Source organism: Euprymna scolopes, chromosome 3 (genome assembly GCF_053919585.1).
Source record: "Euprymna scolopes isolate OS-2025 chromosome 3, ASM5391958v1, whole genome shotgun sequence".
Taxonomy (NCBI): Eukaryota; Metazoa; Mollusca; class Cephalopoda; order Sepiida; family Sepiolidae; genus Euprymna; species Euprymna scolopes.
The window spans coordinates 58,196,546-58,268,634 of record NC_136484.1 but is presented as its reverse complement, the minus strand read 5'-3'; the positions used below and the strand labels follow the sequence as shown (position 1 = coordinate 58,268,634).

The 72,089-nt window shown below is 31.5% G+C and overlaps 1 protein-coding gene across 1 annotated transcript; it reads left to right on the top strand.

The window, feature by feature from the left end:
* The first annotated feature begins 23,738 nt into the window (after positions 1 to 23,738).
* LOC145255700 (uncharacterized) lies at positions 23,739 to 61,804 on the top strand. Its single transcript, XM_080114286.1, has 6 exons — positions 23,739 to 24,072; positions 42,857 to 42,941; positions 45,200 to 45,226; positions 53,807 to 53,994; positions 54,820 to 55,112; positions 59,619 to 61,804. Exons 1-6 carry the CDS (start codon positions 24,004 to 24,006, stop codon positions 60,007 to 60,009), a joined length of 1,053 nt encoding a protein of 350 aa, XP_079970412.1. The 5' UTR covers positions 23,739 to 24,003; the 3' UTR covers positions 60,010 to 61,804.
* The last annotated feature ends 10,285 nt before the right edge of the window (positions 61,805 to 72,089 follow it).

Genomic DNA, 72,089 nt, shown 5'->3' with positions numbered 1-72,089 from the left:
CTATACTGTACTGTATTTTGTTATTAAATTTTTAATGCTGTATCCCGAGGTTTTATTGCATTCTGCACTTTCACTTAAAGTCAACTTTCATTTTTGTTATTAAATTAACTCGCAAAGATTATTTTTAAAATAGTGCATAGATGCATAACCACCAAACATATAATCACGCTCTATTCATTCAACGAGCACCTTTTGATAAACACAGGAAACTAAAAGAATAAACCATTATTTATATATATATATATATAATATATATATATATATATATATATATATATATATATATATATATATATATATATATATGTGTGTGTGTGTAAGAAAAGAAAGCAACATAAACTGAAAGGTGGTTTTGGTTTTCTCACATGTTCGTTTTTTTTTGCATTTGGTATGTTTTGTTTTTTTGTTGTTTTTTAATCATTTACGGAAGTAGTCTATTTAACATTGGCCACCATTAGGTTTAAATTAAAACGGTCCTTATGTGCCTTAGTTTGGATGTGAACAAGTATTAATGCACTAAGGTTGCGTTTCTATCTTGGAGAAAATACACGTAATTTTTGTGATATCGATTTTAGTATGAAAAGTAAAATAATTTTACTTTAAAATATAGATTCGTATTTTCATTTATTTTTTTGTAACTTAAATTGCTTTTCGTGTATCATGCAATAAAACAAATCTAAGTTAAATTTTTACTTTAACTGGAACTCAACACCCACCTTTAAATTGACGACTTTTTTTTTCGTATCTGTTGAAAACGAATATCACATTCAAACTTAAAGCAAACAAGTAGTTTTTTTTTTTTTTATTAAGACATTTTTCTAATGTATTAATGTCAGTGACGTTCGCCATTAACATAGGAAAGAGGTATTTTGCAACGCATATGCGTATTAGTACTTTTTAGTTTGGAAAACATGGCCGCGTGTGAAAATATAATGGGTTATATTGGATAATAAAGATCATAATATCCTGAAAATTAGTTGTCTGCCCCAAATAAGATATCAAATTTAGTTTCGTAATCTGATTTTCAATCTGTTAACAATTCTTGAAATTACAAAATTTGGTCACTATGCCTGATGACAATTGTTTTTCTTGCCCACTTTGTTTATGAACTGTTAATTTTCAAAAAACAAAGTTGCAGATACAATAATTGGTTCTAAAATCAATCGAGGAAGATGAAATGGAAGGTTTTAATTTTAAATATTTTACAGTAATTTTTTACATTTTCCGTTCCATGCTATTTCTAATCGCTTCAATGGTTAAACTTTACTAAAAAATAAACATGCAATTCACTTCTGATTAAAGTTTGTCCAAGGGTCTTCTCTGTAAAAGTTTCGGTACTTATGCACTTAGGTTACCGTACTGAAATGTTATTTTGAAAGCGATTCTTAACATGATAATGGTGGTGGGAATGGTGTAACTATTCTTCCAACTAACAATTTAATAAAAATGATATCGTTAAACTTGAATTTAACATGAAAATATTTTTTTAAAATAGCACGGTAACAAAAGTGCATAAGCAATGAAGTTTCTCTCGATTGAATCCGCTTTGAATGTGTAGCTCGTGCTTTTCATTTATAAAGAGAAATTTAAAGAATATCTTTGATTTAATTAGGCACCGCCAAAACTGGGGAGGGGGGGGCAGGTAAGTACTTTTTGACAGACCGTCTTTTTAAAAATCTACCAAAAATCAGGTAATTATCTAATCAATACGAAATTTTCAGCGATTATTAAGAGAAGAATGAACTTTATAACAGTGTACTTATTTTTCATAAACGATATTTATATATATATATATATATATATATATATATTGCTTACAACCCCCCCTTGTTTTGAGGGGGTTCCAAATATGCTTAAAATAATTATCTGAACAAAACAGTGTTGTTGTAAGGGACAGAATTATAGATTAAAAAAAACAAATTGTTTGCATACCCTTTTTTGACGTCTGAATATCAGAACTTCGATTGTGTTTAATTATCCCGCTTTTGAGTTTTGAAGTGTGAAATTCGGTGAATATGTTAAGTAAAATAATTAATTTAAGTTAAGCAAAACAAAAAAAAAATTTAATATTTATACGAAAAAAGCCATTTTAAAATCTTTGATAAATTAACAATTTTTTTTTTTAGCGAGCCGAATAATGCATGACCATTATTAAACAGGGTATGCTTTGAAGAATCGATACAAAAAAAAAATTCGATAAATATTGTGCCCTTTGTGTTAAAAATAGCATCATTTTTTCGATCCCGTTTGAAAACGTTTGCCGCCTTTCGACTACGGTGGACCAAACGCGCTGAAATAATTTTTTAAATTCTGCTTTAAATCTCCCCCCCCCCATTTTGGGGAGCCTGGCCCACATACACATTAAAAACTAAACTCATACAAATGGTCACCCATCTGGTACTGGCCAGCCTCAGCGTTAATAATACATTGAAATTTTCGTCACTGAAAAATAAGTTTTTTTGGCCTGTTTGGTTTTCCATAGTTTGCTTTTTAAGTACAAACGTAAATATTGTCTAGATCGACGCGAAGTAACTGGTTGCCTATATGAATAAGTGGAATTATTTGAAATCCAGGGACTTAGATTATAATATTTTTGCATATTCTCATAGAAAATCACCCTAAATCTTAGACAACAAATAAATAAATAAATTATTTCAAAAACCTTTTTTTTTTTAAATATTTATGTACGTTTCTTATGCAAGACAAAAAATGTCAATTGTTAACTTTTTGGGAAAATTTAACATGTAAAATTTAATTAAAAATAGAAAAGTTTTACATTATTCTGTTTTCTATATGATAAAATTCAGAGTTTTATCTTTCTGGAAAAAAAAGTTACTCAGAAATAATGGATTTTAATAAATGTAATTTCGTTTTTAAAAAACAACTTGATTTTTCGGCCATTTTTGGCGGTGTCTAGATTTAATGATCTAAATGATATGATATTGAAAACTCTATACGTCTAATTTATATTCCTTGAACTTGTATAACTTTGTCAGAAATTGTTTTGCAATGTACGTGTTTAAAAAGAAGAAATCTTTTATCATTTACCGTCTGCGTTTTGTGCCTTAATCCTTGTATTAGTCATTCGCTTATCGTAATGTTCTCGAATAATAGTTGATCTGTTATCGTTACTTGAATACAGACCATTCCATTTTTAGCTAGAACTTTCACTTTAAATTCAATTTTTGGGTTTGTATTACTGTACACAGATTCGAAAAAGTTGTGAAAAAACAAATATGTAACAAATGTCATCAAAGGCAAGATAAGTTACTTTTCTACCTAACTGGGTATATTTTTCGTGTTTTTATTCAATGTAACATGTTTATTCAGCTCGAAAACCATACAGTGTTTACCGATGTATTGGAAAATTCAAGATGGCGTCTGACTCTCTCTTTAACACGGTAAGTTTGGGAAAAGGTGTTATAAATAAAAAAAACTGGATAAAATACTGTTTAAACTCGCTCAATATATGTTACTGTGACATAGGTTGACATATATTCGGTGGGTTTTTAATAGTATTTTGTCTAGTTTTTTATTTATAACACCTTTTCCCAAACTTTCCGTGTTAAAGAGAGAGAGTGAGCCGCCATCTTGAATTTTCCAATACATCGGTAAACACTGTATGGTTTTCGAGCTGAATAAACATGTTACATTGAATAAAAACACGAAAAATATATCCAGTTAGGTAGAAAAGTAACTTATCTTGCCTTTGATAACATTTATTTGTTATATATTTGTTTTTTCACAACTTTTTCGAATCTGTGTACAGTAATACAAACCCCAATTTTTTGTAACTTTTTTATATTTTTATTTTTACGCTATTTTGTTTCATTAAATGGTTAGGCAAAGTTGCAGAATAGTTATTTATTTATTTTAATAAAATTCCCCTCCACATGTTAAGAACGAGTTTCTAAATGTAATTTGTTTTCAGCAAAAGTACCAGAAAGTTGTCAAAAAAAAAAAAATGAAGTCGGGGTAAAAATTTTTGAAAGTGCACTGGGGGACCACCTGAAGACTTATCTTAAGAAGTTGATTACGGAGAGGTTGAAAATAAGAAAATGCCTATCGGAATAAATACTCCCCCCCCCCCCGAAACCTCCCACGTTCAGAACGGATTTCGGAATGAACACCTCTCAACCTCCCCATGTTAATAACGGCTTTCGGAATAAACACTCTTTGGAAGTTGGACAACCAGTGCACATTGACCAAATTCTTCATGTATTATGAGTAACTTTTTCATACACGTTTAAAAGGATCTGTGTATATGAAGTATGTGTACGCGTGTATGTGTATGTACACGATTTACCCGTAAACTATTATATATATCAGATTTGCATTGAATTTTATTCGTAGTCATTAGACTACATTATATTAATACGGTTGAACAAAAGATGTCTTCCTTTCCTAGTTTTTAATGGCGTCAATGAGCAAGAATAATTCTTTTTACGCTGTCTACATTCTTAAATGGGATGTCACTATCAGGTCACTTGACTTGACCTGCACGTATAAATCAAATTGAAGTTTTTTTTTATTTTTATCACGTGGTGAATATAATCAAATAGATAAGTTTATATATGTGCACGAGTATTTTTAAAAATTAATGTTAATTTGAAATATAAAAAAGGTGTTACTTATATCTGTCACACACGCACATTTATTATATATATATATATATACACACACACACATATATATATATATACACACACACATATATATATATACACACACACATATATATATATATATACACACACACATATATATATATATATACACACACACATATATATATATATACACACACACATATATATATATACACACACACACATATATATACACACACACACACATATATATACACACACACACACATATATACACACACACATATATATACACACACACATATATATACACACACACATATATATACACACACACATATATATACACACACACATATATATACACACACACATATATATACACACACACATATATATATATATACACACACATATATATATACATATATATATATATATGCACACATACACACATATATATATACACATATATATAAAAATCTCATAAATCATAATTTAAATTTTATGATGTGAAATGGCTAAATTTCAAATCTATTTTTTTTTTTTTATTATATGCAAGACAAAAAATACATTTCAATAAGTATATCTCTTTAAGTTATAGGGGTTTTTTTTTATTTGCTTTATCCGGTATATTGAGCAATTTTTATTTAGCTGGGATTGTCTTTATAAAATATTACAGCCAATAATATTTTGTAAGACTGATAATCACTGGATTTGCATACTAGTAGATTTATTGCATTACATTGTTTTGAAGTATATGTATATGTAATTTCCATATTAATTTTGCAGAAGTGTAAGAACCAATGAATTTAATGCGGTTCATACAAAAGTGCTCAATACCGAAGTAGAGCAAGATGTAATTTTATTTATTTTACATAAGCATAAAAAAGCGGTACTCGTGCAGAGAATGATCCGTGCTGAAATAACATTATTATTTAAAAAGCCATTCTTAACATGGGGATAGGAGGGTGTTTTGTATCTATTCTGTACTTTTAACCTTACAATTGAATAAAAAAAAAAACATCAAAACTTTAATTAAACGTGGAAATACGATTTCAAAATAGTGCGGATCACTCCCTGCATTAGCACCGAAAAAGCGTATATATATATGTACTACACATCAAAGCCAAAAGCTGGGTTGTCAATTGAATGATGTATATTAAGCAAGGTTTCTTGAATTTCATTTTTTTAAGATCTTAAGCCTAAAATTTTAGATATACGAGGTGGATTCAATAAGTTTCTAGACTTTTTCGTAACATCTGTCAGCTTATGTCACGGTAACATATGTTGCAGTATTTTGTATAGTTTTTTAGTTTGAACTCATGTTCCCAAACTTAACGTATCCAACAGCGAGCTCGCTGCCAGTTGTCTTTTTCAAATATACCGATAAACACTGCATGTTTTTTTGAACAAATCAAGCATTGTACATTAAATATAAACACTAAACACTTCTCCAGATAGAGAAGTAACTTCTCTTGCCTTTGAAAACTTTTATTAGTTATATATTTGTTTTTTGTTTTGTTTTTTGACAACTTTTTCGAATCTGTGTGTATAGCAAAACAAACCCAGTATTATATCTTGTTTTTAATCTTCATAAAGGGGTATAAAAGTGGTGCAAAACTGAATCAATTTAACCCGTTCTGGGACGGGTATTCTTCTAGTATAATAATCAAATTTATAACCAGTACATTGGATGGAAATTTTGGATAAAAAAAAAAATAGATGACAATTCTTTTATGGAAAATAGTAAACTTGTGTATAAACTGGATAATTAATTATCCACACAAAATAAATGCAAATATAAAAATTAAATGTCTTTCTTTATAAAGTAACATTGCATTTTCACTCTACATGTTTCGATTCCTTAAAATTCGTATCTATTTTAAGGATCTATTTTATGCTTCACTAAATTAATAATCACTAGATAATTAATGTATCCTCTATAGTATCAGACGTAATGGTTAATTGTAGGCATAGACAAATTCATACCATCCAAAAAATTCCAACAAAAACCTAACAGCCAGCCATGGTTCTCTCCAGAATGTGCTGCTGCCATTGCGCACAGAAATCACTTTTTCCATAGCTACCAACGTAATAGATGTACTGAGACTAAAGCTGTCTTCAGGGCTGCCAGCAACCACTGTAAAAGAGTAATAAAAAATGCAAGAGAACTATATGCTCAGTCCGTCAAATCCAAAGTAGCTGAGCAGCGGCATGGTTCCAACCAGTTTTGGCAAATAGCAAACAGGATCCTGAACAGATACGTGTGTTCTATCCCAACCATCATCAATAGTCATCTCATCAGCATCAGACAAGGCAAAACTATTCGCCAAGAACTTTGCAGCTAACTCTATCCTCTGCGACGAAGGTCATCACCTCCCTGTATTTCCTCCTACAACAGACAACACCCTATCCAACATACAAATATCTGTGCACGAGGTCGCCAAACTAATCAAGAACCTTGATTCCAGTAAAGTAACTGGCCCAGACAACATTCCAATTATAGTGTTGAAAAAGCCTCGGCCAGAATTTGCCTCAATACTTACAAAACTGTTTAAGTGTTGCCTTAAGGAGAAGTGCTTTCCAACACCCTGGAAAACCTCGTCAGTATGCCCTGTATTTAAGAACTCGTGTGATAAGTTATCTCCCTCTCCGTATAGACCAATAAGACCATCTGTATCATGAGTAAGTTACTGGAATCCATATTAAATAGCCAACCACCTAAGCAGAAATAACCTCCTTAGTGACATGCAATATGGTTTCCGTTCTGTTAGATCTACAGCTGATGTGCTAACAGTTATATCCCATAGGATTAGTGAATCTCTCCACAAAGGCTTCCTTTCTATGGCAATTGCTCTTTACATAACAAAGGACTTCGATAAGGTTTGGTATAAGGGCCTACTTCACAAGATTTCCAGCTACGGTATAACTGGAAATGTTTCCTCAATAATTAAATCATTTCTCTCTAATAGGTTCATAAGAGTAGTGGTTGATGGGCACCAATCAGAGGCCCACGGTATTAATCCTGGAGTCCCTCAGGGGTCCATCCTGGGCCCAACTCTCTTCATGATCTACATCAATGATCTCCCAAAACACATACTTAAATCATTCGTTAACATCTATGCTGATGACACGACCATCTACTGCTACACATCAAAGGCCATAAATGACAAGGCTCTCTCTGATTCCCTCTCCTCTGATCTTGATCGCATGGTCCAGTGGGGAAAGAGATGGCTGGTTACTTTTAATGCATCTAAAACCAAGCTCCTAACTTTACATCATCAATGCTCTGTTCCTCATCTAGCATCAATTGAAATGGATGACTCTCGTCTTGGGGAGGCTTCATGTTTTGACGAGCTCCTGGGTTTGACCTTTACTCCTGATCTGAAATGGAACACGTATATAAAGTCTGTTGCTCGGGCCGCTGGGAAAATGGTAGATCCTTCTACCGCTCCAGAAGATATCTCACTACTGATGCAATTCTCTATCGCTATAAAAACCAAGTACGTCCACAGATGAAGTACTGCTGCCACATCTGGGCTGGAGCTTCAAAAAACAGCCTATCTTGCCTTGACAAAGTACAAAATAGACTTAGTGGGGGATGCTCTCTTCTTTTCCCTGCAACCTCTCTCCGACAGAAGAGACGTTGCGAGCCTGTTTTTGTTTTATCGTTATTTCCATGGCAAGTGCTCGTCCAATCTCTGGTTCCCCCTCGCCAATCCTTCATGATAAACACCCGTCTAGCTAAAACTACTGTCAGTAATTTCCCCCACTCTTTATCTGTGCCTAAATCAAAACGTAGATTCCATGAACATAGCTTTTTTCTGAGAAGTGCACGCCTGTGGAACTCTCTTCCGTTTGCCTGTTTCCCACCTGGCTACAACTTGGATGTCTTCAAGTCCAACATAAACAAATTCTTGATTAATCGCCCCCTTAAGTAAGACACTTTATCAAATCTCCAATACCAACTATTACGATATTATCCCATTGATTATTGTACACAAAATAACCCTTATCCCCGAATGGCTTCCGGGCCTTAATAAGTGGTTATTCCAATGTAAAAAAAAAAAAAATTCAAATCGCACTAGAAAATTTTTTTTTAATTACAAAGTTTTCTAATTTATTGAATTTAGCAGAGAAGCCAATAAACAAAAGAAAGGGTAAAAAATTGAAATATACAATGCATAAATGTTACCATAAAGTTTACTTTTGTACCTATCTGGCTTATTTTTCGGTGTTTTTAAAGCAGTTTTAAATGCTCTATTTTTTAACGGCAAATATTTAGTTTTTACGAGCGGTTTCGTATACAAGGCGGCGGCAGATTTGTTTAACATGTAGAGCGCCATCTTGTTTATCAAACCACCAATAAAAACCGAATATTTGAGATAAAAAAATAATTACTTTAAAATACACAAAAAGCCAGATATGAACTAAAGTAACTCTTATTAACTATGGTAACATTTATTAATTGTACATTTTTATTTCTTCACTTGGTTGTTTATTAGCTTCTGTTAAATCACCCTAAAAATAATTGTATATCATTTTCCTCGTCAAATCTGTAACAAAACTTATATGCAAATTGAACACAGCTATCTCATTACTTTCACCGTCATAATAGTATTTTGGTCCTGGATATGACCTTAAACTATATCCAGTGGTGAGGCCCGAGCTTGTGGGCTCTGGGGAGTGTGGAGCCACCCTATAATTGCCATTGCTCCCAGATCCACTCTGATCCGGAGTGGTAGTACCTGTTAGTCTCAACTATGGATTAAATAGAAACTGAATTGAAAAAAAGATTGAAAATGTTTCTTCGAAATCCCTGGATTCGGCATTAAATAACCTGAAAAGGGTGTATATGCCGTAAAACAATCAACCAACATTTTAGTATTTTAAAACCTGATTAAGTAAACAAAAAAATAACTTTAACAATAACTGCCCCATTGAATTACATGAATTGCACAGTACTTACTGGCCCAACTGTTTCTGAAAACAGCTTACGAGAATAATCAGAAAGTAATGATCACAAACTGAAACCAAAACTGCATGCAAGAATCGTCAGATGTCGGTAACCTTCTGTCTTCAGGAAATAATCCTAATCTGAAGTAGCAAATACAAAGACAAAGAGCAGTTTGAGTATTCCACCGATGTTATATTTTGCGAGTTTGTGTTACACGTGCGAAGGCCGAGAGCATACGGTTGAAATAGACTTTCGTCTAGTCAACCATCGTGAGTATAACGTCGGCGGTATAGTCTCTGTTTTTGATGGCTATGATTCTCGAAAGAGGAGTTTTTGTTAACAGCGTTAAACAGTAATGCTGCTATCCTCTATCCATAATATAGTTTGCCTTGTCTGTGACAATCTGTTTTAATTTAATACCTACTAATATATATTACTAGGATGCTGCCCGGCGTTATTCAGTCGTAAAATACGCTTAAATATATTTTAATTAATGCAGATTTCGTAGTATTATAGAGCTAATACACTAATGATTATAGGCAATATATAGAAGTGATTTGAAAAGTTTTAAAAAATATGACTTAGATACAATCAACTGGAATAGAAACCAAAATATATATCTTTACAGCCTCATTACGATCCGACCTAAATCGATACACATACAATAACTTTAAAAAACGGTATATTTGCGCATGCATAGAAATAACACGTTTAATCGACTTACGTCGATCAAGTTATTTATTTTTTTTTTTTTTAACCCCTTTGTAGCTATTTATTTTACCGGTCAAAAACCAATGTATTTTTTCCACAGGTTCATATTCCCGATATATCAAATTTCAAGTATGTAGACCAAAAATTGACTGTAGTTTGGTAGATCATTTTTCACACAAACAAGGTCACACGCACTCCCGAAATGATGAAACACTAGTTTATGTAGGTATTAAAAAAGTTGTAATTATATATATCTCCACATATTATTGGCTATATACGTAAATACATGTTTCTGTAATGCATATTTTCAGAAAGACCACTTCTTCAGGCCGAATGACCTTTTCAAGGAAAAACTCAATACTTTTTTTTTTTAAATACAAAGGTTTATCATATTTAACAGAAACCTTTTATATAAAAAGAATAACTATTGAGTTTGGTGTTGACAAGGACATTCGGTCTGAAGACGTGGCCTCTTTGAAAATGAACATTACAGAAACATGTATGCACATATGTAGCCAATGATATTTGTATAAATAAACTTACTATAAGCACGCTGTGTTTATTCGTCGGGCACTTTTTGATGAACACGGGACTTTTTTTTTTTTTTCATCAAAAGTACCAGAAAGTTGTCAAAAACTTAAGTCAGGGTAAAATTATGTATATTTATTTGAATAACTTTTTCAGACACCTTTAAAGGGATCTATGTATATAAAGTATGTGTACGCGTTTATATATTTGTATGTGCACGATTCACGCGTAAATTATTTAACCGATCATTATGAATTTTGTCTTGTCTGTTAGATGTAAGTGGATCCAAATGCTGCCTATGTTAAGTTTTTTTAAGTGAAGAGTGTTGGGGGGGGGGAATTTAGATGACTTATTTCTGTGAAATTTTAACAAATGCATACAACACACCAATTATTACCCAAATTTCATTTCTTTTGGAGTATTTTAAAGAGTTTTAGGAGACCTAATGTGCGCATAATTTAAAAATTGATATATATATGATTTTAATGGAATTTCATCCGTAGTCATTAGACTACATTATATTAACAAGGTTAAACAAAAGATGTCTTCCCTTCCTAGTTTTTAATGGCGTCAATGAGCCAGAAGAAATCTTTTCACACTGTCTACATTCTTAAATGAGATGTCACTATCAGGTCACTTGACATGACTTGACCTGCACGCTTAAATCAAATATAAGTTGTTTTATTTGTTTTTTTAGTACGTGGTGCATGTGATTATATATATATATATATATATATATATATATATATATATATATATATGTGTGTGTGCGCGCGGCATTAACACTTATTTCCAATTATTTTTTAAAGAATAACACGCGCACACACATCATATATATATATATATATATATATATATATATATATATATATATTCAAGGTTAATATTTTTCAGAAATTAAACTATGAATTTAACGAGGTTCATACAAAATTACTCAGTACCGAAGTAGACCAAGATGTCATTTATATAAATGCTCACGTAAAATAAATAATTGTATATAATATATATATATATATATATATATATACTACCTTTCAAGGCCAAAAACTACTTGAGGATAAGGATTAATGAAATTAATGGATTGTCAGTTGAATATTAAGCAAGGTTTCTTGAATTGCATTTTTTTTTCTTAAGACCTCTTTAAGCTTAAGCCTTCAATTTTAGGCATTTACTAGACTCATCTCAAATACATAGACTAGACACGGATTCTCGACATAAGTTCTAATATTATTATATCTTGATTTAAAAAAAAAAGTACATAAAAATGGTACAAAATTGAAATTTGTTTTACGACGAGTATTCATTTTTTTTTCTTTTTACTAAGGAGTCACCACTTAATCAAGGCCTGGAATCCATTCGAGGATAAGGTTTAATGAGTGTAAGGTGGTCAGTGAGACAACAGCTCAATATCAATTTTGTTGGGAATTGGGTAAAATTTTCGTGTTTAAGGAGGTGACGAGAAAGCGAGAACTTGTCAGCTAGGAAGCCATTGGAACAATTTCACGGGCAAGCTTTGTTTATGAAATTTGCATTTAGATTTAGGCACTGATAGAATAGGGGAAATTGTTGGTAGTGGTTGTAGCTTGACGAGTGCCTGTTTTGTGACACTTTTCATGCTTCGATTCTTTAACATATCTATTTTATGCTACACTAAATTCAATATTTCGAAGTCTAAAAGTTAGAATAAAGTTTTCCGAATAAAAAAAATCATTGTATTTCATTTTCCTTATCAAATTTGAAATAAGACTTCTATATGTTATGTAAATCGCAAATGTTTACAATAAATACGGCTTTTGTTATTTATTTAAACTTTGTTACGACGTGTGCTATTTAATTTTTTTTTACTTGGATAATATCTCTAAGCCTAACGACATTGTCAAAACGTATTCACAATGTACGATAAAAAGGGGGTTGATAAAACATAATTCCGTGATTTTCTTTTAATAAATCTTATATATATATATATATGCCCATTCGTAAGATACGCTTAAATATATTTTCATTTATGTAGATTTCTTACTTATTACAGAGCCAACTCTCTATTGACTATTGTAGTATGTCCAATATACAGTAGTGATTTCAAGTTAAAAAAAAATTATCTGGCTTCATCAGCTAGAATTGAAACCAAAACATATGGCTCTCCAGCGTTATTCGTTACCATCTTAGCTAAGTCCATACGCATATAAAAAAAACTTTAAAAACAATGGCATTGTTAATGGCATGTATATTTTCGCATACGTAGAGGATACACATTAAGTTAACCTACACCTGCCAAGTTCTAATTTTCCCCATTTTGACACATTAGCAGCTATTTTTACCGGTTAAAAACCAAATCGAATTTGTTCCACAGGCCCGAATCCATTATATATCGAGTTTCAAGCCTGCAGATTAAATATCTGCAGGGTAGTTTGGCAGAGACCGTTGCGCACACAGACAAGGTCACTGATATAACTTTAGTATATTCGAGTTTTCGTCATTGTAATATACTTTGGTGTTGATGAATCTATAAAACGTTATCGGCATCATGAACTTTGTATTCCAGCTATTTTTACAACAGTGCGAGTTTAGAAAAGGTCGCATTCTGTTTAACCAATGTTGCTGACATTATCAAAGAGAATGAGTCTATCCATGCAAAATAATTCATTTTTATTGCAAACTTTTTAAGAGAACGAAAAGTGAAGAGTCCGCGGAGAGAGTTCAAAGGGTCCGAAAACTTTCTGACGAAAGAAAAATATTTCTAAACGGAAACTGGGTACATATGTTTGTTTCGGCTAGACCTGCGTCTGTTTGTGTGTAAATGATGTAGTTTGGGTTTTATAGTACGCGCAGATTTTCTGGACTGAATATTTCTTATAATGTGATTGATTTAAAAAGGTTGTTGCTTTGAGCTTTTGTCTACTCGAGAATCTATGCGTAAAAACATTCACTGTCGCTTTTACTTGAAACACAAGCGGAGAATTCGGAAAAGTTAATTCCTTTTTTTTTTTTTTTTTTTTTTTATTACTATTATTTTGCTTTTGCTTAGGTAAGGAATCGCCGAAATCTGGGTACCCCATGTACTTTACATAGATTTTACTGGGGGGGGGGGCGGCGATTGTCTGGTTGTAAAATACGCTTAAATATATTTTAATTTATCCAGATTTCGTATCTATTATTATAGTTGTGATTTTAAAAGTATGAGTGCCATCAACTAGAATCGAAACCGAACCGCAGCAATAGCTGGCGATGTTACCACTGTACAAACGTGACACGCATATGAACTGATTAAAAATTAAAAATAAACGATGAATATACAAAATGTATAACGATTTTGTTTTTCAATTTTGGCCCATTTTTGACTCCTTAAAACTATTTTAACCGACTAAAGATCCATGAAAGAACGGTCCGTAAAAGACCCAATCATTTAAGGCCCCTAACGCCGCTCTGCGACTTTTAGTTTTGGAGGAGATAGCTTGAAAATATGGAAACAGACAGACATATATAGCCTTTTATATATTAGATTATCTTTTCTATATTCGATTATCGTTTATCAAAGTAAACATTTGGGAAAATAACGAGTCCATAAAAATACTAGTCGCGCAAAAACAAACTGAAAAAAAAATAGCCTAAAGTATTTAAGAATCTGCCCTGAAATTTAAAAACAAAATTAAATAAAAATTATTTATCCTAGAGACTTACTGTTGCATAATGAAATACATAACTTTCAAACTTGATACCATTTTTTGGTGCCTGTTTACATTGGTGATCTATTAAATCAATGCATCTCGGGTGAAACCATTTTTACGTACTTACATTTCATTGCAAAATTATAAAAAAAATTTAATTACGAAAAAATGATTAAGTAGAAAAATAATTACAAGTAAAAATAGAATTTATCGAGTTTTATCGCATATTGTTTTGTGGAAGAGCTGTGCGACCAATTTAATATGATAAACTGACTTGTCTCCCTTGATTTTAAATTGAATTAAAATCTGCCTTTTTTTTTTTTTTAAATAGACAAGGCCACTCATAACTTTGATAGTGTGAAGTATATCCAAGTTTTCGTCATTGCAATATACTTTTGTTTAACAATACATCTAACATATCTTCTACTGGATCATTTTTTTTTTTTTTTATAATTTTTGGAATTTATACTAATTTCGTCATGTCGCGTAAGTACGTAATGTTTTCACCTGAAGTGTGTTGGTTTAAAAGATCATTAATACAAACAAACACCTACTTTTTTGTTATTCGAATAAACTTGCAATATATTGGGAGAAGACACTCAAGCAGTCATCGTTTCACGCGAAATGTAAGTACTTATTAGATACCATTAATTTTTTTTTTTTTTTTTTAATCTTATATTTTAACTAAGTCAATATTTTTACTTGCATTTTCGGGAAAGTAATTAAAAAAAAAAGACGAATATGGCTAATATTTTTATTAAGTTATTTCAATAAGTAACATTTAATTTTCTTTAACATTGACTTTTAAACTATAACATTTCAAATATAAAATCAAGATTTTCCAAACGGACATTTTAATTATTTAAATACGTTTCTATTTTTTCCTAGACTTAAAGGATTATTTCCGGTATGAAAATCTTTTTCAATAAAATCAATTTCTCATTGTTGGCTTTTAAAACCCGCTGGCCGTAGGTCATTTTAAACCGTTAAGGGATGGGGTGGGGTGTAAACATGGTTCAGTCATCTGCGATGAAATCAAAAGTACATTAACGCGGTTGAACAAAAGGAGTCTTCCCTTCCTAGTTTTTCATGGCGCCAATGAGTTAGACGAAATCTGTCTACAGGCTTAAATGAGATGTCACTATCAGGTTGATATGACTTGATTTGACCGCCGACATCAAATTTAAGATATTCACTTTTTATATACGAGGTGCAGATAATATTTGAAATGGTCATATGGTTGACTTTTACTTCTTTTCACCTCAACATTCATATTTAAAATGACGACTTTCACATGTTTTCAGGTATGCTGAAAACGAATATCACATTCAAATTTGTGGCAGACAAGTTTTCTGGATATGAAGACATTTTTCCAATGTATTACTTAATGAATTCCAGTGGCATTAGCCATTCTAATCATGCCACCGCTGAAAACACAAGGAATTACATTGAATAATAAAGGTCTTAATATCTAGAAAATTACTTGTCTGACCCATATTTAAATGTGATATTTCTTAGAAGAAATCAGATTAGAGCTCAGTCGATTACATTCCATCGAAATAACAATATAGTAGAGAAAACTAGCAATGTCTCATTCTGTGGTAAAAGGGGGGCTGTAAAGAACAGAAGAGATTATCCTTCATAGGATTATCGCGTTATACATTTTGTACATTCATCTGCGTTTATTTTTAAAATTGATTTGTAATAAATTGCAAATTTTATAATTTGGAAAGGCAAGAAAGATATTTCCCTCCAAATGTGGCGGAAGTCCTCTTTTTTTTCTTTCTTTCTTTTTCTTTTCTTTTCTTTTCTTTTCTTTTCTCTTTTCTTTTCTCTTTTCTTTTTTCTTTTTTTTCTTTTTTCTTTTCTTTTTTCTTTTCTTTTTTCCTTTCTTTTTTCCTTTCTTTTTTCCTTTCTTTTTCCTTTTCTTTTTCCTTTTCTTTTTCCTTTTCTTTTTCCTTTTCTTTTTCCTTTTCTTTTTCCTTTTCTTTTTCCTTTTCTTTTTCCTTTTCTTCTTTTTCCTTTTCTTCTTTTTCCTTTTCTTCTTTTTCCTTTTCTTCTTCCTTTTCTTCTTTTTCCTTTTCTTCTTCCTTTTCTTCTTTTTCCTTTTCTTCTTTTTCCTTTCTTTTTCCTTTCTTTTTCCTTTTCTTCTTTTTCCTCTTCTTTTTCCTCTTTTTCTTCTTTTTCCTCTTTTTCTTCTTTTTCCTTTTTCTTCTTTTTCCTCTTTTTCTTCTTTTTCCTTTTTCTTCTTCCTTTTTCTTCTTTTTCCTCTTTTCTTCTTTTTCCTCTTTTCTTCTTTTTCCTCTTTTCTTCTTTTTCCTCTTTTCTTCTTTTTCCTCTTTTCTTCTTTTTTCTCTTTTCTTCTTTTTCCTCTTTTCTTCTTTTTCCTCTTTTCTTCTTTTTCCTCTTTTCCTCTCTTCTTCTTTTTCCTCTTCTTCTTTTTCCTCTTCTTCTTTTTCCTCTTCTTTTTCCTCTTCTTCTTTTTCCTCTTCTTCTTTTTCCTCTTCTTCTGTTTTCCTCTTCTTCTGTTTTCCTCTTCTACTGTTTTCCTCTTCTACTGTTTTCCTCTTCTACTGTTTTCCTCTTCTACTGTTTTCCTCTTCTACTGTTTTCCTCTTCTACTGTTTTCCTCTTCTACTGTTTTCCTCTTCTACTGTTTTCCTCTTCTACTGTTTTCCTCTTCTACTGTTTTCCTCTTCTACTGTTTTCCTCTTCTACTGTTTTCCTCTTCTACTGTTTTCCTCTTCTACTGTTTTCCTCTTCTACTGTTTTCCTCTTCTTCTTCTATTTCCTTTTTTTCTTCTGTTTCCTTTTTTTCTTCTGTTTCCTTTTTTTCTTCTGTTTCCTTTTTTTCTTCTGTTTCCTTTTTTTCTTCTGTTTCCTTTTTTTCTTCTGTTTCCTTTTTTTCTTCTGTTTCCTTTTTTTCTTCTGTTTCCTTTTTTTCTTCTGTTTCCTTTTTTTCTTCTGTTTCCTTTTTTTCTTCTGTTTCCTTTTTTTCTTCTGTTTCCTTTTTTTCTTCTGTTTCCTTTTTTTCTTCTATTTCCTTTTTTTCTTCTATTTCCTTTTTTTCTTCTATTTCCTTTTTTTCTTCTATTTCCTTTTTTTCTTCTATTTCCTTTTTTTCTTCTATTTCCTTTTTTTCTTCTATTTCCTTTTTTTCTTCTATTTCCTTTTTTTCTTCTATTTCCTTTTTTTCTTCTATTTCCTTTTTTTCTTCTATTTCCTTTTTTCTTCTATTTCCTTTTTTCTTCTATTTCCTTTTTCTTTTACTTGGAGTCACCACTTATCAAGACACGCCATTCGAGGATAAGGGGTAATGAATGTAATATGATAGTGTATTAAACGTTATAAGGCATATCCGACTTGTGAATATGGAATTGGATCAGGAGTCAGCTACATTCTGGGGCAGTAGAATTATTCAACCACTTTTCCAATAACCTTAACAACAGATTGGAGATATAGCGCATTTATTAGTATAGACAACAAAATGAAATTTGGTCAAGAGACAAATAGATAACAAATAGATCTTACCAAAGGCAAGATAAGTTACTCTTCTACCTACTCGGATAAGTTTTTGTTATTTCAACATATTTTATTTAGTTTGAAACGCAAGTAGTGCCGAATGTTCAAGTTAGAATGACAACAAAATGGCGGACATGAGGCGATCATAATTGAATTCTCGATAATCGCTCAAAAATAAAACAAAATACCGACATAAATCCACCCAATAAATGTCGGCGTATTTTATTTTTGAGCAACTATCGAGGCCCTAATAACCTCGTACATTTCTCCAGCTCTCCTCGAAAATGTTGCAGTCTCGTACTACTAAACCAACAGTGATGATGGCATACTGTACTATCAATATTCTGTGTTGATCCTTGTAATTTTCTATTCGTTCCTTCTGATAGTCGACGTTCACTGTTTTGTGCATTTAGCGACAGGCTTAGCAATACTAACTTAAAACTAAAACTAATACATAAAAGGCTATATGTCTGTCTGTCTCTATATTTTCAAACTCTATCTCCTCCGAAACTAAAAGTCGCCGAGCGGCGTTAGGGGCCTCAAATGATTGGATTTTTTACGATCCGTTCTTTTATGGGTTTTTAGTCGGTTAAAATTATTTTTAAGGAGTCAAAATTGAAAAAAAAATCGTTATACATTTTATACATTCATCTTCCTTTGTTACTAGCTTTGAATGCTACAGTTTCGGTTTCGATTCTAGCTGATGGCACCTAAGTACTGTTTTACTTTCGAAATCATGACTTTATAATATATACGAAATCTGGACAAATTAAAATATATTTAAGCGTATTTCGCACCCGGGTAAAGCCGCCGACACCCCCCCCCCGCCGCTAATTTAATATACATATACTTCAAGTATCGCTGCCGATTTAATATAGACTGGGCACGTGTTCAGTCGAGATTGAGAAACGTGATATTTTAATCATCCGTAACTACGGACATCTGTTTTTTATTTTTTTTTTATAAATGAATGCTTCTGGGGTTTATTTTACGTAGTCCTGTGTAAGCTATTTATTAAGTTCCATGCTGTAAATGTATTTAAATGGCATGACGACACAGTGCGTTGTAAATTATGTGTATGTTATGAATTGCCAATAAATCTAATATAAATGTAGTTAAACTAAACAGAATTTGGGGGTTGTTCGACTATACACATAAATACGAAAAAGTTGTCAAAAAAAACAACTATATAACAAATAAATGTTATCAAAAGCAAGATAAGTTACTTTTCTACCTTACTGGATAAGTTTTTAGTGTTTTTATTTAATGTAAAATGTTTATTCGGTTCGAAAAACAGACTTTACTGGTATATGTGAAAAAGACAAATGGCGTCGTGCTCGCTGTTGTATACCTTTTAAGTTTGGGAAAATGAGTTCAAACTAAGAAACTATACAAGATACTGTTAGAAACTCACTCCATATAGGTTGGCCTATATCACGGTAACATACTGAGTGAGTTTCTAACAGTATTTTGCATAGTTTTTTTTTTTAGTTTGAACTCATTTTCCCAAACTTAACGTATACGACAGCGAGCACGCCGCCATGTGTCTTTTTCACATAAAGATTGTGTTTCCAACCGAATAAACATTTTACGTTAAATAAAAACACTAAAAACTTATCCAGTTAGGTAGAAAAGTAACTTATCTTTTCTTTGATAACCTTTATCTTTATATATTTGTTGGTTTTTTTTTTTCTTTTCTTTTGACAACTTTTCGTATCTATGTATAGAAATACAAACCCAGAATTTGTCCTTCAAGATCAAAATTCTTTCTTTTATGAATTCATTTCCATTTCAGCAATATTATTTTCACCATTCTTGTAGTATACAAAGATGATTTTAAGAGGAGCCGGGGAATCCTTACTGAATTCATTACAGCATTTTCGTTAAGCAAAATGCTATGTTTTAGTAAAACCGTAATTTAGTGGCCTGATCAAAATGCGATGAACAAGTGTGTAGAGGCGATAAATATTTTTTTGTTTTTGTTAAATATTAGTAAATGAGACACTATTAAGAGTTAAAATCTTTTTAGTATTACGCTTGTAATCTTATTACACGTTTCAAGCGTGTTCTTATGTTGAAATAATCGATAGGAGAAAAAATAATGGAGTCTTCGTACAAACGGAAGTTGGCGATTATTTTCGCATCTGTACACATTTCAAGCGTGTTCTTTGTATTACAAGCGTAATCTATATATCTAAAGTTACAATGCGAATGCGAGGACACTTCTCAACCTATATACTCAACGAATTATTCATTTACATACTTGAAATTTGGTACATAGGATATTCAGACATGTTGAAAAAATTTTAATCCGATTTCATCCGGAAAAAAAGGCTGCTAAGGGGTCAAAATTAAAAGTCGTGGGAGTCATCGGATTGTTATTTGTTTGCTGTTTCACGAATGCGCATGCGTGAATAGTTCACATTGCAGATTATGTTAAGGATAAGTAGTTTGAAAACACCTTTTAGAGATCGTGTCACGCTGGTCTAATGGTTATCGTACTTGACTCATTATCTTTAGGTTTTGGTTTCAATCTCAACTTGAGTATTTGTTTTTCTTTACTTACAAGAAGTAAACGGTTTGAATAAAAAAAAAACATAACTCGCATGCACATCTCAGTTTGTGTATTAATTAAAATATTTATGCCTATTTTACGACCGGGCAATGTCGGACGGCTTGCTAGTACTAAATTTTAACTCGAAATGATTTATCATGCAATCATATTTAACAAAATATAACAATATTTATCGCCAGTACACAATTTTTCGTCGCATAGTGTTCAGCCAGGCTACTAAACTGAGATTTTATCCTTTTTTTTTTTTTTTTTTTTTTTTTTAATTCTGATTGAATTATTTAAGAAAATTTCACATAAACAGACGTTTTCTTTACTTTTTATTCACTATTAGCAGGGAGATCTGACGTTGCCCGAGATTGAATAATGGTCAACGAATGTTTCAGACTTCCCAATACTTTTATTGTCATGGAATCGGTGAAATCGACGATTTTTCAATCAGATCGATTGCTTGCTCTAGTCGGGGACCCTCCGCGATGCAACGGGAGGAAGCTTCACATACCTCCCCGCAGTGATTTAGTCCACAATACATTGTAGTCTACATCGCACTGTAGAGAGTTTACTATTGATTTTATAAAATTATTTTTACAGAATTGTTTGAATTGGTTTAAAATCCAAAGTCAAGTATCATGGTTCTGTGGTGTTATAAACAGAAACATTCATTTCGAGTGCCCCGTCTTATCAAAGAACTTTGTTGATTTTATACTTTATTACTGCACATGCACTTGCAGTGTTATGCTGCATAAGAGTGCTAACTTTGGTTAGAATCGGATTGTTTCTTCTTTAATCGGAGCTTTCGATTATTGATTTTTTTTTTTCGATACTTATCGGAGGTATACTAAACATCTAAGAACACTCAAAGTGCAGTTGTGTGAAATTAAAAAAGTCCAACAGTTTCGGATTCCATAAGGAACGAACACACACACACACACACACATATATATATATATATATATATATATATATAATATATATATATATATATATATATAATATATATATATATATGCAATGTATTTTCCGTGATAAAAGAATTAAGTGCAAATTCAACACAGATTTTTTTAAATCTGCGTTAAATTGGCTTACTAATCTTACATATTGAATTTATATATATTAATAGTGGGTTCTTGATACTTTCCTATCCAGACAATGTTGAATTTTTTTTTTTTTTTTTTTTTTTTTTTTTTTTGTCCTCACAAAATACCAAGTGATTGCCTGCGTATACAAATTTCACGTTTCTCTTTTACATTGCAGATCCAAAATCATAAAATGACTGGTAAAACACCAGATTGAGAGCAACGACGGTAGGCGTTTTCCTCTTGTCAATTCATCGTGTAAAGACGAGTTACTGACTTTCATTGTATTCTTTGTCTTTCTTTATTACCATTTTAATGCGATTTATTTAGTAACCATCCTCCCCTAACATTTTTTTCTTAAAAAAAAAAATATAATAAGAATTCCTGTCCTAAAGTCATCCTTATAGATGTTTTTTTAGTTTTACATGTATGAGTATTTTTGTTGACTTTTGCCCAAATAGTTTTAAATCATTGGTTATTATTAGTAGTAGTGGTAGTATAATGTTCAGCCTCTTATGAGATATGCTATGTCAAGGGTTATTCATAATAAATTTGAACTTTGTCCCAATACTGAACGGATCAGTAACCGTTATGATTACTGCTTCATATCTAATTTAATGCAATTCTCAAATGCTTTTGAAGCCTTTTTCTTTTCTTTATTATTAAGTCATAGTTATAAAACAATCAGCAATAGACAGAGGCTAGTAAGCTAATTAGGAAATGCATAAAACTTAGGAACATCATAGTTAGCCAATACACAACTCAAAAAATATGACAGTGATACATGTCCATTCACACAATTCTGAGACGGTACGTTGAAAACTGCAGACAATGCGAAAGAAGATCGCCAGTACATCTCTGAACAAACACCGGTGTGATTATGCAGAAGGTCTAATGTGAGTGTATATCACCACAGGTTTGGTCTGTTCATTCGCAGCACGCAGCACTGGCATTACAGTGGAGCAAGAACAATGAAATAATCTATAGACAACAGAAGCAAGTGTTACTTTCCGGCGAGGAGAGATCCAATTCAAGCAGATCGTATATTCCAGAGAGAACAGGGTCGCGACAGGGAATATAACTGACTTACAAAATAACTCCATTATAATTTAGAATAGATATAACTTTTCTTTTGACGTGGAAGAGTACAGTTTTCTATCAAACTCAAATGAGATAAGATAAGCATTTTGTGAAACTTACATTTCTACAATGATTAAATTTTTAAAACGGATCAAACCAGTGAGGGAATCTAATGTTGTTTGAAATATAACAAACCTTTTTATATTTTAAAAAAAAAAAAAGTTAAGGTTTGCCTTTTGAATTAAGTGAAAAAGAAATATGTATAATTTAAACAGAAGATGCTTTTTTAATTTTTCAGCCTTATTGAACTGATTTACACTGGTGCCTCGTCGTGAATGATATCTTGAATACCATAAAATGTTTTTGAAATGAACAGAAACAATGGTCTGTGAATAAAAGTTTGAAGGAAATATGGGTGTTTTTCTCTGAATAACTAAGGTTTACATGATGCTACACGCATATACACACTGTGCGTGTGTATGTATGTATGTATGTATGTATGTATGTATGTGTGTGTGAGTGAATTATAGAATTGTTAAGGTATTCATATTGTCTCCTGATAAGTTTTCAATCGCAAACCGACTGTTTTGCTAAATATTCATGTTTTAAAGTAACAAGATTATTCTATTAAACGATAGAATATTTGGGTAGTGAGCTCATTATTATTGTTATCATTAGTAGTGGTAGGTTTTACAACATTTTTCCAGACGTGTTTATCATAAATACCCGCCCTCGTGATACTGCGCGAAGCAGGGGGAAGTAGCGTGTGATAGTGTCAAAATATGGGGGCGGCGCTTCCTATTCTGAGTTTTGAAAATTGGGCGTGATGAGAGATGAAGAAGCTGGAAATTTCATACTATCAATTTTTAGTTTATATATTTTCGCCAATTTCTTCCGGCACTCTCTTTTCTTACCCACTGCTCTCCACCCCCATCTCTCTCCCCCTCTCTTTCTCTCCCTCTATTTCTTTCTGTGTTTATAACATGTGCTTTTTCCCCCTTCTTTCTCTAGGTTTTCTTGTATACATAAGAACGCGCTCAGCCAATGAAACAGGAAAGACCTGCCCACGTGATCTAATTTGCAAGCTCTTATAAGCTTTCTGCCCATCGATGTCTACTCAGTTTAGTTCTCGTATTCGGTGCCAGAAGAAGCCAATTGTCCAAGAGACAGCTGCTGATTACTTTTAAACACCGTCAAATAATCAAAAAGTAGACAAAAACACATTTATTTTAAGGAACTGACAAAAAAAATAAAACCCGGTTCATTTTAACCACACAATATGATGGTTATAAAATGGACCTTGGTTATGCCATTAATTTTCATTTTTTTACGGAGCTCGGAATCTTTCGTAAGTATATACTCCCCTAATGATTTTGTTTTTGTTTTCGTATAAGTATGTATTTATTTTATATTTAAATTTAATTCAACTCTTTAAACTTATATTCTACTTTGAGAACTCTAATCGTGCAGATAGATTTTCTATAATTGTTTTCGGTTCCCGAATGATTATTGAAAAAAATAAAATAAAACAAATGTTAGCCATTATTTTGTCATATTTTATCAAAGTTTTTAAATTAATTTAGTTACTAAATTTTAATATTTACAAACATTTTATTTAATTTTTTTTTTTTTTAAATAAGTAGTCTGCAATATTTGTAAGTTGTAGAAGAGAAAATAAACCCAATGGAAAGCTGTCTACTCTACACGACTATTGGGTTTTTGTTTTGCTTAATTGTATTTAATGATTTTTAAATAGTTTTGCAATTCTGTGATCTGTTCCGTTTTGTGTGTTTGATAGTTGCCTTTTGTCTCTTGTCATTGTTTTTGCTTTGTCTTTCGTTTCGTATGCTCGAATTTTAGCAGCTACGTTCAATTTACTTCTATGGTTAGTCGACCCGTCCCGCTCCGGAATAATTACCGTCCCAAGTAATCATTAGAATCGGAGTTCCTCCCCTTGACCTATCAGCAAACCGTACTTAACATTTAAAAAAAAAAAAAAAAAAAAAAATCTTAGACGCTAATGCGATTCCAACAAGTGTGGATGTCGTAAAAGCATTGAGATGCGGGTGTTTAAGATAATTGACAGATCGATTTTTCCCCCCCATAAGTCGTTTTAAGCAAAAACAATATTTTATACTTGATTATCATGTCGAAAATAGTAATAGATCCAAAACTTAATCGAGTAGGAAATTATAGTTAAAAGGGTAAAGTCACTAACAAGTCTTAAGATGGTATGAGAAAAGTTTTTTTTTTTTTTTTTACGACCTGCCCCAGCGTAGTATAAACACCCCCAACCACCCCATGTTAAGAACGGCTTTCGAGGTTGGGGGGGGTTATACCGAAAGCCTTTCTTAACATGGGGAGATTATTGGGGTGTTTATAATACGCTGCTGGGGTACGTTGTAACTGAGAAAATAAGTGTGTAGGCATTAAAAATGTTATATGAAATATGAGTCATTTCGAGTTAAATTTTATTTTACCCATCTGAACTTGCGAAATGCACGATTAAATATATAAACATTGCTTAGACTATCCATCATGGCTGCTTTGCATCGGCTTTATAGCGACCTATAGCCATGGTGGATATTATTTAAGCAATGTTTATATATTTTAATCGCGCATTTCTCAAGTTCTGATGGGTAAAATAAAATATTAATGTGAAATGACTTCTTATGTAATATTTAATATTAGAAACATTTTTAATGCCTGCACACAATTATCTTATGTCACCTCAAGACTCTTGTCAGTGACTTTACCGTTAAAAGTAATTTTTACAGAAAATTGGGTGAAATTGCATTTTTTCTAAGACGTTATAAAAAGAAAGTGAAGAGTTCATACACAGGGGACGTAATTCAGAACGAATGTTTTAGATTACGTGTTCATGGCGTTCAATATTTGTTGTCTATAGCGAAACTTTTTTTTTTTTTTTTTACTAAAAACACAATAGCAGTTGTTCTACTTAATGAATTTTCGTAATTTTTAGATATTACTATTTTCGACATGACAATTAAGTACGTAATTTTTTTTTCTTAAAACGACGTATTTTTAAATCCAATTTAAAATTTAATTTGTTCACTTTATCTTAACAAGCCCAGAGACGCGAAGCTAATCATGGTTGTCTCACGATATCGCCAAAAAAGCCTAAATAGCAGAAAGGATGAGAGTAATGTTGCTAAAAAATCAACATATTTTCGTGGTATAAAGTCTCTATTGGGTTTACTCTTATGGATTCTGTCTATAAACTAACCGTTTACACACTGGATTTAAATTTGGAATCGCCTAATTTGAGGGGAATAGTGTTCGTAGCAAGAGCGTGAAACAATGAAGTGTGATTCGTCCACGTCCACATAATTTAATTGCTGCATAAACGCATGTAATAAGCCACATACTTACCAAAATCAGCAACCTCAAAAGATATTGTTTTAAATTTTAAATAATTCGTTTATTTTGTATGGGCAATATTTAAGAAACTGCTATCTAGTATAAATAAACGCCCAGCAACAGTGAAAATCTTTTTATTTAAAAGTCGGGTACTTCTCTAACATTTTAAAGATTTTCATATCATTGCTTTCCTGTTTTTTTATATATATTTTTTTAATGTTGCTTTTAAAAAGCTTTCATTCTTTTAATATGGTGTTAAAGTTTTAAATATTTCCTAACTTTTGAATAATAAAATGAATTTGATGGATTACATAGAAAGATTTACTAGAAAAAATTAAATAATATTCTAAATGGGTCCTTTTTGATCAGTTTAATTTATCCCCCCCCCTTTTATTTCTATTATTTTTATGTTGACATGGTTTTTTTCTCTAACATTTGTCATGTTTCTTCTTTCTAATGTTCTATTAAACTATCTAAAATTGAAAATGATTTTCGGATTGACTTCGTATAAAGGTTCACAACTCGTTTAGACCGATGATGCGAATACTGTAAAACTTAGATTTAAAACAATAGTTCGAATGAACGAGCTATATTTTATTTATTTATTTATTTATTTATTTTAGATCTATAAAATTATCAACTTTTAGTTATTCGGACTAATATTCTCATCGTAGCAGTTACCTATACGCCGTTTCGGCCGATGTTACGGCCGACCTTCTTCAGGTGCACCTTTTTAAACTTACGAACCTTTCGAATTGAAATTTCGTTCAATGTCCAGAATTTGGCGTGAAGATTTCCAAATTTGAAAAGATGCACCTGAAGAAAGTTGGAAGCTACATCGATGAGAATGATAGTCTGAACAACCCAAATATGAATGTTTTATATTTTGTGAGAGGATCGGGCAAGAGCAATCGACATATTATATTAGTTTAATTGAATTTAAATTTACCGCACTCCATCCATTGTTTTTTATGGACCACTTTGCATCATTTTTATTTGCTTTTATTGAGATACGGGAATAAAATTGTTCAGCATCATCGCATTATGGGTCTTTACACAATAGTCTGACTTGGTGAATAGAAAAACGATATTTATATGTTCTCATCTAGTGCATTAAAAACTCTAAAGTTATTAAACATCAGATTTTGAAAAAACATAACTTTATATTTCCCACCTTGTTTTTAAAAATTACAAACATAAAAGCTTTGTCAAACAAATGTACAGAGGACGTAAAGGTTTTTTTCTCTAAACAAGTGTTGATATGAATTCTCAAGCTGTAGTATTTTCTTTTTACTGTTATCTCCCTTGCACCCTTTCGATGAAGAAACTGGAAAATTGCTTGCATGTTGATATTGGTGATCATTTAAACCAATGTAAATGCATAAAAAAGACCTACAAGTTTACGGTGCTGGCGATTTTTAAAGTGATGTATATAATATATACTTTACATTAAATAAAAAGCCACCTTTTGCGCTCTCATATATATATATATATATAAAATCACACACACACACACACACACATATATATATATATATATATATATATATATATATATAATCACACACACACACACACACACACAGACACACATATATATATATAATCACACACACACACACACACACACACATATATATATATATAATCACACACACACACACACATATATATATATATATATATATATATATATATATAATCACACACACACATATATATATATATATATATAATCACACAAACATATATATAATCAGACGCACACACACACATATATATATATATATATATATAATCACACACACACATATATATAATCAGACACACACACACATATATAATCACAGACACACACACACATATATATATAATCACAGACACACACACACACACACACACATATATATATAATCAGACACACACACATATGTGTGTGTGTGTCTATGATTATATAAAATATGACACACAAACACACGCACACATATATATATATATATATATATATATATAGACACACACACACACACATATATATATATATATATATATATATATATATATATATATAATCAAACTTGCTTGGGTTTTTTTTTTGTAATCCTCCTTTTCTTTTTGTCGGACCATTTTCCGAATTTTTTTTTTTTTTTTTTTTTTTTTTTTTTTTTTCGAGTGAAAAAAGAAATTTCCCATAATCGCGAACGTTTTTGACCTCCATTGATCATCCTCAGGCGAGTAGTAAAAAATAAAAAAAAAAAAAAATGAAATTGAAAAATGAAAATAGCGAGATGAAATGAAAAGACGATTAAAGTCGCTTCAAATCATTAAAATACTCAAAAGCACTTGAGCGTGCCCTCCGTTTCATTTTGAGTCTGGTTAATCGTTGGTTTTAAAAACTGCTGCCCAAATATACTAATATATATATATTAGTGTGTGTGTATATATATATATATATATATATATATATATATATATATATATATATATATATATATATATATATATATATATATATATATATATATAAATTCCCATATAGTCCTGTTTCGTTGTATCACAACTCATCAGTGGGGTTAGACTTTCCCAAGCTAAAGACTGAACCTAGAACAATCGCGTTGATAGTCGGCAGTTCTATCCATCGACGATCCACAGGCGCGGCGGCGCCCGTAAATTATCTTAACAAATGTCGATTTTAAACAAACATTTGTCCACCACTTTTACAGTGCTCAAGCCGCTTGTTTTTTTTTTTTGTTTTTTTGTTTTTTTTTTTTTCTTATTTACAAACGGCGAGCCTCGCATTTACAGCTAATTAAGTGGCAGGTGAGATTATTTACGACAGTGCTCTACCCAAAGAAGGGTGCTTCTGCGCTACGTGTATAAAAAGTGAATATTTTAATTTGATGTACGAATGCAAGTCACGTCATGTCAATTAACCTGATAGTGACATCTCATTTAAGACTGTAGACAGATTTCGTCTGGCTCATTGGCGACATGAAAAACTTAGGGAAGACCCCTTTTGTTCAATAGTGTTAATGTACTTTTGATTTCATCGCAGGTGACTAAATAATGATTACACTCCAATCCCACCCCTTAATGGCTTAAAATGACCTACGGACATCGGGTTTTCAAAGCAAACAATGGGAAAATCATTTTATTGAAAAAGACTTTTATATCGGAAATAATCCTTTTAAGTCTAGGAAAAAATAGAAACGTATTTAAACAATTAAAATGTCCGATTGGAAATTTTTTTTTTTTTTTTAATTTTATAGTCTAAAAGTTGATATTTTAAAAATGTAAATGTTATTTATTTAAATAACTTAATAAAAAAATATTAGCCATATTCGTTATTTTATTTTATTTTTTACTCCCCCCCAAGTAAAAATGTTGACTTAGTTAAAATACATTAACAACCTTAAAAATTTTAATGGCATCTCATGAGTGCCTGCATTTTGCGTAAAACAATAACTAATTAGTAACGATTAATGTTTGCGCGTATTCCAAGATATTGCAAGTTTTTCGAATCACAGAAAATCGGGTACTTGTTTTACATTGGTAATCTTTTTAAACGAACGCATTTCAAGTGAAAACCTTACGTACTTACAAATTATTGCGAAATTAGTATAAATTCCAAAAATTACGAAAAATGGTGCAGTAGAAAAATTGCAAACAAAAATTAGTTATCGAATTATCGAGATTTATCGTGTTTCAGCTGGGCGACAAATTCAGTATGATAAACTGACTTATCTCCCTTGACTTAAATTAAGGACCATTTTTAAACGGGCTGCAATTGTGGATGTTTGTTTTAAATAGATCTAGCACATCATCTACTAGATCATTTTTCGTAATTTTTGGAATTTATACTAATTTTGTCATGACATGCAAGCTCATAATGTTTTTACCTGAAAAGATCACCAATATAAACAAGTATTGTAAACTTGTATGAGTCCTATTTTATGCATTTGTTTAAACATTTCCTGCTTTCCGGCTGACTACAATATGGTTGTGTTCAAGTCTAAAGTAAATAAGTTCTTGATGAGCCGTTCCATATAAGTTATTAAATTTACCAAATTTTCATTACTAATGATTACTATATTGACCAATTTCTACTGTACACTCTTTAACCCTTATCCTTGAGTGGCCTCTGGGCCTTGATAATGTGGTGATGCCTTTGTAAAAAAAAAAAAAAAAAATTTAGAATGGACTACATTAAAACAGTGGTTGGGGGGGGTAGTTGAAGAGTTGTGCACTAAAACGTGAACATAAAAAAAATGCCTTCATTTATTGCCGAATAACATTTTAAATGACTTAGGTCGATCGTCCTCCCGAGTGTTTTCTTTATCACAGGCAAAATAGTAATTGTGAAAACAAACAAATCCAATTACGATCATTCAATCATTTGAAAGCAAAATTTAATATCTTCCTTTTTAACATGAAAATGTTTTACGATTTAAATGTTAATTTATTTATTGCGGACTATTATTCTTATCTTTATTAGTTGTTGTTTCACGACGTTTCGACCAACTATTCCTCTGACCTTCGTCAGGTGGTAACCGCGACGGATAGAAACTTCGAATCTCCTAACTGCCATTAGTAGTTGTTGTCTCACCAAGGGGCCCGTGGCGCAGTTGATAGAGACGTTGAATCTCTACGGTTCTAGATTAGCATTGTCTGAAGATAGCGGTTTCAATCCTATCCAAAGCCGGCCAGAGGCTTACTTGGCCAAAAACGTGGTGAGACGACAACAACTACTAATGGCAGGGATGGCAGTGTTGTTGAGAATGCAGTTAGGATATTCGAAATTCCTATCCGTCGCGGTTTCCACCTGACAAAGGCCAGAGGAATAGTTGGCCGAAACGTCGTGAAATAACTAATAATGATGTGAATAATTGTCCGCAATTAATTAATATAAATAATACTCATCTCGATAATAAATTCCAATTAAAATAATATAAATTTAAATGTTCTTAAACAACTTTTGCTCATCTAGATCGATCAGACTGTCGTGATTATATCTACTCAAACCAGATTTTATTATGTGCGAGGATTAATGGCGGAAAAAAGATGGGGGGGGGCATAGTTTTGAAAGCCGGTTTATCAGAAATGTAGGTTTCTGACTATTTTTTGATTATATTTGAAAGTTAATTTCCAAAAGGAAAAAACATCTGTACACGTGAAAAGTTATAATGCAAAATGTTTTTACGGTGACATTCGGAAACTGACAAGTTCAGCTAAATTTGATGTTAAATAAATTCATTGTAAAAATCTCTTGAAAGATAAATATTAGTTTAATATATGAAAGATAAATATTAGTTTTCTAGGTCTATTTAAAAAATAATTAGTAAAGTCCTAAGATATATTAAAAAACAAACACCTTGTTTGTACAAAAATAGTTTAATTAGCCCCCAAAACAAAGATTATGGCTTCGCACAAATAAAAACAACTGAAGTCGTCTAAGAATGGATTCTACGGAAGCCCAAAATGTCAATCTGTCTGAAAATGACGTCAGGTAGTTAGAGGGAGATAGGGAGTACTAGTTTTCTTTTTTTTTCCAGAGGTTCATTCCTATCGTGAACATTTGTATAATTTTTTACCATTTTTTATTTTTTATTTTATTGTGTATCCGCTTTTAAATTTTTTCAACTGAAAAAAAACTAATTTTTTTTTTTTTTTTTTTTTTTACAATTTACAATGTTTTATTTTCATCATATAAAAGGTCAAAAAAGTTCATTTTTTTTTTAAATTTTTATTTCTTTTTACTACTGTAAACCATATCTTCAAAGGTGTTTTTTGTTGTTGTTGTCGTTGTTGTTTAAATAAAATAATACATGTCCACTATATTCAAATAAATATGGATACATTATATTCCGTTATCATTATTTTATAAATATTGAAAATTTCATTAAAATAGTTTAATTTCCTGATTTTTGGTGAATTTTTAAGTAATGGGAGGGATCAAAATGTTTATACATTTTCAGCATCCGCTATTCATTTTGCACTATCTAGTTTTTATGTTGTAGTTTTTTTTTGTTTTTTTTTTTGTTTTTTTACAAAGGCATCACCACATTATCAAGGCCCAGAGGCCACTCAAGGATAAGGGTTAAAGAGTGTACAGTATAAATTGGTCAATATAGTAATCATTAGTAATGAAAATTTGGTAAATTTAATAACTTATATGGAACGGCTCATCAAGAACTTATTTACTTTAGACTTGAACACAACCATATTGTAGTCAGCCGGAAAGCAGGAAAACGGAAGACAATTCCACAGGCGTGCAGTTCTAAGAAAGAAGCTTTGTTCATGGAATCTACGTTTAGGTTTAGGCACAGATAAAGAGTGGGGGAAATTATTGATAGTGTTTACAGCTAGACGAGTGTTTCTTGTGAAAATTTGGCGAGGGGGGACCAAAGATTGAAGCTCAGTTGAACACTTTCCATGAAAATAACGATACATCAGAGACAAACTCGCAACATCTCTTCTGTGAGATAGAGGTTGCAAGGAGGAGAAAAGGACATCTCCTACGAGGCTACGAAGTCTATTTTGAACTCTATCAAGGCAGGACAAGTCCTTTCTAGCAGCTCCTGCCCAGATGTGGCAACAGTATTCCATCCTTGGACGTACCTGGCTCTTATATAGGTAGAGAATAGCATCAGCAGTGAGATATCTACTGGATCGATAGAAAGATCCCACCATTTTTCCAGCGGCCTTGGCAACAGATTTGATATACGTGTTCCATTTAAGATCAGGAGTAATGGTCAAGCCCAGAAGCTTGTCAAAACTTGAGGCCTCCTGAAGACGAGAGCCATTCATTTCAATTGATGACAAATGTGGATTAGAATGTTGATGATGTAAAGAGAGAAGCTTGGTTTTAGATGCATTAAAAGTAACCAGCCACTCCTTTCCCCATTGTACTACGTGCTCAAGATCAGAGGAGAGAGAATTGGAGAGAACTTGGTCGTTTACTGTCTTAGATGTGGTACCATAAATGGTAGTGTCGTCAGCATAAATGTCTACAAATGATGTAAGGATATGATTTGGAATAAGTTACGAATAAATTAAATTTAATGCAATATCAATAAATTAAAATAGCGTTCGTGTAATTTCCACGTTGTTGTCCATTTTATATATATATATATATATATATATATATATATATATATATATATATATATATTCAATCAAGATTGTCTTTCAATACTACTAATTTTAACTTTTAATCTTATTTTTGGAAAAATAGCGCGTTATAAAAAAAATTACGAATTGAATAGTTTTTTTAATTAATTTGAAAGTTAATGCGATTGCTTGTTTTTCTTATGAAGTCAACACTTATAAATCTGAAATACTGATGCGAAATTCTCTCAATGAATGAATTTCGATGTATTTTTTTGTTTGTTTGTTTTTTATATTGTATTTCCAGTATTTACTGTGCGTTGGTTCAGAATTCTCTCTATAATAATAAAGAAAATTTGTGTGATATAGATACCCGTGACGGAAGGAAAGTCTATTTTAAAAAATCACGTAAATTGATAAATTAGTTTTATTTTTATAAAGAAAATCATTTTAAGATAATCAATGGGTATTTGTAAGCATTATTTGAATAATTGCAAGATTGAAATGAATTATCGCCCCTTTTTGTTTTTCAAATGTTTTCAAAATGACCCACAATACGGCCGCTTTCGATTGCTCATAAAATTTTTTCTTAAGTTATGTACATAATACAGATTTACATATAGGAAAAATTCTGAACAAGAACCTTAATTCGGCAATTGCAGGAAGTAATTTTAAAATAAACTAGATAATGCTGACTAATCAACAACTTGTTTTAATTTTTAAAAACGTTTCTTGAGTGACCACTTTCGAAGTGGAGGAGAGGGAGTCATTGAATTTGATTACGATGGGTAATATTTGTTTACGATTATAAATGGGTTCAACTTTTTAATTTTTAGGTATTAGAAGGTAGACTACTACTGTTTTTAGTATTAAGAATAAATTACAAATTTAAAAGAAAAAAAAAAAGCTTTGACCGTGACCACTAATACATAAAGAAGATAGGCAATCATGAAAAAAAAAAAAAAGCCCGATTCGTCTAAGGGACATAACTCTACTTTACTAAAAGATCAAATTTTTTTTTTTTTTTTTTTTTTTCCAGACGGTAATTTGGAGCGTAATTATAAGATGCGACTATATTTTTGTTCAAGTACTTTATTTAACGTAACAAAAAAATTTTTTAAGTAAATATAATTTTCTTTTTGGTATTATTATACAAACACCGTGACAGCGAATTAGTAAAATCTTTTACGTAGTATTCTGTTACGTTTCGGTGTGCTGAACACGAATCTGAAAACTGGGTTAGGGTTAGGGTACATTTTTTTCTACTAATTCGCTGTCACGGTATTTGTATAAATTTACCTTATTTTTTTACACTTTTTTCTTAGTTTTACTCGAATGTTTTGTTTAAGAAAGAAGGAAAATGCGACGATAATTGCAGAGGAATTGTAATGAAAAATTGCTTATAATTTTTGTTATTAATGTTATAAAACTTCAAACTTTGTAACAACAAATAAATTGGGTGAAAAAAATTTGTTTGCAAAAAAAAAAAATTAAGAATAGTCGCATCTTAGTCCAAATTATCGTATGAAAAAACTAATCTTAGTATAAGTAGAGTAATGTCCCTTTTCTTCATAGTTGTTACAATATATTAGAAATCATGGCGCTTGTTAAGATATAGCGACAAATTGATTTTTTTTTTATAAATATATCGGTTTAAGCAAAACAATATGACGTACTTAATTGTCATGGCGAAAAAAGTAGTATATCCAAAAATTAGAAAAATTCATGCTACTGCGTTTTTAAGTCTATCGATATAGATATTGCAGCCATGACACAATTTAAAATATTCATTTCGGTTATGTCCCCTACGTTTAGCCTCCTACTACTGCCTACTTTATAATGTATAAGAACAATGCAATTTTACCCAATTTTCCATAAAAATTATTTTTAATTAGAAATAACTTTTTACTCGATGATTTTCCATAATTTTTGGATATTGCTATTTCGGCATGACAATTTTAAAAGTAAACAAGCAGCGCGCGTGTGCGTGGTCCTCCTCTGGTGCTGCAATGTGAAATGATGCCACAAAAAATAGTGAAGAAATGATGAATGTGAGAAGTGTGAAGGGTCAACGTTGCTTTCACATTTTCGCCAAGTTTCAGAAAAATCTAAAGGATGGGGCAAAAGTTATGGGGTAAAAAGTGTCATTTTGTGGCCCCTTTTTGAGTTCCTGGGAACGTCGACTCCCAGTGAAAATGAACAGTGAAGTTTCACGCCTTAAGACATGTATATTTGAATTCAGCACCTTGGAAAATCACTATATAGACATTCATATCAAGTTTTTGAGTAATATGAAAAAAGAGCTTCAAAAAGTTTTTTTTTTTTTTTTTTTTTTTAAGCCCTAAAAGTCCCAGAGGGGTGCAAACCAGAATTTTGCCAGGGTCAGCCATACTGAATTTATATTAAGAACAATGGTCTCCACATTTTGGCCAAGTTTTAGAGAAATCTAATGGATGGATGAAATGCTATGGGGTGGAAAGTGTCATTTTTAGCAATTTGGGGGCATTTTTGACCTTTTGAGACCCTAGAGACGCTGAATCCCAGTGTAAATGAATAACTGCAGTTTCAGGCCTTAACACATGTATTTAATGAAATATAATTTGTAGCAAATTTTAAGGAAAAACTAATGGGCGATTATCTGAAAATCGTCCGGACTGACGGACGCCATTCAAAACATAGGTCCTTCTCTGATAAATCGGGGGGGGGGGGAAAATATTATATTTTTACACTTTTTTTCTTAGTTTTACTTGAATGCTTTGTTTAAGAAAGAAGGAAAATGCGGCGATATATCGCTGGTACATAACTTTCTTTCTTTTTTTTTTTTTTTTTTTTGCTTATAACGACTTATTTATATATATATAAAAAAAAAAATTTTTTAAATCGATCAGTTTGACTCTATCTTAACAAGCACAGAAATCATGCTTGTTATATTAAAGTCCTTGAGTATTTTTCAGTTTGAAACAATTTATCATTAAATCTCCAATTCTGCCTTTATTTGCGTGTGTGATGAAATGAAAACATCAAACTAAGTAAAAATTGACTAAATTCGATTTCTTTTAAACAAATTTAAAACTTCCGAAGATTAATTCATTTTTTTTTTGTTTACATTTACTTAGTTTTCTCGAAATTTTACCTTATAGATTTTCCTATGTAAACTATTTTCAAAACGAATGGCAGTAATGACTGTTTTAGATAGTACAGCTTAGCTCTAAATCTACATTTTTCAATAAATACTAAGCTGGTGAATAAAATTATCAGATATTGTAGTGAAGACAGAATAGAAATGCCCTTATTTATGTACCTCCTCACGATTGTAAACTTAATCACAAGATCACTTTTTAATATGGAAAAAATCCAATTCGTAAAGATGCGTTCTCGATTGGACAAGATTTGTTTTGTTTTTTATGCTTTAGTCTAGAATTTGTTTTTCTGATCGAGTCATCAAGCCAAAAACATTTATTTTAGTTCTTCATTCATGTAAAAGAATTAGTGGGAGGGGGGGAGTTGGTCTCTACTGCACAGCATCATGGATGCATCCGATTTTATACAAGTCATTTTTAACTATATAACAAGTTAAATCTGTTACGCACACACATACATTTTCTTTTATTATATTAAATCATATATAGTATTAAAATATAAAGTAACTAGTATAAGTACACCGGACGTTTCTAGGCAATGAATGTGAATCTGTACTCTTGGCTCTGAACCGTATATTACAATGTTATTGCTTTTTGTGTTTGTGTTTTCAAAATGAAATAAAAAAAATTAAAAAATTAAACACAATCATGGCGTTTGATTTGTAAATATATAAAGATTTTAACGTGTATCTCGTCTAACATGAACAATAATAGTTTAAATGCTTTGTTTCTTTGATATAAAAATAACTTAGACTGTTTTGGCTCGACAGGTGACAATCTCAAGTTGATAAGGTAATTGTTTGTGGCCTGGGTATACAGTTCACTTTAAATAGAGTAATGAAAAAAAGAAACGGTAAATTAAGAGTTAATTCTTCATTGTAATGTTTTTAAAGAGCTGACTAGGAAACTCTGAACATTCCGTTTTTGAGTTTTGTGCTAAAATAAAATCTCCGTCTATCCACCATAGACTCAGAAACTGTTTGGATTTTTGCCAAACTTTGTATTCAGATAAGCTATTATTCAAGGAGTGTCACAGGCGATATAAAGTTGATCATGACCAACACTTGAAGGTACCAAAAGGCCAGCAATGTTAGAGAAAATGTCTCATTAAATCTGACCTCCAATGTTTTATGAAATGAAATAAAAGTTGTGCGACATAAGACACAAATGAAGTATGCTTGATCTTGGTTTTATAAAAGAGATCTGAAAATGCTTTAACATAAAGACTGTTTAAAAAGCATGTACATATCTATAAGAATATTTTATTTGTTCACTAGCATGCAACCGGCTTTGTCAGTCATAAAATACACTTAAATATATTCTAATTCATGCAAATTTCTTATTCATTATTATAGAGCTAATTCTCTATTGAACATTATATAGTACTGATTTCAAAGTTAAAAAAAAATGATTTGGTTGCCATCAGCTAGAACAAAAACATTCAGAGCTCCAGCCACGTTCCCTCATTTAGCATTCTAGCTGCATTTTCTACCATTTGAGCTAACTCGACAGATAAGAAAGATTAAAATTAAACCAGTTCTATGATTGAATTTGCGCATGCGTAAAACTAATAAAAAATGTTAGCAAGTGGAAATGAGAATTTTGTATTTTTATTTGCCGACATATTTTTGTGCATATTATTCATCCATCCAAACAAAGATTTTATTCATTATAAGCCATCTTTGGTTTATGATTACTATTTCCTGTTAATTTCAGCTTTATGTGACCAGTAATTTAAGAGTTTATCGGTTAAACACACACACCTACTGTTTTATTTATTTAGACTATACGAAAGCTAATGTTTGAAGTTAACCATTTCAATATAACATAGAACACTGAAATGAAATGGTAAATTGCCCAAAATTTTCAACGACAGACATTTGCTAGTTTAAGTTATTATTGATTATACCTAGATTTTTTTAATTAAGTTATTACTGATTATACCTAGATTTTTTTAGGTTCCGAACTGGGTCATTGATGATCATACTGGAAGTTGACCATATGTTCACATGAAAGGGTATTTGCACGCCTGTAACAACCTCAAAGCATGCCTTACCTTCAGTGGCAGTCAGATGTTTGTCACATGTCTTGTAACATAGGGAACACCATGATCCTTCATTAATATTCATAGTACTCATTAATTGTTCTAGAAATAAGCTTTTGAATGTATAATTCTAACCTGCGAAAGATAAATGGCACTTTGTTCACAGTAAGAATATGTTTATGCAATAGTTTCTTGTAGAATATATTCTGAAAATATTTTTCTGCCTCTTGCATGGAAAAAAAGGACACCAGACTTGCATAAAATTGACTAGTTGACATCTTATAATTATAAAACTGTGCACCGTCCCAGCGTCCTTTTCTCTCTCTATCTCTCTAATATATATATATATATATATATATATATATATATATATAATCTCACATTTTAATCTAGATTAGACACCTACACGAATTTATAGTAAAGAATCGTCGGATTCAATGTCATAATACATAAGTGTTTACATAGAGTACTCATCTGATAGCTAAATGCTTTGGTTTCGATTCTAGCTGATGGCACCCAAGTCGTATTTTTTTTTTTTTTAACTTTTGAAATCCCTACTATATATTGAGTATAATATAATAATCAATAGAGACCTGGCTCTTTAATATTAAATACGAAATCTGCATAAATTATCATATTTAAGCATATTTTACAACCGGGCAATGTTGGGCGGCATACTAGTTTATAACTAACATTTTTCAACATGGCCATTTTTTTTCTACTTATCTGAAGTTGAAGACATAAGATTTTTCTTGAAATTGTATATACTACCACGACTTGAAACAAAATGTAATCCGAATAGGCATCTTGCTGCTCAACTTCTTACTTAGTACCCCTATAGGCATAATCCCCTTATGTCCCAATGGCAATGTGTCCTGGTTAAGGTGAATAAAAGGTGAACCTAATGTTGGCATTTGTTTGGGCAGCTTTTATAAAATGATTACCAAATTAATGCATCTCTAGTCAGGTTTATATTTATCCTTCTTTCTCTCAAGTCTTTCCTGATCACTTTCATGTTTTATTTGAACTTATCAACTGATTTTTCTACCTCAACTATTCAACATTAACTCCTACTTTGATATTTGTTACTTAAATAAAGTTATAGGATATATTCTGTCGTTAATTTTAGAATTTCCACAATTCTTATTATAAGTGATTACCTTTTAAACTAGCACACACACATAATTAAATATATAAAATAAAAGATGTTCCATATTCAAAACTCCAACAAAAAAGTGATTCAAGGTAAGAATCTAGAAATGTATCTGATATGTAAATATCAAACAGATACACAAATAATAAACATTAACAAGAAAGTTTAAATGCTTTACTTAAAATAAATTAGACAAGAACACTGAATATTACTTTTTTATATAGAGGAGTATAGGGCAGGTCTAAGTAAGTAGAATTTTTAACTTTAACTTAAATAGAATTGAAGAAAAATTTAACTGAGGCAGGACAACATTGATATGGAAGGTGGACAGACAGAGCACCTGTCATGCTTATTAGATTTAGGCTGTAGTTACAAAGATTAATTGAATTTTGTGTCAATTCTATCTCATGAATTTTGTGTCAATTCTATCTCATGAATTTTGTGTCAATTCTATCTCATGAATTTTGTGTCAATTCTATCTCATGAATTTTGCGTCAATTCTATCTCATGAATTCCAATGACATGATCTGACTTAAAGCACATGATTAATTTGTACTGCTTGAGTTCTTCATATTTCAAATGACATGTAATCTAGAGTTTTCAATCTAATAGGTCCCGCTTTGTCAACTAAATCCCGACCCCTGTTTCATTGCCGCAATGTTGCATCTGTGCCTGTTTTACAAATATTTTAATGAAATGTGCTCTGATCAACTCGTTGCCCTTGTGCTCCCTCGATGTATATATCCCCTAAAAACCCCGCTTAGCAACAAAATCTCACCCCTTCACTGTTGAGGTCTCTAAATGCCAGAAGACTTTCTAGTTTCTTCTCTCGGACAGCTAGACTTTGGAATTCCCTTTCTGCTACCCGCTTTCTCGACTGTATTGATATGCAGAAGTTTAAATGTAATGTAAACCAACATCTTGTTAAACTTTACTAGGCATGGTCCCAATTAGTAGCCTTTTACATCCAAGTGGCGATATGCCTTGTTAGGGGTGAACGTGAGTAAAAAAAAAAAAAAAAAAATCTGTCATCATTTTGAGTTTTTTTTACAATTCTTGATAGTTCATTACTTTAAAGTAAAGAATGAAGTTATTCATAATTATAAACAACTTATCAATATGAAATATATTTTTAATATACACCTAATGTTCTATGTAAATAATTTGTTCTGAATATCTTATTCATCTATTACTTGTGGAGATTTGGTACTTTGTCTGCTTGAAACCAAAACTTTCAGTTCAGAGAGAGACGGTAGTTCAGTGCCTGATTTATCCTCATGGAACTATCTTCCAGGCATTACCTTCTACTTGGGGTGCGAGTGAAGTATATGTTCATTCATCATGATGCCATCTTCTCAGGTATTATCTCTTGTTCAGGGAGGGAGGCAGCCTAGTTCATAGATACTAGCAAAAATTACTCATCACATATTTGTTGCTAGTACTAATAAACATATTTTAAAATATTTTTTTATTGCATTTAATAAATAGAATAGTTTGAAACTTGCTAACAATAACCATTGCTACTGGGTGACTCGAAATAGAGCCAGAGCCAAAGTAGGCAAAACAAAAGACAATCTCCACAAGTGGGGCCTAGACACCTCACCTTTATGTCCATGTAGAGAGGTACAAACGATGCACCACTTTAGGGAAAACTGCCGATTGGGTCCTCATTGCTCAAATCAAGACCTTAAGGAAGAAAACAGCACCGCCATGCGATGGGTTAATTTCTATTGCGATAAGATATGAATGAACCATTGCTACTGTAAAATTTACCTAAGCATTGTGATAAGGGTTTTTTTTTTTTTACTTATCAAGGCTCGAAAGCCACTCGAGGATAAGAGTTGATGAACGTGTAGTGTAGTAATCGCTAATGGTGTAAATTAGGTAGAATTTGATTATTTAAGGGAATATCTGCTTAAATTAAAAGAATCAGTATCATATATAAGAAAATTCTAAGATGAATCCATGAAATAAATTATTGCACACTTATAAATAAATAGGAGTTGCGCAGATAGGAATAAGTATATAATTGTAAACCTGCACCTTGTGCTAATTCACCTAAAAAAAAAAAAAAAAAAAAAAAAAAAAAAATACATATTTTTCAAAAACATCAATAATTGGCCTAAATTGCTGCCAAAGCAGATTCACATATGCAAGCATTCGTTAGAAATTTATAATCGTCAATGAAATAGGGAAAATTACTTTTCTTTATTATAAAGACTAGCATTTCAGCCCAGCGTTTCCCGGTTGTTTGGAGGTGTATGTTGAGCAAAAAAAAAAAAGCGGTCAATTTTAACTTTGACCCCTATTATGACCTCTTAACATTTGTTTTGGGCTCAAATCAAGTTAAGTTAGATCCCTGTCCAAGGAACCTATATCTAAACTTTCAAGTGTTTAGACCCAAAATTTTTGGAGGAGTTTGGTAGAGTTCTCAAAGTTCAAATCGTTAAACTTTGACCCCTTAACAGACACATTTCTGGCCGAAAACCGATCACAACGATTTTCCCAAATCTCAGTATCCTGTATATCAAATTTCGAGTCTGTAGACTTAAAATTGATAGTTATTGCGTAGGGAAATGTACACACACACACACGTTCACTTTTATAGATATATAGATATGAATAAATGTTATTTTTAAACATTTTTACATATGAACGTTTATTTAATATATATTTCAGTTACTGCAGAATTGAAGCAGACTGTTAAATATTATATTAAGGGTAATTAGTTAAAGAAATTAATGACAAAATTTTTTAACTCGCAGTATGTCTGCTCCTACTTCGAATTCTCTTATTTTCATAAATGAATGTTTATATAGCTTCTTTAGATTTTTAGTATTTGTTTTACAAGTATTTTAATGCAATTTGCTCTGAACTCAAGGCACTTGTACCCCTCGACATAAATACCCCCTCCACTGATTAACCCAACAAGCAGCAAAATCCCACCTTTACACTATAGGGATCCCTAGATACCAAAACTATTTTTACTCTAATAGTTCCCTCCCCCCACCCACCCGAACTGTTAGACCTTAGGATTGCCACCCAGGCTCCTACTTCCCTGACTGTACTGACACGCAGAAGTTTAAGTGTAATGTGAACAGACATCTTGCTGCTCAATTCCTTACATAGTATCCCTATAGAGTCTGCCCTTACGTCCAAGTGCCACTGTGTCTTGTTTGGAGCGACATAGCAGTAAAAACATTACTCTTGTCATTTTAGAATAGGTATATGAATATTAAATTGAAATTAATATATTCGACTTGCAACATTTTTTAATTTTTGTTTCCTTATACATGTTTCTTTGCAGAATTCCGATATCAACAGAGAATTAGCAAAAGAACTTTTCAGCAAGAAAACCTACAAAGAAGCCATGCGTTTCATAACTGGAACAAGTAAGTTTTACCTCCCCCCCCCCCCCGTCTTACTATTGCTACTGTAAGCTATTAAGATGTCTAAAAACGTGTATTAAAAAAAAAAAAAGAACATGCTTGATTTTTTATTTATTACAAACTTAATTTAAATTAATAAAATTTATTATAGTTAAATTTCACTTACTATCTAAATTTACTCACGTAAAACATTACATAACCAAAACTCTTAGCCATGTCCTATGAAATCAGTACTAAACACAATCATTTATATCGGAAAGAATTGGTAAAATACTTTTCATGGAGTATCATTCAAACATTACCGTGTTTGAATACATGGTTAAATGGCAGTTTTAGTCATTTAGAACTGCTTTAAAGCGTCACCGCTCACTCATTTTTCCACCAATTTTCAAACAATTATTACAGTTTATAGATCACCTTTTCAGCTATATTGGGAAAAAAATGTTTTCAATTTTCGTTCAGTGAAACAAAAGTTATGAATTTTCTGGTGTTCAAAATCATAAAAATATGTAGAGGTGAGCGACGCTTTTTATGGCTGGTTTCCAAAGCAACCACGTCGCTTCAGTGACTACTGTTGCTACTAATTCACTGCTGTCACAGAAAGAAGTAACAGAATGAAAGCATGAAAGGCAGATATTTTCCAGTTTTAACAACTAGTCCTTTACTTTTCCATGTTTAAGCTTAACCATATTACTTTTCATGCTAGCATTTTTCTATTATAATAATACATATTTTAGACACTTATTTTGGGGGGGGGAGGGATTAATTAGACCATTCCATAAGTTTTGCATGGATTTAAATTTTAAAAATCTAATTAAATTCTAAAATTCTCTTCGGAACTAAATATTTATATATCACTAAAAAAAACATATCGGTTTGAGAACGTATAAAATTAATTCCCTGAATATAAGTTTTGCACCATTTCTCTCCTTACGAAAATCAAAATATAATGCTATTAAATCTTATATCTAGAATCCTTCAACGTTTTATCAAATTTTATTACATGATTTTAGAAAATGTCTATAATTAATCTTGGGTCTTAATAAGTGAAGTTCAGAATCTTGCTTAATTAATGAATGACTATGGATCAAATCTAATGCAAATCTGAAATATTTGAATGTTTAAATAGAAGTGTGTCCATAATTTTCTCCCAGAGAAAACCCACTTTGAAATACTTTAAAGAAACTAAAATTTTGCAAATATTTATTTGATTCTTAATATCTGTTAAATTTTACAAAAATCAGATATCTTAATTTTCAAGAAGGGTTTGCACCTTTATGTCCTTTAGGTATAAACTAAATATAAATATAGCCCACATTACCCAACTTTACGTCTAAATATTAGAGCACATAACTTTATGAAATCTTGCAGGAAACGTGATAGCATACAAGAAGCATTTAAAGCATAGTGCTTATTTAGAAAAAGGGTTACTCTGCAATTAAAGCATCTGAAAATGTCGACTCAGTTTATAGAAAAAAATACCGAAATGAAAATTTACAAAACTAAAAAATTGAAATTTTCTCTTGAAAGTGAAGACCGATCAGGACGTCAGTTGAATTTGAATCAAATACTTGTGGCATTACTTGCAGAACACCCTGCAAGATCAGTTGAAAAATAGGCGATAAAGCTTTATTCAAATCATAATTGCAGATCTTATTTCACTGTTTAAAAACGGCCTTTCAGACAGTTCATGAGACACCCATTTTTCAAGCTAAGTAACCTTTCCAAATTATTGAAAAAATGAACAGTTGTATGGTTTGAGGAAAATTTTATTGCCAATCAACTGATACTGCAGTTTCTTTTTATTTTTAAGCATATACAAAGAAAGTATTCAAAAACCATCTGATAACAATCATATTTTAAGGACTTTCAGCAGAAATTTTAACCAATTTTTCTTGTAAAATCAAATTTTAGAAAGTTAAATATTTGAATATACACACGTAAGCATTATTTTGTTCCTTTAAAAATTGAATTAAAATTCAGACTGAAGTTGTGATAGAACTTGAAAAATTTAATATTCTAATCTAAAATGTTTGAATCTTAAATACTTAGTCTTATGTAGAATAAAGCAAAATATCTAAAGTTAAAATTAAACAAATGATGGCTTAATTTAAATTGATTGATCAAAAATATCAGATATTCAAATCCTTATAACTAATATGGGAAAATCATAAAATAATCTTCAATAAAAAAATGTTTTTACAGAAATTGTTACAATGTATAATTCATTAATATGAATTATCTTTACTTTTTATTTCCAGAAAATGACAGTGCCTTTGCAAGTGATCGTGAGTATAATTTCCTTCTATTTCTTTACATAATAAACGACAGAATAAGATATCACATGAAACATTGTGATGTAATCTCTTCCAGATACAATAAACTCTGTGCTTCTTTTATCCTTTAAACCAACGCATTTCAGGGGAAAACATAACATACTTATGTCCCATGTCGAAAGTAGTATAAATTCCTAAAATTAGAAAAAATGATCGCGTAGAAAAATAATTACAATAAAAATAGTATTTATCGAGTTTTATCGAGTTTTAATGCAGAAGAGTTGTGCGACCAATTTGGTATTACAAAGGGAGATAACCCTTGAGTTACGGGTCCACCATTTTTAAACCAAACGTAATTGTGAATTTTTTTGTTAAAGATACATCTAGTATATCTTTTTCTGGATCATATTTTTGTAATTTTTTAAATTTATACTAATTTATGTAATGTTTTCATCTGAAATGCATTAGTTTAAAAGATCACCAATGTAAACCTGCTCTCAAATCTGAATTATAAAAACCTTATTCCATAACCGACCAAAATGATTGGATATGCTATTGGGCGTCATCTACATCGCGTTTCACTCCATCTCTAGATCCATCATCTGGCAGTGTCCAAGGCATCCCTCCAGTCCAAATTACTCACTTAGTGGACAGTCTTTGTGAATGTGTGCGATAGCTTGCACGTCAGCACCGCAGGGAAACCAAGCATTCTGTATATAACCCCACTTGTGTAGGTTTTGTGTTCTGGCAACCTTCGCTCGGGCCTTGTCGAGTGTTATCCATGCTTTCCAAGGGAGTTCAGAACCTGCTGGAAAGTCTTTCGGTGCCGGAAGAGTCTTGCTGTGGTTTTCTTTGACATATTCATTCCAACACAAGTACAAGAACGCTGGCGTAACTATTATCGCAGATTTTGATCTCAGCACATTACATTCAGGCTATCAAGTCCTTTATACTTAATACTATTAAAGAAAGATATGGTTCCATATCTTCCTTTGGCTAGGAACTAAACGTTATAAATTAGACACCTATCTTTTAATAGGGACAAAAGGAGACCGCTTAAAAATGACAAAACTAGTGATATAAGTTGTTAAAATTACATACTTGTCTTGATTGCGTAACCAAGCTGGTGCCAAAACGTTTCGCTTATCATTCTTTCAAATACCATTAGTTTGTATAAGAGAAGGTGTGGATTCTAACGATTAGAACACAACTTTAATATTCAACTGGTATGCGTTCTTGAGTCAAAAATGTACTCTGAAAACTTCTCTCTGAGACCGAGATAAGAATTAACAAAAATGTCCTGTTTTCTGTGACAAAACTAGAAGTATAGAAGGACAATCGTATATATCTTGTTTCCCTTTGCTTTACAAAATAATTCACATCTTAAACTTATATCTAGCAGCTTTTTTGGCACTCTTAATGTTATTATACTAAATGTGAGTTAATCAATGTTTTTTTCCTATATACTTTAATAACACAAAATACATGCTAGTTTAGGGATTATGTTTGCAAAAAATTGTTTCGATCCATAGCCATAATTTGTAATTGGTTGAACAAGTCGCTCATTTCTCTTGACCTCTCTCACTGTTGATTAAACCACTCTAATATTGTTTAATGTCTTAGATAGAAAAATTAATTTACTTCTAATCAGTCTCTTTATTTCTAATTAGCACTTGAATTGTTAAATATCATTTTTAATTATTAACCAGCTCCAGTTGTGTTTAAAAATTAAGTTAAACTCCATCACTCTCTTTAATTTTTTAACTCTATTTCAATTGATTTTATTAGTCACGTGCAAGCGACTCTAAGTCACTCCATCTGTCTGTCGGTCGGTCTGTCCGTAACACTTTTGTGCTTGGCTTTTTTAGTTAAGATCAAAAGTCTGTTGTTAATACATGCTGTTCTTAGCTTTTTAAGCTTTTTTTGGCCAAAAGGCCAAGATCAAAGTATAGTATATGTTCTTGCTACATGCTGTACTTATTGTGATATAAAGTGGGAGATAACTTTTCTGTATTGATTTAATGTAAAATGATCACCCACTTTACAACCAGTCAGTCTCAAAGCCAAGATCAAAGTATAGTATATGTTCTTGCTACATGCTGTACTTATTGTGATATAAAGTGGGAGATAACTTTTCTGTATTGATTTAATGTAAAATGATCACCCACTTTACAACCAGTCAGTCTCAAAGCCATTCAAGTCATTCTCCAGATCATTCAAGTTGTTTTTGAATGATTCCAGTTATTTTTTAAGCATTCAATTCATTCTTAAGGTCATTCAATTCATCCTTAAGTTCATTAAAGTCATTCTAAGTCATTTACTTTTTATTTAAGTAATTTCAGACCATTTTTCGGTCATTTTAGTTTATCTTTAAGAATTTCATGTCAATCCTACATTCACGCATTCATTCATTACACGAGAGACTGCGACTAATGGCTATCAGCCTTGTTTTTAAAAAAAAAAATGTCACTTTTATTCACATGAAACAAGGCATTGATGCATGAAGAACTACTGTGATTGAGGTCAGATTTATAGAGGCAACCTGGGTCGGGAGTTAGTTTCTTTATTTTATTTTTTTTTTTTTTTTGATACACACAGGGAGCAGGAAGTGAATTCTAAAGGCAAGTTGTCCAAGGAAAGAAACTATCAAAATATAAAATCATTCGATATCTAGGGTCTTCCGCAGTGAAGAGGTGGGACTTTGGTTCCAGCTGGGAGTATTTCCATTGAAAGTGTACAGATGCAGTAGGTTCATTGGAGCACATTCTGTGGAAGTAATTGTGAAATATTTATCAGGAAATATCTCGTTTCCACTGTTGACTTATCTTATTCCGTTCTCAATGTATATTTACAACAGAAAAAACATGGTTGATTCAGAGAATTAAAATATTGTTCTGTTTTTTTTGTTTGTTTTTATACTCATTTGGAGAAATAAGTTACAAGTATTAATTTTCTTGTATTTTTCATTAAATTCATTTAAAACCAAGCTAATTAATAATCTACTTTAGTTATGTTAAATTCAGTAAATGTTAATTTTTTTTTTAGTTATAATGTTAAATTCAGTTCATTTAGAAATTCCATACAGATTCCTGAATTTGATATGACACATTTGAAGGCCAGAGTTTACATAATAGCATAAGAACAGACGTTCAAGCAATCCAAATAATATTTCATCAGAGCTATTTTGTTTTTTTATTATTTTAATCTGTTAGCTTTTCTTCCCCAAAATTATAACCAGTTTCTTGCATAATTACACAAAGAATTTCTTTATAAATAAATTTTACTAAACTAAAGAACCAGGACATGTATTTTACACATGCCAAATAAAGTTAATTTCTGCTTTTGCTTTTAAATAACAGAATTACAGAATATCAACTAAATGATGTATCGTTCAATTACAAAGAAAAGTAGTTTCAGACGTCAAGGGTGTGAGTTCATATAGAAACGTTGTTTTAATTTGAATAAAAATAAAATACACATCAAGTGCATTTGAAAGCTAAATCACAATGTAATATTAGGAAAATACACAAATATTTTACTTGTTTTAAATTTATCAAATATATATCAGATATACTCCATCTTCAGTGTGTTGTCTTGTTTCTTTTTTTCTTTTCTTCCTTGCCATTTTATTTTATTCAAATTAAAACAACGTTTCTATATGAACTCACACTCTTGACATTATTCTCGTGTTGCCTACACACAGTTCAAACATTTCAAAATACATGATTAAGAGCTAGGATATTTGGTGCATCTTAAATACTATGTGACTAAAACCGGGTTTAGTCACATAGTATTTAAGATGCACCAAATATCCTAGCTCTTAATCATGTTACAATTTTCCTGAAAACGGACCACGTGTTGGCATAAAACACACCCAACTTGATCTATGAAAATCCAATGAGGAAATAACCCTCATAGCTGAAAAGGGAAATAACTCACAACTAAAATAAAGCAAGTTTACTTCCATTTTTAAACACAACTGGAGCTGGTTAATAATTAAAAATGATATTAAATTAAATGAAATAAACTTTAAATAATATTTCTAAACACCACAAAACAATTCTATTACTATTAACCATTAATAACATAGAACTAATTATTAAAATAGATTTTTTAATGCAATATGTGAATGAGGTAACTTTAATGTACATTTCCTTTTGAATAAATAGTGTGTATATATGTATATATGTATGTATATATAATGTAAATTATGCTGAAATAAAATATACAAAAATCAGTTTTCAGTATGAAGATTAATTTGTGAAAAAGTACCTTTTTGCATATATTGTGAAATTCTGAAAATATAAGTAGACAGGAATACAACTTTATTATACTCCCTTTAGTTGCATATTTTTCCTAGGATATCTAATAAATCAGACATGACACTGCATCTTCCTCAAAGGTGTTAATAGGATAGTCGCATAACAGGACAGATATAGTATTCTAACCAAATACCCACCCACCCACCCAGAATTGTAATATTGTAAACTGAATAGAATATTAAGATCGTAAGCATACAGCTTCAGTTTTAGACGCAGATACCAAAACTCCAGCCAAAGACTGCCAATATAATGTTTGTCACTTGTGACGTACCTGGTGTCAAATGGTTTCTTCGTGCTAAATCTTCTATATGTCCCATGGGTTTTAGAGACTGAGTGATTTTGTTTATGAATAGCAGTATTAACGTTTTTACATGTCTATGATTCTTCCGACATTTCAAAACTGTTTAGTGTTAAATTTAGTTGAGTTGCAATTCCATGGAATACTTTTAGAATATAAGTCTTTCGGTTTTATTAAATAACTAGTAGGACTATCAGGCGTTGCTTGCGGGGGGGAAAAAATGTAACATTTTAATTAAAATTTCTATCTCTTTCCGACCTCCACCCCCCCGTTTTCTTTTCCTTCTCCTCCACTCACCCCATTCCTTTCTAGCTGGACATATGCACACATGTATACACTGAAAACTCTTCTTTATATAATAGATTCTTTTAATTTTAATGAATGGGCATTTTCTTTCCAAATAACACTGACCTACACCTCTGAAACTCAATACAGTTGAGCCTTGAGAAATGAAAATAATTTTTTCTAAATTTTAGATATTCATCCACAGTAATGCTAATTTTGTGGGGTTTTGTTGTTAGTTTTTACTTTTAGCTGAACATGCATGCACACGCAATTGTCCTTTATGTAATTTGAGTACTGGGGGAGGGAGTAAACGTGTTTTACATTTAATATAATTTAAATAAGAATACTGATCATACTCGAACATTCTTTTTCTTTTTTTCCTGAGCTAATTTTTTGATTTAAATGAAATTTGCTTTTGAGCTTTGTAGTTTGAGAGAACGTTAACTTAGAAATAACTAGCAAAAATTAAAGATCAGCGTTTTAATTTCTGACTTGGGGGGGGGGGAGAAATGGGTGGGAGATTGAATATAGTGAGAATAAATAAATGAAGGCAGCAAGAAAACACAGACAGTATCAGAAAAAAAAGACTTCTGTCACACACTTATTTAAAGAATGTTGCAATTAGTATTTTCAGTAAATAGCTTGAATACTTCAGTAAACTACAAAAACTATCAAGATGTTTTTTTTTTTTTTCCTTCAGTTTAAGGTATGGGGGAAGAGTTCAACTGCTAGAATATGTGAGTGGTATATAAAGGTCTAATAACTACTAGCTATTTCTAAGGCTTATTTTTTTGTTTAATGTATTTTCCGTCAATATAAAAGCTCAAGGGCAGTTACACTTAGTCACGTCCTACAAAAGCACGTTTGTTTCTACTATCTGTAACTCTTTAGATAAAATTAACTAATTGCAAACATTAACCGAGTATCAACAACATGCTTGCAATTTTATATTCATGAAACTGATCCATAAATTTAATGCAAAAAATAGAAAATTGTATTTGGCCATATTTTAAAACTTTTTTTTAATGTTTGGTTTAAAAAAAAAATATCAGTTTAAATGAAGCTTACATCCGCTAATACTAATAAAAAAAATTTTTTAATTCATAATCAATTGTTTGATAATGGAAATCCTCCTATTTGTCACATTGTGCCTATGTTATTCTATCCAATGAATTTAGTACTGAAATACTATTAATTGTATTTTTATCATATGAATCAACCAGTATCCCAAGACCTATTCATGCAAATGTTAATGCAATTATGTCCAGTTTATTTGGAGAGTCCGTATTTGTTATTTACTCACTAGGAGTTCACATACAGGTTATCACTAGTGGTTGCTCAACAATAATAACAAATGATGGAGTCCGAGTGACAAGTCTCCTCAGATTTTCAGTATGTTCTTTCTCTTTTGATGACGATTGCAAATGAATTTGCATTATTGCAACAACCACTTACCATTGTTATTGTGTAGTAGTAGTTGTAATATCAATTTGGATTTTCACGACACAAACGTGGATTTCTTGGTTATAAGTACACAGGTCATTGCAATAGATTCGATAAAATATTAACTCTGATTCCATTAACTTATGTGTCAGTCTCAATTATGTCAACAAAAAATATAGATTTTATATTTTATTTATTGCCTCGTCTCTTCCGGGGATATCTGTTAAGTGGAATAATTCAGATGTTTTGAGAAATTACCCTGAATATCGAAACAGTCTCCCACATTTTAAAACGACCTTTTGTCATGTTATGGCATAATCACGGTGATGCAGATTCCCATTAGATCATCCAAGTTGAGCATCGTTGAGTTTAGTCAGTACTAAAATGTGTGACCATTTGGAAATACCAGGCGCTGTATGTGCTCTCTGCTTATCCGCATTATTTCCAGTATTTCTGAACTTCTTGCACTTGGAATCAAGCAAACTCAGGAGACGAGTGGTTAGAAATTAAGCAACATTTGCTTCAAAATTTAGCTTTTGTCATCCATTATCTCTCCAGGATGATGGATGACAGATGGTCCTCATCGTTTTGACAAACAAATGCATACTTACTTGAGAAATATCAATAATTACACCACTCTCTTGACATTTACTACTATGTCTATATTCATTGTATGCATATGTTAGAAATATTTATGAAAATCGTACTGTTTTTTTTTTTTTTGTTTTTTTTTTATGGAAGGCCTTGATAGCCTTTTCATGGTTTGAACAGGCTTAAATAGGCCTCGAATTTTGAGCTTTGTCTTGAAAAGGCCTTATTTCTATTATTACCTTGAAAATGTGGGAAATGTCTTGAAGGGGGCTTGAAAATCGTATTTATGTCCAGTAAAAAATTTGTTGGAATATTAAAAATAAAATAGAAATAAATATTATTAACTAACTTTTTAAAACCGTAGTTTAAATACCATTAAAATAATTTTTAAATATTAAAACTAAAATCGAAATAAATTCTTCTGGAATTGGATTATATTATTTCTGATATTGTCAGCACAAGAGTTACGTCCCTTTATCACAAAACTACTCGATGTTATCTATATATTTTTACGGATGTAGCTGAAGTGAAGTTTAAAATCGAAATAAATACTATTAAAATATTTTCAATATTAGTTTGTTTTTTTGTTGTTGTTTTTTTTTTTGGTTTATTATATTCTTTATATATCAAATTTTGTTTTTAAAACTTTGTCTAAAGAAGACCTTTGAAAGTCCTTGAAAATGGACAGTGAAAATCTGCTATAACTTTTCTCCAGCTCATCTGAAAATTATCCTAGTCTAATAATATAAACCGTTAGTAACAATGTTGTGTATATATTGTCTTATTCTAGTCGTTTTTGCTCGATCTTTTCTCCACTGTTTTTTGTGTTTGTCTTCCCTACATATATAAACGTTTTACTACATTACTAATAATGTTATTATTTGGGCGAGGACAACAGCATATTCTTTTCATTGTTTTGACTCTCAGGTGTGTATCTGTTATCTTATATGCTTTTATATAGTGATGTGGTTCTCCGTTGATTAACTGTATCTAACTGTGTTGAATATATATTCGAGAGTCAAAGCAATAAGAATATTCTGTTGTCATAGCCCTAGTTATTATATAGTGGTAACAAGGAAATGCTTCAATATATTTTTCTATTGTCGATTCCGTCTCTCCAGATCATTTGCGGTTTTTCACTGGAACTTTCATCTGATGTATCTTATTTACTTTGGTTGACATTTCCATTTCAAAAAAATGTCTAATGTATACAGATCATTACAGATGTGTTCTTCATGGAAAGAAAAGAGGAATAACTGTACCCCCCACTTCACCCATTCCTAATAAAATCCCAAATCGATAACGTGCATATGTGTCTGTCCCTCGAACTCATCTTTTGTTGTATCACTGTATTATCTTCTAAAGATACTATGCAATCCTTCTATATATGGCATGATAATCACTCATTCGGAAATCAGCTGTTGGTTTTTCAATTTACAAGAAGGAAATTATTACTTTATCTAAAACATATACACCTGTCTAGTCTGACATAAGGTCATTACATATTTTATGTTAAGCCACATCACTGCAATATGTTTTTGGTATATAACTATGCAAGCTAAAATTTACTGCAAGAAAATATACAAATAAAGAATATGCTTTTTTTTTTTTAATATACTGATTTTTACATGTAGATTAAATTTTCTTTTCCAGCAAGCAAAATGGCAGCTCCAGATAACTGTTCGCCACGCAAGACAACTGTTATTATAGATCAGCCAAAAGAACTTAACCATCTCTTCTGGCCATCTTGTACTCGAGTCATGCAATGTGGGGGTTGCTCAGGACACGAATCCCAAGTGTGTGTACCAACTCACAGAGGGAAGACAACAACTAAAATTAATGTAAGTGTTAAATTTATTTTTTACGTTTCTGAATTTTTTAGATGAAAATGGATGTTTTATATTATTTGCATGCTTCGGACAACTCGAGATGAGAACAGTAGTCCGAAGAAGATATTTTTCTAGTGTTCTTCCAAGCAAATGAACAATAATCGACTGACCAAACATTTTAACCTTTATCAGAATATTGCATATTCGATTATAGGAACTTCTGAAAATAATTCAATTTATCTACATAAACTTTAGTTTTACTGGTAGTCTAAATATTTTAAACTTTAGTTTTACGGGTAGTCTAAATATTTTAAACTTTAGTTTTACTGGTAGTCTAAATATTTTAAACTTTAGTTTTACTGGTAGTCTAAATATTTTAAACTTTAGTTTTACTGGTAGTTTAAAATCAATATTTTATTATTATTACCAGCAGGGGAAGAATTTTTTTAAACAAAATCAAATAAAAAATATTTAAAAAAAAAAAAAAAAAGATAATTTAAGGAATCGCTTTTGACATTGGAAAATAGGCACAAATTTTTCCAATATCGATTCTGATATCCCAAAACGTTTTGATTTTTTTTTTTTCCGATTCAGATTGTCTCAACGCTAGACTATACAGTAAACCCCCAGAATACAGTATTAAAAATTAGTAAAAAAAAAAAATATATCCTAGGGCCACCGTATCCTGAGATTCTACTGTATTTATATTTTAAAACCTGTTAAAACAGCTGCAGGAACCTGCTGATTCCAAATCTGTCCTTAATTTTTCCCTACAATCAACAGTTCAAAATTGATGCTCAGATGCCCATATCTAATTTTTGTTTTTAATTTTTTTAGGTGGTGAGAGTACGCCTACCCTATGCCGGTGCTGCTACATTGGAATATGTTGGAATGGAGATGTTGGAGATTGAGAGTCATACAGACTGTGTGGAGGAATGTCGAGTGAAACCTGAAGACTGTGACGACTCTGTTCATGTATATAGTGAAGAGGATTGTTCTTGCCGTTGCAAAAAGACTAAATATGTCAAATGTTCTGATCCAAAGACTTGGGATACAACGACTTGCAGCTGCAGATGCCCAAAAGTAAAAAGATGCAGACACGGCCTTCACTTCAGTTACGATTCTTGCAGGTGTGTAATGAATTCTACTGTTCCCAAAAGTTTAAAAACTACTACAGAAAACTGGAATGAAGTCAACCTAAATTCATCACCATCGTTAAATACTACAGAAATTCCCAGTCAAATCAGCCTAAATTCAACTTTATCACATTTGATTTAACATCCATCATATCATTCTCATCTCATTCCTTCTCATCTTATTCCTTACCATCTTAACACATAGCCTCAACCCTCACAGGTCAGGCTTTATTTTCATATATGATCACACTGCATACACATGTCTGATAGACTCTTCCCTTGGCTGGCAGTGGGAATTCTCTGCTGTTTAGTAATGGCTAAAGTTTCTTGAACTTAAATCATCCACTTACAACCCTCTCAATCATACTAATACCCACTCTTCCCTGTGATCTAATAGTACTACATTGTCTTACATTTTTTGCACACAAACTGCTTATCATCTCTTAATCTGCTTGTAATTTCATTTCATTTCTTTTCTTGTGTACAAATGCCTCCACAAATTTAGCAGGGGAACTTCCTTATGCATGTGGGCTTTTGAAGACTATAATCACTGATCATCGTTTTGGTAATATTAACCATCAAACCTACATTCCATAGCACTCTTCCCAGTCTTTCACTTAACTAGTAGATGCTCTATTACTTTACAAGATATTACACACACCAGCATCTTATATCTTTTCTAGACAACCTACACAGAAAAAAAAAAACACCTTGCATAAAGCTTCCAAAACACAAATGAAAAGCAAGACTCTTTACAGAACCCTGATGTATTCCTCTCCTACTTTAATATTAAAGCTGTGCTGTTAAATTTAACAACTTTTCTCTACATTATTTGAACAACCTTCAACTTTTTACTCTTGTTTGTGTAAAGTCCACCAGACAACAACTCTTAACGCCATCAAGACCAAAGTTTTGTATCTGTCCTTCAGATGCTACACTTCAATTTTTTGTTCTCAGTTAGTGGATGCGAAATCCTTCACGACTGAGACAATTTTAAATTTTTGTTCCTTTTCTCCACATAAAAAAAAACCTACCCTGGTGTCTAATTTTGCCGTCATGGTAAGGCATTGGAAATAGGAAATCTTAACATTGTCAAAAGCGTTCTTTATATCCACAGAAGAAAACTAAAACATCTTTTTTCTTACCAAGGTACTTTTCTTGCATTTGTCTTGGCTAAATATAGCATCATTCGTACATTTCCCATACATAAAACTAAGTTGCATTTCATCTATCCTTATCTGAATTCTAATTTGCTTCTCAATTATTTATTTTTACTTTAAGAATTTGATCCATCAATATTAAGCCTCAGTATTCCACGTTTCATTTTATGCTTTTTTTTTTTTTTTTTTTTTTTTATTCAACAATCTCCCATAATAAAGATTTCCAAACGTCTCCCTTGTCCTGTTCATTTCCTGATAACACTCCATCGCCATTTTGAATGCACCAATATTTATACTTTGTGATCTGTTTAGCTGTCCTGAATACTTCATTCTTTTGGTCATCCTTTCATAATATACCTGAAAATCCGACTTGCATATCACTCTGTTTTAAAGGCCCTTTCATCAACCCACAAGCCTCATTTGTTACTTCCAACATGGTTCATTTATGTTCCATACATTGACACTCCATTTTTTTCTCTTATTTTTTAATAAAGAAAATAAAATGAAGGAATGTCATTAAATGCTTTTCATTAAAATTGATAGGACACCATACAAAATGTTGAATTTTGAATCCCATAAATAGGGGTCATGTTAGAGGGGAGGTGCTGTTACAAGGATCTCCATGTAAAAAGATATGATTATCAAATGAATGACGAAGCAAAAAATATATCCAGTTTTATTGGCAAGGGTAACAGTTTGTAATAATAACCAAAATAAAAGTAAAATGGTGAAATGTTTTTTCTCTTGTTTTTAAGATTTGATGATCTCATGTGTCGAGGTTGTGGCAACGAGGTGAGATGTTGAGTGGAAGGATTTTTAGACACTGAATAAATTTTTTGTCCCATGTACAAAAAATAAATTAGTCTGTAAGATGAATGGTGGAGATGTTTCTCTTCTGTGACTTGTAGTTGTTTGCCCCCTGTCCTTTCAACGGTCACCAAAGAAAGTTTTAAAGTGAGAAACACTGATTTTGAAGTTGAATTTATTTTTCTTATGAATTGATTAGCTTCCAGTGCTAAAGCATGGAACTATTAAAACATCTTTTTTCTTTACCAATTTTTTTCATTATTTTTTTAATTTTTTTTTTATTTTTTTTATTTATTTATTTTTTTTTACAATTTTTTATTTTATTTTTTTTTATATTGAAGCCGCATATAATTTCTGTGCTTCTGATTGGCTGAAATACGATTTGTATAAAAATTCTTACCCAATCAAGAGTCGATATTTTTACACAATATTCATTTGCTTTTGCTATCTATTTGAACATTGGTTAAGAAGTAAACTATGAGTGAAGTCGATGCAATCTTTTCACTTATGAGTTCTGCCATGATGGAAATTGTCTAATCTAAAATCTGATAACCATCGATTATGTAAATTTACTTCTAAAATTTGTTTTCAAAAACCGCTTTATGGGATGTTTTATTTATGACTGTCTAAATATTTATCTTTTATTTGCAATAAAGCCTGTTTTCTGCAATGTGAGCGACCATTTTCAATCGAATGTGGTATACATTAATATTTTTGATCTGTCATCACAAACAAGACTTGCTAATTACTCAGTGTAAGGGGTTGAACTGCTGTAGAAGCTGAAATAAGAATTAGTTCTTTCTAACTGAATAAATTTCAACTGTATTTTGAAATTCTTAAAACTGTAGTTTAAGAACTCATCTTACACCCCATCTATTCAGCTCACTTCCAGCCACTACCTAATACCAAGTCTTTAATCGAATGTATACTCAAATAGAAAATAACCATTTAAAACTAGCTAACATATCCGAAACTCTATATATGGTATTTCAATTTAATTTTGGTTGTACTTTTTTATGCTTTAACTAATCGTCATATTTGGTTAATATCAGTTTTACGTTCTGACATGGGTTGAGCAGCTTCTAGAAATTGATTTCTATAAAGTAACCCATTTCTGATCAAGCCTTTCGGAAATTGGTCTAAACTTGTGTGTGTTATATGTTGAGGTGTGATCATTATTGACTAAAAGCTTCATCACTAGATTTCTTGTCCAGATTGTGTCGGCCACAGTTGATCACTTAATGGTGATGGGTGATTGAGAATCAAATAGCTGGAAAACTGAAATAAAACTTAAAAGCTATTTTTAGCCAAGTGAAAGAAATGATATCAACTGTTATACTTTTAGTATAAACAAATCACCCTTTTATTTGAGATCTTGTAGAGTAACAGCAATAGAGAGAAAAGGAGACCCTTACTTGTTCTTAAGTGCCCATATTCATTTATTCAGCATTACTCTTCTCCATTTATTTAATTATATCTTTTATAAATCCCTTCCTTTGATGACATAATTTCCCATCCAGTTTCTACTTCCCACGTTTGCCAGATTTAACTTCTGGCCCTGACAGACTATTCTTGAACTGTTCTCAAATAACGATTATTCAAAACTAGCTATTATATATGCCCATCCTCTTGTACATACGATGTCAAGACTACATAATTGATCTCATTGATACATTGCAACAGTTTAGTATTATAGGTCCAAATTACGACTTGATCAAAACAAATGCTGTAACTATTAGATAACTAAATGCATTGGTACTGATTAACAGTGTATGTAGGTCGTGACAATAGTATTCGTAACTAATAGATGAGCGTCCAGTATTGTCCAGTCATAAGATACACTTAAGTATGATATTTTAATGTATGCAGACTTCGTGTTTATTATTATTATTATTAGGGCTATGACAACAGCATATTCTTTTCATTGTTTTAACTCTCGAGTATATATCTGATATAGTTAATCAACCGAGAACCATATCACTCTATATTAAAGCATATAAGATATCAACATATACACATTTGAGTCAAAACAATGAAAAGAATATGCTGTTGTCCTAGCCCTAATTATTATAGAGCCCATTGTACCCAATATGTAGCAGTGGCCCTCGACGTGATGCAATGATCAAAAATGCTTAAATGCATGATGCAGATTTCGTAGTTATTATTATAGAGCCAATACTCCATTGATTATTATATTGTACCCAATATATAACAGTGATTTCAAAGTTTTTTGTTTTATTTTAAATATATAAATATGACTTTGGTGCCATCAGCTAGAATCGAAACAAAAACGTATAGCTTTCCGACTTTAGTCGCTAAGTTTGAAACGCTTGCTAGAAAAGACACCATGACATTAAAATTTGGGAGGGTGACAAATTTAAATTTTTAGCACAAAGATTCAAGCAAGGACGCCCGGACGGGCCACAGAGTTTTATAATTGTTAAGATATGAATTAAAAAATCTCCGTAACTGGCCAGAATACAATGTAAACAAATCTTTTTTAATGTATAATTTTTTTTTTCATTTTTTATAGTTGTGAACACTTGGGGAGTTCCAGGTTCGCTTCTGCCAACACCACAGATGATCACGAGAAATCCGGAACTAATCAAGTTATTCCTAATGGGCGAGAACCAATGCCAAAAGAAATCGTTGACTCTCACAAATCCGTCACACAGAATCAGATAGAGACAAACAATCTCCCAACGTTTCCGTCTACAAGCACTACCACGTTCTCAACAACCACTTATTCCACAACCACCGCCACCACGACTGTGCCTTCAACCACCACTACAACAGCAACAACTACCAGCACCACGACACCGCCACCTCCCCGCCGTAAATGCAGAACCAGAAAATGTCCCTTCCGATGGGTGAAAGTGCGTCAAAAAAATGGATGTTGGGGATGTAAACCAAAATTAACATAAAAAAAAAAGTCTTTTTTTATAAAAAAACAAAAAAACAAAACTTGTTGAGCAAGTGAAATTTATTTAAGTATAAGATCGTTTTGTTCCCCCCCCCCTTGCGTATCAAATATGAGAGTGTGGACAGGTTTATTGAATTCTCTATCTTCCCTGGAGGCTCTATAATGTTTTACATTTTTGATTTGTCTGCCAATTGATGAGTAGAGATCACTCTCTATCGTAACTTGATCTGCACAAGATTTGATACATAAACTCTGTACTTGAACTAGCAACATGTTAAGTTCTCCATTATAAAGCACATTATTTATATTTGTACGTTGTTTGGATGACTTTTACAAGTTGAGGCTTTAATCTGTGACCTCCTCAGAGCCAAATGATGGTTAGACTCTGAGAAGCTTACAGACCGAAACCTTAACTTATTAATGTCAAACAAAGACAAATATATACCAGCTCTACTAAGTATTTTAGTATAGAGCATTATTGGATCGGATATATACTAAACTTATTACTTAGGACAAATTTAGTCTTATTGCTATGTGCATATGTCTAAAGAAAAAAAAATACTTTCACATACTTCCTTATTTTTTGGATTTTTAAAACTTTCTTTTATAAAAAGTGAAATTTTTGAAAATTAATGTCCGTTTACTTGTCTATTTCTCTCTCTCGTTCTCGTTCATTAGTGTAGAGTGTTTTTAGACGAAAATAATTCACAAAGCTTTTCATAAGATGTAGAACTCTTTAAGGGAGTGAAATCATCCCCACCAAATATCTTTCTAAAGTTCTGTCGAATTTTAAGTATCAATTAATTAGCCTTATTGTCACAAAATGGCTGAATGAATTTCACTTTATTTTTATTTATTTTATTTTATTTTTTTTTTTTAACGAAACAAAGTAAAATCTATTTTTCTAATCCAACAAGTTTTTTATGGTGCTACTTTAGTGAAACTTTCTAGCAATATTATTTCACTGGCTGCTCGCTACGAGCTTGAAGCATGAAAAATGACAGTGATTTCCATAACTTGGCTGAATAGTAACGTCTGCAAACTTATATTATTCATATTCAAACAGATGCAGCCGGTGATCTATTTTATTTTCCGGAAATACAAGATTTTATTATGTAGATATTCTTGCTTCAGATAATTGCTCTTTTCTAAGTCAAAATGCTAAAAGCACGTTTAACTGATACAAAAAAAAAAAACAATGTAACGTTTCATGGAAAATTCCCCACTATTTATAATTTTGCTACGATTCATATTTTCATTTCATCAATTTTCAAATGTCAATAAATAATAGTATCTAAGACACCTGTTAACTACAAGTACCAGTTTCCATTTAAAATATAGCGTCACTTTTACTTGAACAAAACAAAACAAAAATGTAATGTAAGCATTTAAATTTCAACATCCATAATGCTTGTTAATTACAAGAATTATTCCTCATTTAAAATAGGATCATGTATGCTAAAGCATTCAACTTTTCTGTCTATATATACATTATCTTAACATCAAACTGTGAAAAACTATATATTTATCTTTGATTTCTCTCCCCTCCACATACCATTATAATTATAAAATTAAATTGCATGTTAAGGAAGTTTTTTTTTTTTTTTTTTTTTTTTTTTTGTTTTATCTAATTTGAAACTGAAGACATTAAAATGCTTGCCTTGTTGCTTGAAGGCATCGCGAAGACTTTTCCAGGCTTTGCAAATATTCTTTAATAAAATGTATTGAATAAAGACTGTTAAAAACAAATAACAATTGTAAATACAAAATGTGATAAATTTGAGTAACACCATAAATTCGCTATTTTTTTTCTTTGCAAATCATTTCATACATTAGTTAATTATTTTCAACTCTTTTTCAGTTTAATATTCAATTGCTCATTTCTAGGTTTTTAATGAAAACTTTTAATGAACTTTTTTTATTATTTAATTTTTTTTTTTTTTTTTTAACAAAAAACATCAGTATTTTTCGTTTTGTATCCTTACTCCCGTTTTAGTTTGTCTACATGTTCTAATTAGTATTACAGACTGCTTTGACTTTTCTTTTTCTTTTAAGTATAAAAAAAAATCTCTTTTCTATTTAATTCTATTTAACACTGAAATCGATGAGTACATGACGCTAGTCTTTTATCATCACGTGCAATAAAAGCCATCTTGGATGAAAGATGATCAGATTTTTAAAACTTCATAAACAGTTGCTTAGTCTTATGAAAGAGGAAAACGTCACTCAAAAAAATATTTTTTTTCCTATGAATGGATGATTAAAAAAAATAATAATAATAATTCACTTCATACAGATGATTTACTATGGAGATTTGCAATGCATTTGCAGCATTGCAAATTCAAGTAACTTCCAATCCAAAACCAAACATGAAGAATTTGATTTTAATCAAGCGATTTTAATAAACTTTTTTTTTCTTTTTTTTTTTTTAATTGCATCATGATTACCAAAAACAAAAATGCAAATTCAATTGTATGTATCCTAGTTTAGACGAAATAAAATCAATGAGAAAGTATACAAAATGTTGTTGTACATTTTTAACAGAACATCAAGATCGGTAAGAAAACCTGTGACTACAGCCAAAATTTGTCACTAAAGGAATTTTTTTTTTTTAATCTAGTCGAACCAAACCAGTAGTCACTGAAATTTGAAAAAGTGGATTAGCAAAAAAAGAAATCAGCTGTTGATTTCTGGGTTTACTTACAAACTTGCGAGTGAAATTTATTCGAACAATTGAGACAGAAGGTTTTATTAAATTACATATACTGGTATCGGATGTATCATACCACTATAACGCAACTAATGAGAATAAGTCCTGTACAATTATCCCGGAGAGCGACTATGAGTGTTAATTTACAAGCAAAACACATATATATATATATATATATATATATGACCTCATTTGTCATTAAACTGGTTTAAATTTTATACATTGCTTTTTGATTGGAACACATTTAGATGGTTTTTAATGTTTAACTTGTTCTCCAGTGAACAAGACGCAATTTATTTGTGTGTGTGTGTATATATATATATATATATATATATATATATCTCACTATATTAAAATTCTACACTTTTGCTTTGTTTTTCGGAATGAAAATCCTCATATAGTGAAACAGTGTAACGATTTTCTTAAATCACCCTTTTGCTTCTTGTGGAGACTATGATGGACACATATCCTTCTGCAATCCATAGAGATAAATCCACTTCCCATCTAAGTGAACATGAAGAATACACGCCATGAGAAGCTGAAGAAAAGTCTTGCTGAAACCAAAGTGAGGAAGCAATCAAACATACTTGACAAATAAGAATATTCAGTGTCTGATGTGTAAGAGAGGAGTTTGTTACAAGTATTGGCTTTGGAAACATAAGGAGTATTAATAGAATCGACAACAATACCCATCTTTCTAAAACGTGTTAATGTTGCATTATATCAGGCCAAAATAAAGAAAGAGGTGAATGTCGAATAAACGTCGTTTTTATTTTAATTGAAAGCTGGGTATGAGATTTAAACTTCTACATATTTTCGTATTTGTTTATTAAAATCAACTTATATTAAGTTTTTTAAATGTTAAGATCAAAATTTGGATTATTCAGACTATTGTTTTCATCTTGGGTTTTATTCTCACAGAATTTTGGCAGATGTAATCTGACCTTCAAGTCTGTCTTGTTAAACTCCGATATCTATGGAATTTCGACTTCAATAGACTCTTTATTTAATCCACCAAGGTATATTGCTCTCGTTCTTTCAGCCATGGCCGGATATTACCTATATTGAGGACTGAACCTTCCAGACTATCACTTGAAGAGATAAGTAATAATCACTTCTATCTGTTGCACTAAGACGCCACATGAAAAATTCTAGCATGAATTTCAGAGCCTTAAACTAGGGTTCTCCAAATTATGGCCAGTGGGCCAGACCGGGCCCAACAGTCTTTAATCCGGCCCACAGAGATCTTATGGAAATTTAAAGATATTCAGGAAAAAAATTTTTTAATAGAAATGTATGAAAATAGTGTGGTGGGTTTTTGCTTTTTTGTTCAGAAAATGATTTAAAAGAATTAAGTTATGGAGAACCAGTTTCACTAAAAAGCAAAACTAATTAGTAAAACGGTATAAAACATGTCCGAGTCAACCCCCCCCACCCCATAGCTCTAAAAAAATCGATAATCCAGTTTTTAGTCCAGCGATGTTTTTTCTTTTCGCCGAAAATAATGTCCAGTGTTAGAAGAGTGTTCTAGAGAATTCTCAAGTGATGAATAAGCGACATTTGAAGATTGTTTTTGCTTTTCTGTGAAAAGTGCGTACATTTTTTGTGACGAGTATGCAGTCAAAACGAGTTTTTGAAAGGAAAAAAAATTCTTCAGCAATGTGAAGTGTAATGATACTGAAAGTTTGTATTTTTAAGCATAATGTCCAAAAACTTTGGAGACTCCTGCCTTAAACCTATAATTTTAATTTTCTTTTTTAATTTAATATATAGTTTGTTTTTTTTTTGTTTTTTTTTTTGTTTTTTTTTTGTATTAGCCAAAACGCTGTGAGAATAACATCCAACGTGAGAACAGTAATCTAAATAATACAAATTTATATCAAGTATTTCATAAGTTAACTTCTTTATATCTCCCATATATTTGCTGAATACAATACTAAACCAGCAGTGACAAGGGAGATATGTGTAAAATTTCAAATGTGATGTTAAGACAAATATAGAGCTAAAAATGTTATAGTATAGCTTTCTCATGGTTTCTTGATTTTACCGAATTCTAGGACAAGAATTCATCTAGTCTGGAAAAGTATCTAGCTTTGTGCTGTCAGTTAACGTAACATCACTTGGAGAAGGTGAACTATTCTTTGTAAAAACCAATGCGAGTAAGCTATACTGCAGGGGATTTCATTTGGACCGCAAATACTATGTGATTTTGAACATTTAGTCAGGATTTACTTCTAGGGAAACGTCTCCTTATATCCTGACAACCCCCTGTACAGAGAGAGCTTAGATACTTGAGTATAATGTCTAGTTTTCTCCTCTCGGTGTGTTAACTTGAGTTCATGTGTGTGTGAGAACCTAGCTATGTTGTATCCTTGAGTATTGTCAACACTAGAGCCTATGGTCTCAACAACAAAAAAATTGTAGTCAGTATAAGCAATATGGATGAGTTGTGCCTTCTCTTTGCCAAGAATGGGTAAGCCAGAAAGTTAGATGCTGATTGGTGTAAGCATTTATCTTAGAAATTAAGCATAGATTCAAAATCGTTGACGATGATCTCTCACTCATAGTACTAGAGTAAGTCAAAGAGGATTTTTAAAATTAATTAGAAAGAAAAAAAAATTCTTTTTTCGCATCTAAAAGCATGTTCTAAAGCAGTTTTTCCGTCTTATTCTTTAATTTTCTAATTACAGATGCTTTTATTTGCCCACACTTTTTAAATCTATCTATCTATAAAAGTGAACGTGTCTGTATCTGTCTGTCTGTGTACATTTCCCTACGCTATAACTCTGTCAATTTTTAGTCTACAGACTCGAAATTTGATATACAGGGTACTGAGATTTGGGAAAATCTTTGTGATCGGTTTTCGGCCAGAAATTTGGCTGTTAAGGGGTCCAAGTTCAACAATTTGACCTTTGAGAACTCTACCAGACTCCTCCGACAATTTTGGGTCTAAACACTTGAAATTTTAAATATAGGTTCCTTGGACATGGATCTAACTTAATAACTTGATTTGAGCCCTAAACAATAAATGTTAAGGGGTCATAATAGGGGTCAAAGTTTAAAAAATTGACCGGTTTTTTGTTTGTTTGTGTTTTTTTGTTTTTTGCTCAGCATACACCTCACACCCAGCCAACGCCGACCACCCATGCCAGTACTCCTATAAATTCGTTTTTCTTTTGTGTGAATTGATATTCGTATTAAAAATCCTCTTTTCTATTTATTTAAAAAGAAAATACAATTTTCTTATATATGGGCCAGGGAATTGAATTCATCTGCAAAAGCTCTAGCTAATTTGCATATTCTTTTAAACATTCATTTTAATTAATTCCCTATTAGTTTTTTCGATTTTCTTATGGGATGATCATTTTTAGTTAACTGCTACATGTAATTATATTCATGCAGATATTCTACATGATTTATACTTGCATAATATTTGCATAAAAAGTTTACAGGAAACACAAAATTGTTTCAATATATATTTATGTATACATATGTATTTTTGTTGCATTTATAAAAGTGAACGTGCCTGTGTGTCTGTCTGAGAACATTTCCTTGCGTAATAACTCTGTCAATTTTTAGTCTACAGATTCGAAATTTGATATAGAGGGTACTGAGATTTGGGAAAATCTTTGTGATCGGTTTTCGGCCAGAAATTTGGCTGTTAAGGGGTCCAAGTTCAATGATTTGACCTTTGAGAACTCTACCAAACTCCTCCGACAATTTTGAGTCTAAACACTTGAAATTTTAGATATAGCTTTCTTGGATATGGATCTAACTTAATAACTTGATTTGAGCCCAAAACAATAAATGTTAAGAGTTCATAATAAGGATCAAAGTTTAAAAAATTGACCGCTCTTTTTTGCTCAACATACACCTCCAAACACCCGGACAACGCCGGGCTGAAATGCTAGTATATCTATAAAAGTGAAATTATGTGTGTCTGTGTGTGCACATTTCCCTACCAAACTACTCTGTTAATTTTCAGTCTACAGACTCGAGATTTGACATAAGGAGTATTATGATTTCGGAAAATCTTTTTAATCGGTTTTCAGCCAGAATTTTGGCTGTCATGGGATCTAGGTTCAACGATTTGACCTTTGAAAACCCTATCAAACTCCTCCGCCAATTTTGGGTCTGAACACTTGAAATTTTAGATGTAGGTTACATGGATCAGACTTTTTAATTTCATTTGAGCCCAAAACAATAAATGATAATGGATCAAAATCGGGGTCAAAGTTTAAAAAGTTTGATCTCTGTGGTCTCTACTAAATGACTCAGCTAATTTTTGGTCTAAACATAACGTGTATTCAGACATAGGGCAAGCTTTTTAAGAGGGTTTTAGCCGAAAATTTGGCTGCCAAGAGGTCAAAGTTAAAAAGATTTTACCTTTGCAGTCTCTAGAAAACTACTCAGCCAATTTTGGGTCTGAACATTTAAAATTTTACATAAAGGGTATTTAGATATGCAGCAAGCTTTTTATTCAGTTTTTGGGTGAAAACTTGGCTGCCAAGAGGTCAAAGTTTACAGAGTTGACTTTTGCAGACTCTACCAAACTCCTCCCCTTAATTTTGAATCTAAACACTTGAAATTTTAGATGTAGGTTACCTGGACGTGAGTCAAGCTTTTTAATACATATATATATATATATATATATACATATGCACATAAAGTTATGAACAGTACAGAAGGCCCGAGCAAAGCCAGGCTGAACTGCTATTGGTTTAATATTTTCATGGAAGGGAGTAACAATAACATATTCTCAAAAACTTACTGTTATACTAGAGCAACATATCAATCAATGATTTTGAATCTATGCTCAACTCTAAGCTAGGCGCAGGTTGGTGCAAGCATTTAACTTCCGTTGTAGCTTACCGAATAAGAAACTACTTCTCTTACAAGCTGAGCAACTAGCAAGAGGTTATAAAAGGGATAAAAACTGTTTACTTGCTCTTTGCCAGATAAACTAAAACCATCAAATTTAACAGGTATATGTTCAATGTGTAAATTTAGACAGAATTTTGTATTCAAAACAAAGAAAATCAACCAGAAATACATATATAATACAAAACGATTCTTGTATACAAAAGGAAAGCTTGCAAACAGCAGATTCAAATAAACACCAAAAATTATTAAATCTCACAGGTACATAAAAATTTTCTATTTTTTCAGTGTGTCACTTTAGTTTGAATTTTGAGTTCAAAACAAAGAAAATAAGCTAAAAAAAAAAAAAAGCATAAATAAATGATTCTTGTATTTTAAAAGCTACCTTGCCTGTATCAGATAAATTAAAACATTTGAAACCATTAAATCTGACAAGTTCGTGTACATAAAAATTTTCCTTTTTTTTTTTCTTTTTTTTTTTTTCAATGTGTAAATTTTGTTTTTCAAAACAAAACAAAAAACACAGCTAAAAATGCATAACTAATACAAAATGATTCTTGTATTCTAAAGGAAAATTTGCAAATAGCATATTAGCTAAAAAGACCTAAAACAATCACATTTGAAAGTTTCGCATACATAAAAAAATTTTCCATTTATTAATGTGCAAATTTAGAAAGAATTTTGTGTTTGAAAATGAGCTAAAATCGCATAGAAAATACAAAGCATCCTTGTATTGTAAAGTAAACATTGCAAATAGCAGAAAAGCAAAAAACAATTAAAATCTGACTGGTCTTGTACATAAAAATATTTGCTTTTTTGTTTTTATGACAATTTTTTGCATTACACAGGCAAAATAACAGGAATAATATAAAATGATTGTTGCATCGTAAAGGAAACTTTGCAAATAGTAGATAAGTAGAAAACACCAAAAACAATCAAATCAGACAGCTCCACATGCATGAAATATTCCAATTTTTAAATGTGTCAATTTTGTCTTAATATAGTGTTAAAAACAAAGAAATAAATCCAAAATAACATAAATAATACAAAATGATCAGGTCCGCGGACATGAAAATTTCCCATTTTTTTCAATGTGTCAATTTTGTCTTAATTTTATATTCAAAATAAAGAAAATAAACCAAAATCACATAAATAATACAAAATGATAATTGTATTCCAAAGGAAACCTTGAAAATAAATGATAAGCACAAAACACCTGCAACCATCAAATCTGACAGGTCTGCGTACATGAAAATTCCCATTTTTTTTCAATGTTTTAATTTTGTCTTAATTTTGTGTTCAAAATAAAGAAAATAAGTTAAAATCACATAAATAATACAAAATGATAATTGTATTCCAAAGGAAACCTTGCAAATAGAAGATAAACACAAAACACCTGAAACCATCAAATCTGTGGGATACTGGAAAATTTCCCATATTTTTAATGTTTCAAAAAAAGACCAAAATAGGATTTGCTCATTGATATTTTCGCAAATCCTTTTTTTGAGTAGAAGGAGTATTTTTCACCTAGACTTAGGGTTAATGATAGATATCAGTATTTTCTTGTGCACTTTCTGGACACTAGATAAACTAATGAATCAGCAAAAAAATTAAAATAAAATAAGTGAAGCATGCATGGTCTCCCTGAACAAGGCATAAAAAAAAATGACTAAGTTCATTATTTGCCCCCTCCCCCTAATTTAGCCTCAAAAGTCTCCATGGGATGTCAAATCCTGGTGAAAATAAAAAAAAAACGGTGCAGTTTTAGGCCTTAACATATATAAATTTGAGTTCTTCACCCTGCAAAAAAAGAAATGACTAAGTTCATCATTTGCACCCTTTTATTTAGCCCCAAAAGTTCCCAAGGCCTTAAAATATTTAAATTTGAGTTCAGCACCATGCAAAACTGCTAATAAATAGACATACACAGAAAATTTTGGACAAATATGGTAAAATATTCCCAAAATGGAGTGTTTTTATTAGCCCTAAAGAGTCCCTGGGGCACACCCAAGAGTTATCGCAAAGTATAGACAAACAAAATTATATAGAAAACACAGAACACCTAAAAACCATCAAATCTGACAGGTCCGTGTATATGAAAATTTCCCATTTTTTCAATGTGTCAGTTTTCTCTTAAAGGAAAATAAGTTAAAATCACATAATACAAAATTATCATTTTATTCCAAAGGAAACCTCGCAAATAAAAGATAAAAACATAACCCCTATCTGGGATCTGGAAAATGATAAAAGTAAAGACAACACCACCAATAGTAGGGGTGCTTGGAATTTTGGGGAGCTTGGTCACCATTCACTGATGCCTTGTATCACGGTCGTGATGTGAGCATAGGTAAATGTTTCCCAATCCCCAACAAGAATAATAAAAAAAAATAAGGTTGTCAGAAATGGCATTAAGACAAAGGCGAATTTTAAAAGTTCAATATGACTTTTATTTAACTATAGAAAAAAGGCGAATGATGCTATTGTGTTGATGTATTTTTATGTGCGCATGTGTTGATTCAGCACGAGAGTCAAGAAGGTAATAGAGTTAAAATGTTCAGGAAAGGAATATTACTTCTCACTACTCTGGTATTTCCATGTGGAGAAGTTTAATGAATGATGCGCGCAAAGGTGGTTGTTTAACGTCGGGAGAGCCGACAGAGTTAATGATTACACCATGCTGGTTGACTGACTGTGACTGACTGACTGGTTTGGGCGTGTTTGTCCCCTTTTATCGTGGACAGACTGCCTCCCAGAGATCTGTTAGGGAAAATATTTTTAAATTCTCTTTCTTTGCAATGCGGTTGGCTGAAAACAACATCCCTGTGACGTCAGGTGCTTTCAACTATGTCGGTGCACAGAGGCAGAGTTTTAGTTTTTATGATCGCGAAAATTGCGCGTGTGTAGACAATGGATGTACACGGAACCGAAATGTTGCTTGTACAATCACTTAATATTTGTAGCGAGTCATTACAGAATGATACTGAAAAACTTTGAAAAAGATTGGGAGAGATTGAAATCAGAGGGATGGCAGAGAAGATACAACGAATTTCAATAATGAAAACTGCAGGAATATTAAGGAAAACCCTTTAATGTGAACACTAACATCACAGATAAACTACACACAAACTGGACACAAAAACAGCTACAGATGCAAAACATGAAGGAACATCACATGGAATCGTGAAAATTGAAACTGTATAATTGTAAAATACCGCCCCCACTCTTTTTTCTCTGTGAGTGACACCATAAATGGGAACCACACCAAATAATTAGAGTCAAGGATGGAAAGACTGAGTAGAGAAAGCACTAGCCAGACTTCCGCTGGATGAGTGCAAAGAGGACTCGGATTTGGGGGGGGGGGGCTTATTGCCACACAAATTCCAGTGAAGACCAATGGTCGCTGCCAACGAGAAATCAATGGTAAGCAGCTGTTGCCATAACGCAAATTCTTTTGCAAAGGTTATCAAAAACGGTAGAGAGTATTGGAAATCTGGGGAGACTTGTTGTCACTCAGACTCCAGGGAACACCACAAGTTGTTCTCAAGACTACTCCTAGTGAGTTAAAAAAAAAAAAATAAAAAAATAAAAATAATAATAATAATAATAATTTTTAAATATTTTAACGAAAATTTTTTCGAACAAACAAATAATAATACACAAACATACCTTAATTACTTTTTAAAATATTATAAAAGAAAAAGAAACTTGAATGCGTGTCGCGAAACCGGTGCGCATGTAGTGGTGGGCATTGATGCAAGGGAAATGACTCTCGCTGACCGTAAGAGATTTTCTTTCGCTTTCAGAAAATAATCCCGACTGCTAAAACCAACGTAACTTAACGAAATTGTACTTTTTTTCTTTTTTTTTTTTATTAAAATGCTAAAAATTCGACGATAGTTGCAGAAGAATTCAAAATATTATTAAAGAAAACAGCAACGATTTTTTTAATGTCACCAAGTTTATAATATCAATAAATTAATAAGGGCTGAGTCATTGTCTACACTCAACCAATTTTATAGAATAAGTTAAGATAACGAAGGAATAAAAAATTTACGATGAAATTTTATGCTATAAGTTCAAAAGGGAATACAATATTTAGGGATAGGGAAACCTCTTTAGGCCATGGCATTTCGAAGCCAAACGCTTCTCATCAGAAGAGGGAAGTAAAGACATATTATACAGAGAAGAAATGTTTTAAAAGATAATATTCCCTTTATGGAAAGAGGATCAAAGGAAAAACAGGAAAAAGCTATAAAGGGCTATAGTAGCATGGGTTGCTTCTTATTGAAATATCATTATTTTACTGGTATTCCTATATATATATATATATATACTAGCTACCAAGTGCAAGTTGTTTTGAATAGATCTCCCCTTCACAGCACAAGTCTGATCCGGTCGCTGATAACAACCTGCACTCGGTTTGCAAGAACTTGGGCCAAAATCTTCAACTCTGTGTTAAGCAGACTGATGGGCCTATAATCATCTAAGTC

Excerpts from the sequence above, each read along its gene's own strand:
- LOC145255700 (XM_080114286.1), top strand. The coding sequence starts at position 24,004 with ATGATGGTTATAAAATGGACCTTGGTTATGCCATTAATTTTCATTTTT. Across the intron at positions 45,227-53,806 it reads CAGTGCCTTTGCAAGTGATC|CAAGCAAAATGGCAGCTCCA; the intron begins GTGAGTATAATT and ends TTTCTTTTCCAG. Across the intron at positions 53,995-54,819 it reads AGACAACAACTAAAATTAAT|GTGGTGAGAGTACGCCTACC; the intron begins GTAAGTGTTAAA and ends TAATTTTTTTAG.